At 46.8% G+C, this 63,308-nt stretch overlaps 2 protein-coding genes, 1 long non-coding RNA gene and 8 other non-coding genes across 15 annotated transcripts; 8 read left to right on the top strand and 3 right to left on the bottom strand.

The window, feature by feature from the left end:
* Positions 1-3,610: 3,610 nt before the first annotated feature.
* LOC144107589 (N-acyl-phosphatidylethanolamine-hydrolyzing phospholipase D-like) lies at positions 3,611-55,391 on the bottom strand. 5 transcript variants are annotated; one of them, XM_077640676.1, is made up of 8 exons: positions 54,733-55,391; positions 16,630-16,935; positions 14,659-14,871; positions 13,611-13,903; positions 13,190-13,379; positions 11,179-11,327; positions 9,430-9,544; positions 3,611-7,709 (listed from the first exon to the last, which is right to left on the bottom strand). In XM_077640676.1, the coding sequence occupies exons 1-8, from the start codon at positions 54,766-54,768 to the stop codon at positions 7,566-7,568; spliced, it is 1,446 nt and encodes a 481-aa protein (XP_077496802.1). In that variant the 5' UTR covers positions 54,769-55,391; the 3' UTR covers positions 3,611-7,565. The 5 variants fall into 5 exon arrangements, with proteins under 5 accessions (XP_077496802.1, XP_077496800.1, XP_077496804.1 ...); XM_077640674.1 differs by lacking the exon at positions 54,733-55,391 and adding an exon at positions 24,598-24,773; XM_077640678.1 differs by lacking the exon at positions 54,733-55,391 and adding an exon at positions 24,485-24,507.
* Positions 31,047-31,118, top strand: TRNAE-UUC (transfer RNA glutamic acid (anticodon UUC)). Its single transcript has one exon. It is a non-coding gene; the product is annotated as a tRNA-Glu (tRNA).
* TRNAQ-CUG (transfer RNA glutamine (anticodon CUG)) lies at positions 31,128-31,199 on the top strand. The gene has a single exon. It is a non-coding gene; the product is annotated as a tRNA-Gln (tRNA).
* On the top strand, positions 37,389-37,460 carry TRNAE-UUC (transfer RNA glutamic acid (anticodon UUC)). Its single transcript has one exon. It is a non-coding gene; the product is annotated as a tRNA-Glu (tRNA).
* TRNAQ-CUG (transfer RNA glutamine (anticodon CUG)) lies at positions 37,470-37,542 on the top strand. The gene has a single exon. It is a non-coding gene; the product is annotated as a tRNA-Gln (tRNA).
* TRNAE-CUC (transfer RNA glutamic acid (anticodon CUC)) lies at positions 42,814-42,885 on the top strand. Its single transcript has one exon. It is a non-coding gene; the product is annotated as a tRNA-Glu (tRNA).
* On the top strand, positions 42,895-42,967 carry TRNAQ-CUG (transfer RNA glutamine (anticodon CUG)). Its single transcript has one exon. It is a non-coding gene; the product is annotated as a tRNA-Gln (tRNA).
* Positions 43,841-47,812, top strand: LOC144107590 (uncharacterized). Its single transcript, XR_013309314.1, has 2 exons — positions 43,841-44,552; positions 47,645-47,812. It is a non-coding gene; the product is annotated as an uncharacterized LOC144107590 (long non-coding RNA).
* Positions 55,392-59,307: 3,916 nt separating the features above from the next.
* Positions 59,308-59,380, bottom strand: TRNAQ-CUG (transfer RNA glutamine (anticodon CUG)). Its single transcript has one exon. It is a non-coding gene; the product is annotated as a tRNA-Gln (tRNA).
* Positions 59,381-59,389: 9 nt separating this feature from the next.
* Positions 59,390-59,461, bottom strand: TRNAE-CUC (transfer RNA glutamic acid (anticodon CUC)). The gene has a single exon. It is a non-coding gene; the product is annotated as a tRNA-Glu (tRNA).
* Positions 59,462-60,120: 659 nt separating this feature from the next.
* On the top strand, positions 60,121-62,273 carry LOC144108075 (uncharacterized). Its single transcript, XM_077641356.1, has 2 exons — positions 60,121-60,440; positions 61,853-62,273. The coding sequence occupies exons 1-2, from the start codon at positions 60,169-60,171 to the stop codon at positions 62,271-62,273; spliced, it is 693 nt and encodes a 230-aa protein (XP_077497482.1). The 5' UTR covers positions 60,121-60,168.
* The last annotated feature ends 1,035 nt before the right edge of the window (positions 62,274-63,308 follow it).

Raw genomic sequence — 63,308 nt, 5'->3', positions numbered from 1 at the left:
TGGGATGGCATTCAGATCTTGCTGCTCTTGCTTCTTGAAGCATGCTTAGTTTTTGGCATAATGCTGTCGAGGGCGGAAAAGCAGACCAAGGTTGTAGAGCTAAAACTAGAGCGAAATTAGAATGTGACAAAATGTGTCGAAAGCAGAGTTCGCTCTACTAGAGTCGCGGTCTGCCGTAAGCATAGAAATTGTAAAAGTTCGTAACGTTTGGTCTGCAATATCAGTACCTCCGCTGTGTTCTATTTAATGCTTTAAATGAGTTTATAAAAAGGTTTTGAGCATGTATTTCCCTGACGAACGCGTGCAGTGGGGCACAGTTTTGTTTTCAATGAACGTAGCAAGCACTTGCAAAAGTGCGATCGGTACGCCGTTCTTTTTAATCGGATCAGTTTATCAGTGCCGATAGCAATTAGGTGTGCCACACAGAGATGTGGGAATACTTGCGACGCGGCCTCGGTCACAGAGGGCTAAATCGAAATTTCGTGCGTGAGCGTTGTTGAATGAGCCAAAAATAGAGCAGCGCAGATGATAAAATGGATACAAGAAGTGTTTAATTAATATAGGTTGAACAGTCATGGCTGCTTTTCATTTGTGGCACTACTACTAGGGCCTCTCTAAGTATTCCGCCCTTTTCATTATAATTTGCATTTTGTCTATACTAGCGATAGTGTGCTGTGGCAATATTCGGTACGTGCTTGTGAAGAAACCAGACTATCCGCTGGTGGGAGCTGTTATTTGTGTCCCTCTACTGCATGAATGTCCAGAAAATCAGTGATGCTGGGAGCAGTGGGTGGCTGGTGCTAAAGGTGAAAGATTTAGATGCACCGGCTGATATCATCAGCTGTGTAAAATAAGTCTATGCAAGGACAGCAGCAAATATGATGCATGACGAGTCCACATCCTGCGACTTCTTGTGGCTCCTCTCTTGCACCAGCTATGACTGCCTTGTTCCAGCAAACTTCCTGAGCTCATCACTCCAGCCAGGTTCCTTTGTGTTGTGTGTTTGGGGGTTGTAAGTGTGTATAGCTGGTTGACTGTTGGATCTTTTGCTGCTTGCATGCTATTTTAGTTAGGCAAGGTTTAAGTGTGTTATTTCTGTAGTCTTTTCCTTATCCTTTTCATCTGCCAATTCAACACCATGGAAGCTGTATCAATGTGCCTGTCATTTTTATAAGCAACAATTCTGTCAGTGCCATCAACTTGTCTCAAAATGTGCAGGAATACCCCTGCAATCAGGTATTGCAGGGCCTCACATCCTTGAAACCAGTCAGGGCCCTTCATATAGCATTGCTCACAGCCCATACCATAGCTATATGCGACAAGACAGAATATTTTCTAACCCATGAGATGTGTACCAGAATTTGTGACATTGTGGTGTGGTTTTGGAAAGTGAAAAAGCATTGGTCTATCTGCCAGCAGATCATCAAAGCTCTATTCTGATCAGTTAAAGCCATCTTTATGCAGCCTTCCACCACTTCGTTTGAGCTTCTAAAGAACTTAGTATGCTCTGATTGTGTTCATGGAATCACTATAGTTGTCGGCATATAGCTTGCGTTTGATACTAGACTGTGCGAAGCACTGCACCGAAATTGGCTGGCAGTTTAACATTGCTAAGCACGAAATACTGTGCAAAAGCACATTTATTTGCAGGTGGGCACCACTGCCACAGGTACCTTAAAACAGGATTGAGGTGTTGACTGACTCAGGGAGCCAGTTATGTACTTTTCCTTTCTTCAAAATCAGTCCAGTCTAAACCTTCCCCTCTTTTTGAAAAAAGGAAAGGTGAGTAACTGCCTGAATTTGTAGGTGAATGCCACTGCCTACTCACAGTGCAATTGAGGTGTCCACTGACCCAGTGGGCCAGTTACATTTGCTACTCAGAGGCTTCACACAGATGCATGCACCCACTGCTGAAACTGGGGTAGTGCCACTAGAAATGCTTTTGCACTAAAAACAAACTAAATATTGAAGGTGAGCTGCACTATCTTTTTGTTATGGCAAAGGCTGGCATGTGTAAGCTTCTACCATGGTCGTTTTGGTTTTCCTCTGTACAGATGTTGCTCTGCTTTAAGTAACTTTGCAAATTTTCAGGACAGTTCTGCATAGTACATAAGTGAAATGTGGAAATCATGTACAGAAGTGCACTTCAATGACATGAAGGTTTACCACTACCTTTGCTGTGTGGTATTAACCACTATGGTATGAATGTTATTGACTGGGGGTGGTGTGGTTATGATAAAAGCGGTGGCACAATAATTTTATGGCATATGGTGGACACCCAAAATATGCTATGGTTGTAGGGATCAAGGAGAAGGATGAGTCACCCGTTGTGGTTTAAGTGATGTGGGCTGGGCAATATTATTTTTTTTTTTTTTTCAATTTACTCGCCCATCCTAATTTCTGTATCTGAGAGCTTGGGCTAATTTCGAGCACCTAGTGTTTCACATCGCACAGCATGACTGTTTTTGCATTTCGTCCCCATCAAAATATAAATGCTTCCAATCCTGCGACCTTGGACTCAGTAGCTGACCGCCGTGAACACTGAGCCACTGCAGCGGGTAATGGTATAACTCAAACCTGAATTTAGCTATATAAAAGTGTTGATGAGCAGTGTTGGAGTACTAAGGTGATTACTAAAGTAGCTTGTGTGAGCTTCATCAAGCAACACTGCTACACTTAAAAGTTTCGGGCCTTGCAAGCATGTTGAAATGAAATTATTTCTGATGAGCTCTTCATGCTGCGTCTTGAATTCTTTCTTCACCCAGCAACGCTGCTTTTAATTAGCTTTTTTCCTACTAATGCTGGTCAGTGCAGCAAAGTGGTACAGACAGAAGCAAACTTCCACCACAGTAACAAGACTAAACATTTTTATTGCTTGATTCAACAGTGTGCGTGGAGCTTCACGTGGGTTGCTGTAGGAACCAAGTGGGTTGCGTCATAGCCACGCAATGCTTTTCCCAGTAGTCGGGCACTGAATGAAGTGAGTATTACAAAGGAAAAGCAGCAACATTTAAGAGACATTGAGCACAAATTAAATTAGCTTGTATTGATAGATTGTCATGTTCTAGTAACAAAAAAGCCATTTTCACTCAGGACTGAGCTTTGCACGCTAAAAAAAAAAAGTGAACAAAAGAAATGTAATACAAGTGTAGAAAACCATTTTCGTGCACAAACTACAATGATGTCAAGACTGTTTTTGCATGTGGATCTCTGAAGCTAGGTTATAGTGCCAATCACTTCCTAGTGGCGATCACGAAGTCCTTTTCATTGTTTACATCAAGAGTTCGAATTAGAGAGAAAAAAACTGATACTTCGACCAAAGTCTCATGGGAGAACTAACTTTTCGGTGCAACTTATAGCGGGGGGGGGGGGTACCAATTTTCTTGCCAATAAGGGCATTTTTTACTGCCAAACAAACATCAAAGTTCCCAAAAGGAGCCATACAATTAATTTTTACTGGGGACAAAAATTGGATGAAGTTGACCTCAGTGTTCCTTCCAAACTCCACTCTGTGGTTGGATTCTGGCGAGGATTCTCAGTCCTCCGCCAGAGGTAAAAGATGGAGAACCAGCAGGAGGCCAGCTTAAATGACAAAGGAATTTGCAGGATGCACACTCTTTGCGACAGTTTATTGCATAACAGCAGCCCTTAAGTAAACTGCAAGAAGGTGGTGACTTCAAGATGCGCACACCTGCCTGCAGAGCGGACAGAAACATGTACAGCAGGCGCACATCACAAGTACTGAGCGGGAAGAAGTCATCCTAAGCACCTATGCTCCTGCTTCATAATAAGGGTAGCTACAACTATTCTGACAGGAAATTTAACCAGCTCTGGTGCGGGTGTATAATTAAACATGCCAATATGTGAACAAAAACTGCCTTGCAAGGGTAGCTCACACACCCGAACTGATAAGTACAGTATCAAAATTTCACGAGTGTTTTCAGCCAGTTGGCTTGCAAGGGTTTGTATTCCATGCAAAGGACCTGTTTTGACTGACTGAGAAAAGTGTTTGAGCAACCCAGGTGACAGTAGGGCAGCTTTATTGTTTTTCCACAACTACTGCAAAAAATGAACGATTTGATGTTGCTTGTTAGGAAGTAGTAAAACACTTGGTGATGGCAATAACCACAACAGAGCCTGAGAGCTAGGAAAGGTGGTGCTATAGTAGTGCTACACTTTGTGTGCGAGTGACTTATTACATATACTACACAATGGGGTTGTTGGCGTGAATACAGAATTCAAGGCAAAGCCGCAGATATTAAAACTTCTAAATGGGAAAGTTGAATATTCTGTGCATGTAAGCATTGCTTGTGTAATACCCTTTGTTAAGTTTTTATCTTACTTTCATGAGAATGCTGCACTGTCATACTCATCAAATGCTGCTGCGTGATAATTTTGGTAAGATTATTGTGCGACCTTTCATCTTTTGTGTCGCTGCTTCTCCTGCTGGTTCTTACTAAAAGTAATTGTGCACCAACAGACGCTGCTGAAAGCCTTTCTAGAAAAAAAAAAAAAAAGACTGACAAGGGAATGAGGTTGGACACAAAGATTGCTTCTTCTTCACTCACACTTGATAATTGTATTATAACAAAACACAGTGAAATCTATACAGGGTCGAAAGCAGACACATTGTGGTGCACTATTCACTTAAACTGAAAAGAAATCAATAACCAAAAGGCAAAACCTTAAATAATAGCAGACCTTTTGCATTTTACGCATGACAGGTTTTGTTTTTCAATGTAAACATTTGAACTTACGTGAAAAGAAAAGGCCGACACGCAATAGCGAAATCTGAAGACGAAGAAAGTGAACTCTGACATTGGATTTAGTATACATTGTTTGATTTCATTAGGAAAAAAACACGAAAAAAATGCAATCAGCCGATACCTGGTACCTTTTTTGCATTTCTTATTTTTTCCTATATCTCAGCACTGCATCGGTGCTTTAGGCTCGCATGTGTAGCAAAACGGGAAAGATTAGTGCTTATTGGAGCAAGTGATAAGCGTCATCTTGTAAGCGCCCATCGAAGCAGAGTACAAGCACATGAACATTCCTATTGGCGTACAAATTCTGAGGGGGCCACTGTTTTGGTTCAAACCAGCTCCGCTTGGATTACCTCCATAGCATCCTCCAAGGTTAACAAGGTATGGGATGCAGCACAAAAAAAAAAAAGGAACCTCGATTATGGCAGAACTCAGTACGTTCAGTTTAAAACATTGTAGAAGGATGCATACACATGGGATGCATTGCATGACCAGGAAAAATACATGCAGAAAAGACAAACCTTGGCCATCAGGGTATTGCGCTCAATCTTGCATTATAAAAAGAGAACAAAAATGGCTAGTTCTTTCAGAGGAACAACACACAGGTGATTAATTCCAGAGCAGTGACATGTGCAGTTAGCAGGCGGGAACTGTCAGCCTTGTTTTAATCTTACAGTTTCAAATCTGTTGCCAGCTTTTATTTTGCATTACTGACACTAGCTGATTCACACATGCACAGAAACATGTAGCAAGTGCACATTCATAAGAGGAGTCGCTGGTACTTGCTGAACATGGCATTGCTGAAATTATCAAATGACAAATGAAGGACGCGTGAACCCTGCAAGAAATGCTTAATGTTTATTACGGGTGCTGAAATATTGCAGGTGTTCAAAAAAAATGTTCAGTAGAGTAAAATAGTTCATTGAAGTACATGTTGCTTAGAACAGGATTTTATAACACTTTGACACAAAACTTTTGCTTGCTTCAAGTGCCATGATTAATGTCGTAATGTGCAGGAAGAAAGCTTGTGAAGACTGGAATCGCACAAATGTTAGCTGGTACTTTCTGTTACATTACGTGTTGTCACTACTGCCTGGAGATCGGCGCATTTAGGCCTTTGCCAATAGCAAAACAATGGTTGAAGAAGATGTGTTTCCAACCACTTATCTTCTGAATCTGAGCACCTTTCTTACTGCCTGGTTTAATACGGGGTGTGTGAAAGCAGTAGTTGGTTTCTTTTCCATGTACAAGTGGTGTAGTATTATTTCGAGCAGCACAAAAGGAAAACGGGGGCCACAAATCATTTTAAAATTAGGACGAAATTTGCGAATTTGCTAAATACTTTTGCAGCAATAGTGCTAGTGGACAGTATAAGGTTCTTTTGAAGCTAAAGGTGTTGTAAACTTCTCTGGAAATGAAGTGCTGGTTTTTTCGTTTTTGTAAATAAAGAAGTCTCTTCGTTTTCTTTCTTTTTTTTTCTGCTGAGATGATGAGTGAGGGATGTGGAAACTCTTGCAAACATGGGAAAGTTTCAGTTAGAGAAAGGAGTCAGCAAGAGGAAGTTAATTAGAAAACACAACCTGAAGGGAGCATAACCTTTGAAGTACACATTTAACTATCACCGGCACTTCTCCGAAGCATATTTGCTAGTGGCCTGCCTGGCTGGCTCACTTCACCGGGTACCAAACAATTTGTGATTGCTCAAAAAAAAAAGCAGTGTTTCACACAAGCTTATGTTAATGGGCAGGCCACTTTTGGAATCGAGCTGGGCACAAAAGAAAATGCTTAAAGTATTTGTCAAAAGCTGGACAATGCTGACTAGTTTCGATGAAGTGGACAAAAGTACCTGGTGTAACAAATGGTTAGCTTTGCACTATAAAAGTAAGGAGAGCTTCAATTTCTAAGCAGTGACATTTAAGGGAGTGCATAAATGATTGCACAGACGATCTGGAACAGGTACTTATAAATACCACACTAAGTTAAGGCACGGAAAACACGACCGTAGGAAATCCACATTAAATAGTTTCACTCCTATGTGCATTAAGGGGGAATACTTCGCTTGTCAGCCGTGAAACATGGCTGCAAGGGAATCAAAAAAAGAAAAAAATTCTCAAAACTGCAGAGAGGCCGCTGTGACCCAAAAAAAGATTTCTTACAACCCCTTTCGCCCAGCAACGTCTGCAGTTAACAAGAATAAACAGTCACAACAACAATAACAACAGCAACAACAACTCTTCTCTCAACAATAAAGAGCCCCTTGCCCAATCGTAGTTTCGAGTGTCGGATGTCCCGAGGGGCACGGAATAATCACCCTGCTGAAGTGTAGTGCCTTCGTGAAACCAGGCTCTGTGTACCCACATGCATGCCATACAATAGCCAAACCGTTCCTCGAGGACAATGCTTCGAAGCCGCTTCAAGGACAACTGTTTGCACACACTCACACAGGAACACACACACACAAAAATAAAAACAAACAAACAAGCAGCCAATAACATGGCTGCTGCTGGCTTGCGATATTTCCAGTCTCTGATCTTTCAGTGCAGTTGTTGCTTGCACCCGACGAAAATCAAGACAGACAAACAAGACCACTCATGTAGTCGATGCCGATTGCTTGCATTTGGAGGTGAGTGCCGTCACCACTTGCGCTGTTGATGACAGCAGCAGTGCATCCCTTCTGCGTTGATGTCGCGGGCCACCGTTGATGTCAGCCTTGCTGCGACACACAGCCGAGGATCAAGCCACGGCCAGAAGGTTGAGGAAACAACCAAAAACATCGAAATCAGACACGCCCTAGCACGGTCGTCAGGGTAACACACGGGACGTTCGGTTCGAAGTCGTTGCGTGCAGCAGCCGCGACTCGCCGTGCTTCAACGTGAAGAACTCGCGGGGCGATATGCCGTGGCGATCGAGACTTTCGCGCAGTTTCACGGGAGGGTCGAGGTAGTACTGGAAAAGCACGAAAGGGAGAAGGAGAAATAAAAAGAAAAGTAATTAGTTTTCAACTCCCAAACCTGTGGCTCTCCCCTGGAATGAAGGAGCAATGTAGATAGCTATAGTGTACCCCCCTACCACCACAAGTGTGTCGCATCAGGGTGCACATAGGTCACGTCCATTTGAACCACATGACCATACAGGATACTGTTCTCTGAGTTACCTATCCTTGCAGCACATCCTGATAGCGCACTCATTGGTTGGCAGGCTGATGTGAATCACAGTATTGCATTGATCCAAAATTAAGTCCCTGTGGCTCTAAGTGCCCCTTATCTTTTGATTGTATTACATCAGAAAAAGAACACATTCAACCTGAACATACCTTTATGCTGAACACGACTCCCCAATTAAAGTTTCCTCTATTAGGGGGGAAAAAAGTGCTTAAATTTGTTTACTGCCGTCGCTTGTGGTAGTTCATATTTCCTAATATGCCATATGGCAACAGGTTACATAGTCTGAATGCACATTTATTGTGCTGAAAATGGACTGAAGTAGGTGACAGCTATCCACCCTTGTGGTGTCTTGCTACTTGAGAACAGATTTTTGATAGACATCTCAATAAGCTAGTGTAATAACGCTTAAGATTAACAAGAAAGTAAATTTTATTGTGTTCGTCTTAAAACGTACTGCAGCAGTGCCCTAGTTGCTCGAGCATTTGCCTCGTATGTGGGAGGTGTGGGGTTTGATTCCCAGTGCCGCCAGGTACCCACCGGTGATACAATGGGTACAAGCTTTGCCCTGGCCTGGTGCTCGGATTAACTGGGGTAAAATGCATTTAAAACGGGTCTTTTGATCGCATCTTGAGTAGAAAAAAATACCTTGTGCCATGAAGGTCTTTGGCCAAAGCTACCCCAGCACCAGAAAAATTAATCATCATCATCATCATCGTATTCTTGAAACACTTGAGGCACGAAAAAAACTGCAATATAACTGCTGACATGTCGTTTTTTTGTCACTCCAGCTCTTGAAGCAGGTTGGTTTAACCGTTGTAGTGAATTAAAACTATGCATCAGCAATAACTTTGCAGTTCTTTTCGTGTGTCATGTGACCTAAACACTCCCTACACGTCACAGCCATCGTTCGGTTGATGAAACTGAAACCAGAACAGCATCGAAAACAATTTCAATTATGGATTATTTTGTGGTTGTTGGTGAATACCATGTGTTGAACCACATATTCTAATGTCCACAGATCATTTGAAAAAAGAAAACATAAACTGAAATTAGGTGTCTATGGTCCTCTAACTAATGCTTCAAACACTTGGAAGAATGTGGTTGTAAGGATGTGTAGCGGCGCTGATGAAGAAGATCTGCCTCGCGCATCAGAGAATGCTCTCATTCAACCAGCCCGGCCAGCCAGCCACGTCAACAACCTGCTCCGCCGGCTCACCAGCCGCGGCTACCGGGACGTCCAATAAATGTTGTTCACCCTCCACAGATGTGCTCGTAAAGACTACCACAAAAAAAAAAAAAAGTTCCACAACAATTTATACAACACCGAACCTCATGTATTTTGTTTAGTTGTGGCATTGCAGCACGTGCTGAAATCAAGTGTGATGAATTAAACCTTATAGTGAGCACAGCGCCTTACAATGTGCCATTGGAGTGTCTGTTGTAACGAGCCTTGCAGATATCATGCTCATCGTACGAGGCAGTAATCTGAAAAATTGTCTTACCTCATTGGCAAGCGTAAAGGTTCCCCAATGCACTGCCAGCGTGGCACGGCTGCGCACATCCTTGTGGATAAGAACTGCTTCCTCTGGGTTCACGTGCTGGTACTTCATGAACCACCTGCAACATGGCACAGGGCATGTGACCTCACAAGCAGCTGCTGTACTGACTGTAGTGCTGCTTTCTTTCGAGCACACTGCTGAATTTTGTTCCATCGTTTCTGAAAATTTTTAGCATAATTTTCTCTGCTTTGCAAATGCAGCCACTGCACAACGTTCCAAATGTTTCGAACTTGAGCCAAAGTCATATGTTTGTCGGACACTAGAGGAAATCAGCACTACGCATGTGAAGGTGACATAGGGTGGACCATGCTGAGATATGTGGGTGTTAGGCTGCAAAGACGTGGAGTGGGTATATAGCAGTTTACCACAAACTGTTCTGTTTCACACTGCATATTGGTGATTCTGAACCTTGAGGCAATAATGGCTCTTATGATTTATTATGGAGCCCAACATCATCAGCCTGACTAAGCTCACTGCAGGGCAAAGGCCTCTCCCATGTCTCTCCAACTAACCCTGTCCTGTGCCAGCTGCGGCCACTGTATTCCCGCAAACTGATGAAGGCGTGGAATTCTGGAAAACATGGGCATTCTCTGTGCTTCATTATGTTGTGTTGCATGTTCCTCTTGCTACAGTGAGTTAAGGACCGTGCAGCCATTGCAAGCGCTGAAAGACAGTGCGGTCTGAGGGAACACGTGGCATCTTTTTCAGATGCTGCCTCCCCCGGGTGAGCTGAACGGGAGGGTTTGAATATGTAACAGGCTGTAACAGGATTTGAGCCCAGTACCTCCCGCATACAATGCAAGCAGTTTTCTATTAAGCCATCAAAGAGTGCCTTCATAAAAGCATGCATAGAGCTCATTGCTTATCATCCTGTACTTTTTCTGAACGATAGCGAACTGGCGTAGTGCTGCTGTTTTTCTGCACAAACATAAATCAGTGGTGATTGAGGCGGGTTTAGTGTTCTTAGTTTTTGAATGTTCGGTACTCCAAATTTAGAATGCACCAGTTCTCTGGAGGAGAATCGCCTTCTGTTGATCTAGTTGGTATTGCATTGTCGGTTCTGGAAAGCACTGGAAAGAAAAAGGACTTTCTTTGACTTCGTACATTGCCAGAACATACTTTAGACGAGAGACGTAATCGAAGTTGATAGTTGTTTCATTTTAGCACTGCACTGCTTGCAGCACTTTAGACGTACACCTGAAAGTTGCAACACCTTGCCAAATGGGTCCACCAGTTGCATTTTTGCAGTCAGTCAGTGAGATTATGGTATGTTGCTGATGAGAAATTACATGATGATTGCTACTGCAATGTATTAATCTATGTGCTGTAAAGTGTTGAGACACCTGTTTCATAGCCAAAATAAGAAATGGTGCGTTCTGTCATAAGTTTTTGACATGGCGCATTCAGCTGGCATTTTGACCTGGCTTCTAGTGGTTTATTGTGAACAGCACATATGTAGAGGTGTGACACAAGGACAGGGGCGGGAATGCATTTCATTGCGCAGGAAGAGAGTGCGAGTTTCAGCATGGATTCTGTTCCATTGCCAGAAAAAGTTGTCGCGGAGTATAATTGTAGCAGTTCACACAAAAGATAATGTCACTGAAAGAGCTTTGCCAAGGGGAGGCAGCAGGTGAAGTAAAAAAAAAAAAAACAATGGTGATAATTATGCAATTCTTGGCATGTACATCTCACCTGGGCTCATACGCTCCGATGGGAATGGCAGCCACATCGAAAGGCCCGTACGCCTGGCCAATCTGCTTGAAAACGTCACAGTAGCCTGTGTCGCCCGCAAAGTAAAACCGGTACTCGGGGCTGATGACACACCAGCCTCCCCACAGCACCTGCAGCAGAAAAAGAATCACACCAAGATAGTCGGTAAGCGTTGTTGTTGGCCTGAAGAATCCTTACATTGGGTGCAGTTGTACACAGCCAGTTATGCATTTGGGGATCACGTTCTAGTCAAGCATAGTACGAGCAACAATCACTGCAGCACTGCATATAACAGATAAGGGCACGGAAATGAGGGGCTCGTTATGTCATATATGACGGAAGCCAACAGCCACTCAAAACCAAGGAAAGCACGTGGGAATTAATTTTTTTATTTGGTGTGTTGGTGAATTGGAAATTAGCAGTGTAATCATTGCTTACCTGAATGATAATTGATTAGTAGAAAGAAAAGGAGAAGACAACCACATGCCGCCAGTGGGATCCGAAACCATAACCTCCGCAGTCACGTGTGGCGCTCTACTCTATGCTTTTTTTTGGTGTCATTGGCTTTTGGCTTCCTTCAGCACTGCATACAGGCTGGGAGATCAGACCAGTCTTCCTATTGATGTCAGACCATGCAGTGGACAGCGTTAACAGTTGAACATTGTTCTTTTAGGGTAACAGAATGGATTCGAAAGGAAAGGAAACGTAACCAGGAGTGGCAGAGAGTAGACATGGAGACGAGATAGGGGAAATGTCCTGGAATAGGGTGGTCCTGGGTGGTGAAAGACAGGATTATTTGGAGATTATTTTGAACAGCTTTGTCCTGCATTGAATGTAATTTGGCTGATAATGATCTTCCAGAAAGAAGGGGAGAGACATTGAAAGCAATTTTGTTTTATGAAACTGGTGAAAGTTCTTCACTTCCTTAGGGTGCTTTTATGTTTTCTGAGCTGCCATGTCACTGTTATTAGAGACAATCAATGTTGGTAATGCATCAGTCATTCCTGTATTGACGGTATAATGCGTTAGCCTGCCAAGTGAGAACTTTTTTTTTCTACTAACTCAGTGCTAACACAAGTCATGACCTCAGTAACGCTGCTACTGGGGCTATTTGGGTTAGCGCTTTTGGTTATGCGCGCTGCTTGTGGCTACGATGAAGACAAAAAAAGATGGAACAAAGACAGCCCACTAAGTTTGGCACATTGTCTTAGTGGGTTTTTGTTCTTGTTTCATATTTTTGTTCTCTTCGTAACTACAAAGCAGTGCACAGGAACAAAGATCAATCTTTGATGATATGTAGTATCACAGCACTCCCAGTTAGCTACATCATCCTCTGTTACTGCCATGGCTGCAAATGCTGGGCACAAGCACAGTACGGGATATATGTCAGCAGCCTGCCAAACCTGTAAAACGGCAAAAGGCATCATCTGCCTCGTGTAGTTTTGTTGCCGTTTCTTTTCTCTATTTTTTCTTTCCCAGTAGCAAAATGTGGATGGACAATAATAATGATGTGATGTATAGTTGGTTTGCTATAGGAAAAGATGCTACATCTGGACACTTGAGAACTTTCATGATAGCACTTAATTATGGCGGCTTCCTTTCACAACTAGGATCGATCACCAGAACGAAACTTTAGTGAATAAATAATCGTAAAAAAAGAATGCACATATGTTAATTTAAATGTGCCACCTAGTTTGTGCAATTGGTTTGATCATAGAAGGCAAAGGATAGGGTTAATTGGAGAGACACGGGAGAGGCCTTTGCCCTGCAGTGGGTGTAGTAAGGCTGATGATGATGATGATGAGTTTGTGCAAGTGATGCGTACATGTCTGCACATGCCCCAACTAACTGGCACAAGTTGATGGGACAAGCTTCCGTATATAGCCATCATGGAAGACATGCTTTATTTTCAAAGCTTTGCTACTGAATATGAGTCAGAAGAGGGGATGCTGCATTGTTAAGAATCCCGGGAAGTGTTGCAAGAGATGCTGACCTTGTTGTCATCGCTGATGGTCCGCTTGCACCAGTGCTGTGCGGGCACGAAGACGAAGGAGAGGTCATTGTCCTCGGTGGCCAGGTGTCCCTCGTGCCACCAGTCAAGTTCCACGACATTCTCGCAGCCGAGCTGCTGCATCCAGGGCATCAGGCCCAGCGGCACAAACCACCGCAGCGTCTCCTCAAACCTGCACAGAGATTAATTATCACTCGGCCACATGGGGCACAATATTGAAAGCACCTACAACCAGGCCTGGATAACATCCACATTGCACAGCAGTGGTGTGGCAGTTTTCGATTTCAAGATACTACGACAGTGATGCTGTTTGCCCCCTCAGGAATTCCTCCGTACAGCTGTATGTGTGACACATGTGCTTTTTCACTACCTCCCTTTTCCCTTTCAGTTGAAGCATGCTGACCTGGCGTTGAGCTGATGCACCGTGTTGAGGTCGAGGTGGTCGTAGTGGTTGTGGGAGATGACAACAGCATCGATGCGAGGCAGGTCAGCCACGGTGCAGGGTGCCTCGCGGAAGCGCTTGGGCCCCAGCAGCTGGCTAGGGGAGGCGCGCTCACTCAGCATTGGGTCCGTCAGCACATTGACACCCTTCATCTGCAGCAGCGCTGTCGAGTGGCCTAGCCACGTGATGCGGACGCCCTCTGCTGGTGGATCCTGGAAGCGAGGCTTCAGTATGGGTAGCACCAGGTCCAGTTCCTGCCAAGAGGTGGTGGCAGTGAATAAGGTGGGTAGGTCCAAGTCTCATAGCAAAAAGGTGGCCAACATGAACTGCAATGCCACCAGCAAGTTAGAGAAGTCAGTATGTTGAGGGCAGGCTGGTTGATAGTAAATAATTATTCAATTTTTCGATTCTTACTGAGCTAGGCAGACAGGAGAGCATGCCGAATGGTGAGACTCAGCTCATTACATGGGCAAGTTATAGCTGCGCTGAAATGGTTGTGTATTATTAATGCCATCAACAGGGACTCCTCAGCTAACGTCGTACACTCCTTAGACAATATATACTGTTCTTTTATGTTTTTGTACTCGCACTGATTGTAGAAATAACAGCTGCAACTGCCTAACTTTTTCTTCTATTTCTGCCTCACATCTGCTGGAAAAAAAGTGTGTTGAATTGTCTGCCTTTGTATGTAAAACTTGCCAAGAGTAGTCAGTAATGCATGTTTGTCCATAATGTTACATACAATGGTTTCAAATGGGTCGGCTGGAATGCATAGGGGAATGTGGGCTATAATAATATCGTCATAGGCGTCACAGGGATTCATCACACATTGTCACTTATTGTAAGGTTGTCATGGTGATGTGTAACCTTATTAGAGCCATTAGAACGTCTAGTCATGCTGAGTGCTGGCAGTGCTGATATGAACGGGTGCAATATGGCCTTCACATTCATAACTTCTGCCACTGTGACTGCACCAAATTGTCGTAGGAAGTGCGGATGAGGTGGCTACCTGCTTTGGAGGCACATTGCTGTTGTCTCTTGATAGGCCAAACTTAAAGATGTTGGTGACAGTTGGTGGTCGCCACGTTGGCCATGGATTCTGGAAGCGTCCATTCACACATACAGAGCGCTGCAGGTCAGCCCGACCTTCAGGATGCAGCAGCGTGTTGCGCTTTATTGTCTGCACTCCTGAAAGATCGCCGCTGTTTCGTCCACCAGGCACCTGCATTTTTATGCAGAGGATTGCACACCCTGTCTGCAGACCAAGACAAATTTTTCTCTACCTACAAACATGCAGTATAAAGCCTTGTATGGCTGTAGCATTTAAGTGGTTGCTACTACTTGTAATTATTCCTTTGTCCACTAGGGAACTCCCCTAAACAAACTAAGCATCGGGGATTGCTGCATGTTCCGGTTACTACATTCATGTTTAAGGAGTGGACATTATAATGAGCGTGAATAAAGTCACGATTAATTAATGGATTGGTGTACTGTTTCATGTGATGTGTGCAAATATAATGGAACCTTCTGCTCTCTGCTGTGCATCAGTGATGACAGCGAGCTAGTTATATCTTAGTGTAGTGTAGCCAGGCTGGCCAGATATGAACCCATTTGTTCTAAGGCTTTGGTTGCTTTCACTCCAAACAACATGACTTGGCATGCATGATGTTGAAGCAGAAATAGGGTGCGCACTTGTCTCTGGCACTTAATAATTTAAATTACATGCTAGTAAAGAAGCCTATGCTTGTAAACATTTAACATTTTCTCTTGGGAAAAAGTGCTCGCTACTTGTATCCACAGCAGGTGGTTGATGCTCAAAGTTAAACAGAGAAGCTGGGTATGGCTACCTCTGTCACTTCTCTACACCGTGGGAACCTGGAAAGTTCGAGAGTTTTTTTAGACAGGGTGTGATATTGGAACTGCATGGTGGTGCAGTTCTGTAAGGAGGTGAACAGGACAGACAGGGGAAAGTTCTGCTAGCAAGCCCTCGTGCTCTTGAAGTATATACAAGATCAAGAGTTTATAATTAAAAGCTTACTGCTGTGAATCATTGCTTGTCTCTGACTTTCTCCCGTTATCTTAGGCATTGTGATACATTAACCAGTTATTAGAGGACAGTTTACTCTTTAACCGCCAACCCCGAACAGTACTTGTCGTAGAGATTGTACCAATATCTCCAGTGATGAATCACACTCATCTGGTCCGATGTTAGCTGCTGCCACCACCAAAGATGAGCTACGGCCAGCAATTGTGCAGCTTGCATTTTTCAACACTAGAGGGCGGTAGTTGTCCGCGAAAAAGCACATTTTGCATCTTTAACGTGTGTTTTAAACCTGACAAACCTGTCATTTCATAATTGCATCTCAAATGAAGAATGCCGGAGGTGACTACATCCTGAGAATGGATACTTCTTGGATCAGGTCTGACAGCAGTGTTGCTGACAATATAAATTTGTTTCCGACACTGGCTTCATTTGAGAGTGAGGCGGCTTCAGATGACTATGACGACTACTAATGACCAAACATTGTTTTTGTTAGAACGAAGCAACATTTATGCACTTTGCAGTGGGTTAGAGCGTATCAGATCAAATAAATACGGCACGTTTCAGTACGTTTTGACCCATTACTATGACATGCATCGAGAGAAAGCCACCCTCGAAAGCAGCTTTTCCTTTTTTAAATTTTCTCTGCTAATTGTGACCAGAGATCAGTGAAGTAATATATTTTCAGAATCAAAATTACATGAAAAAATGTATGACTAATTAACAAAATTTGGCAATTTTTGTACGTTTTTCAGGAATTAATTTGGTGGTTAAAGGATTAAACAGAACCCATGCACAGCTTGTACCCTCATACACTCTTTTCTCCAAGCTTAGACAACAAGCTTGTTCCCCTGCATCATTCATGTTCTGTGCGCGCACAACACTTCTGGGCTACACAGCTGAGCAGAGTGCAAAGGCGGCTTTGGATGGTACACTCACTGGAGTTCTAACCCTGGGCGTTCCTGGGTCATTGGGATCAGCACGGCTCTCAAACGTGAACTGGTCAGACCCAGAGGAACAGATGAGGGACGAGCGGCGGATGACAAGCGGCCTCTGCTGCTGCTGGAGGTCACCGCTGCCCAGTGACAGGTCCGAGTGATAGTCGGACGTGTCCGAAGGGCTCGTGGTACCTGACTTTGGCTGCGGTGACGGCGGCTCGGACCGTCGTGGCTGTGCCTGGGATCGTCCATTGCGGGACCGCGAGCTCATTTCACGCATGCTGCCACGTGGTGACAGTGCAGTCAGCTGCAGAGGCAGGGACAGCAATAATGTGGTAACCAAGCACTAAAGCAATTGTTTGTTCATCAAAGAGTGACTACCCCGTAAACGCACGTACATGCCTGTCCAAAAGCAAAAGGATTGTGTAGAGGGATACTGGGCAACTAAGAAAGCTGTTTTTCCTGAAGTCACTTGGATTTTGATAACATTTGTTTCCCTAGGCAGATAACTAGTGTGAACACAGCTAGCCGTTTTCGCTGCTTGTTAGCCTATTCTCTAGTAGTAACATTTGTTTTCTGTTGATTTTTTGCTAACCTTGACTGCCTATAAATGAAAATGGTTCGGTCATCCATCCAGTTAAATAAGAAGGCCTCCAGTTAAAATTTTTTGTCTAAATTTGGATCATTTTGCTGTTCCCTTTAAGGTTTTTGGCTGCATTTTTTTTTTGTCTTCAGCATTTGCAGTAATCCACAAATGCAGTAGGCAGGTCTAACTGGTGCCACTTAAAGTTAAACATAGTGGCCTTAGCTCAACAAAATGTCTAGGGGATGACATGTTGTCACTGAACTCATGACGGAAAATTGAGACGGAGCATCAGCGGGTCTGCCTGACATCTCCTGAAATGTCACATTTCAGTAGCTTATTAGTGCTCCAGAAAGGAGAAAAAGGCAAAGGTTGGAGGTAGGAGCACATCGGCCTATGCTCTTGGTACCACGACAGGCTGACATAGGATGTAAAACTCTTGTGGACTCTGCCATATTCCCTGAAATGGCTTGATTCAGAATGTGGAACACTTTAAACACTTATCCCTTTGTGGACTTGCATGATCCAGTAGTCAACAAGATGGTCTGTCTTGCAAAGCTACATGCCATAATAAAATTATTGCTAACATGTCTAGCATGGCATCTGCACAGTTATGTGTCGTGTCTTAATGATATGTAATAGAATGCAACATGCAAATGTTTTTTAGATGGTGTGCCTAAATCTAAACGACCACATTTTATGGGTAAAACAGTCAGCAAAACTTAGCAACATAAAACACTAATCATCCTTCATTCCTTGAATAAATAAAAAGCTTATGCATGCTTGTGAAATTGTTCAGCCTGGGGACACTGGTTCAATTGGTTGTTAGCAGATTGTATCTGCAGTCCGTTAAAGGCTCTAAGAGCAGCAGGAGATAATTAACAAAGCAGACTGACGATTATAGCAGCAAAAAAGTCTCTAATCAGTAATCATCCATTACTTGTGAAAAAAGATGAAAAGCTGGTGCAGGCCTATAAAAGTGCTTAGATAGGAGGTACCAGTTGAACTGGGTAATTTTGAGGCTATTTTTATTTGCACTTGGTTAAAGCTGCTAATGAGCGGCAGAAGCTAATTGCTGCTACTTGAACACGTTAGCTAATTATAAATAGTTATCTGGGAGTACAGAGGGCAAGTGAGCTAATCAGTTCCACGTAGGTAACAGAAGGCCATGGTGCAACGACTATGAATAAACTGCAGTCCGTCTTTTTGTCAAGGCAGTCAAGAAGAAATTACGTTGCGCAGTTTGCAATATTTTAATATGCTGCACTAGAATAACTGCATGAAGAAAAAGAAAAGGTGCACTGTTCTCCAGAACAAGACGATGAGATAACAGGCAGCAGAGGGTGTTATGCCTTAGCGCCAGATTGCGACAGTTCACATTGAAAATTGTATAGAGCTGTAGCTCAACTGTACGTCTTTAAACAGTGCAATATAGATGCTTGCCCTTGCTTTGAAATGCAGCCAAACACACCTGTTCAATGTAGTTGTACGTCTCTTCTGCACAACCCGCAGTCACACAGCATGAAAGCTGGGAAACTGCCTTGCACACAAGATAGGGCAAGTGTACAGCACATATTGCTGGACATAGTGTCAAGTTTCTGTTTGGCAATGCTTTTTATCTATGGAAAAGAAAGGTCCCTTCATGGTCGGTGGCCTGACATTGTGCCAAGATTAGTTGCCCACCTTGATGTCACAATAGAGCAGTGCAGCTTATCAGGCATTGCTATGGCTAAAGGTAAAGTGTTGCATTTGCTCACAGCAATCTGCATTGGAGTTTTGTGACAACAGCACTTGTTTTCAGGATGACAGTAATCCATGATTCATCTCGAAGAGATGAAGAGCTGATCAATTATGGCTGGCAGCTGATATGCTGAATAACTAAAGCAGAAGAGAAATTGTTATATGTTAATGCACTCCTTTCAGTCCTGACATACTGGTTGTTGTGTCCACTGTCACATATGTCAATGTCTCTTGAAAGTTTAGAGACACCAAAATTTTTGTAGCGTATTTTTACTTTCAAATGACACTTAAGACATTAGTAAACATGAGTAACCAAATGAACTTTGCCTACACTTGGTACCTAACTTATATTTGAATTTATTCTTTCATGCAGCCGCCGCAGTGGATCAGTGGTTATGGCACTCAGCTGCTGACCCGAAAGATAGATGCGGGTTTGATACCGACCATGGTGGTCGTGTTTCGGGGGAGGCGAAGTGTTAGAGGCTGGTGTACTGTGCGACGTCAGTGCACATTAAAGAACCTCAGGTGGCCGAAATTTCCTGAGCCCCTAACTACAGCGTGCCTCATAGCCGGAGTCGCTTTGGGACATTAAACCCCCATAACAACAACAACAAAAAATTCCTTCATGCAGTTTCAGTTTCTGTTTCAACAGTTTAAAGACGGTTGCAACATCACAAGTGAGCTCCAGATCATGTGAGGCATACAAAAACTGCAATATAATAGCTGTTTGTTCACTTGCTGCCATTCGAGCTTCTAGAGCAATTGACCATAAGAGTTAGAATTAATTAAAACTACAAAGCAGTGGCTATATTGCAGTTTTTGTATGCCTCACATGATCTCGTACTCACTTGCGATGTCGTAGCCATCGTCTGGCAACTGAAATTAAATAATTACACATTATTTATTGAGTGCACTTGAGTTCCACATTGTGGATCCATGCTTGCTAACATTGTACGCATCATTTCTGAGCAAAAATACACTCTGAAAAAGTTGTCTCCACTTTAAAAAAAAAATTTGTTGGCTTACTCGAGAGAATTGCGCCTCATTTATATTTTTATTTCTTCTGTCTTCTCCATCCTGCCTCTCAAGTGTGTACCGAATAAGACTCCACTCTTGTTACATAAGGGACGCTGTAACTTTTTAGGGTGAGACTTCCAAGTTTGCTTTGTTACTTTATTTGCTCTGTGCTTTTTATTTAAATATCTGTCAAATATTAATTTTAGTATATTTCATGCTGTGCATTGTTCAAAGGTGTATCTGTTTGATGCATCAAAAACTTAAAAGAAGTGGACAGCTTTATAAATATGTACATGAGAGGGGTGATCAATTGCATTAAAAAGTTTGTGCATGCTCTGCTTCAATTCTGGTAATCACGCTCATAAGCTGGGGTCAGTCATTGAACAACTTCTGTTGGGACATGATTGGGTTCGGTGACTCAAACGAAAAGCTCGACTGACAACGAAGGCAACTAGCACAGCCACACTGTGCTTTGCATAGATAGCGTCCAAGAACTGAAATCTGATATGAGCTCAAACAATTCAAGATAAGAGGGGGGCACTGCCCCTTCAGGAGAAATGTTTGGGGGGTGTCCGTTTTCCTTGCCTTCCCTGTTTCGGAGTCCTTGTGCGACACTCAACATGAGTGGCATATCTGAATAACTTCACTGCCACACATTTGCAAATGAGAAACTTTAGTTCGGCAGCACTATTAGGCGCATTTTCAGATTTTGGGCATAGGTATATGCATCCCTGAAGCCTGCATATAGCAGGCAGCCCACCCGCCCACCGAGTTGCAGGCAGCCTGCCAGGTGTGTACACCTGGCAGCCCTTCACATGGGTGAAGGGTACATCTCGGTGAAGGCGTTCAATGTAAATGCCTTTAGGTCAAAAGCCTTTGTGGTAAAGGTCTTTAGGGCAAATGCCTTCATGGTAAATGCCTTTTGGGTAAAGGCTGTTATACCAAAGGCCTTTATGGTAAAGGTCTTTAGGTCAAATGTCTTTAGCACGTAAGGACCTTAAGTGCCCTCTGTAACTAGTGCTACAGCATGATATTGTGCACTTAGCTATGCTAAACCACCTGTTAATTTTTCTAATCATCACCCACCACAGTGGCCTTGTGGTTATGGTGCTCAGCTACTGACCCTAAAGATGCGGGTTTGATCCCGGCCGCGGCAGTCGAATTTCGATAGAGGCGAAATTCTAGAGGCCTGTGCACTATGCAATGTCAGTGCACGTTAAAGAACCCCAGGTGGCCGAAATTTCTGGAGCCCTCCACTACGGCGTCGCTCATAGCCTAAGTCGCTTTGGGATGTTAAACCCCCATAAACCAAACCAATTTTTCTCATCACATTCATTGTTTCGCAGCATCTCTTCCTTTTAGCATGGCTTCATGATGTGAAATGTATGGCCACTGCAAGTAAATAAAACCTGTGTGTGTCTGTTGGCTATTAGATAAAATTCACTACGTTTTGCCTTTTGTTAAAGCGAGGATATGACAACATTGTTTCCACTGAAATGTGTCCTGTGTGTCACAACTAAATGAGAATAAGTTTCCGTCGCTGGTGCAGCTGTGCTACAGTGAAGGCCACTGAATGGAAAGTCAACGTTCGTCACACTACATTTCTGAGAATTAAAGAGGTGATAAGTTGGTGAAGATACATAATTCGCTTTTGTCATGGGTTATGCTAACTGGTAAAGAAATGGGCAAGCCTGCTAGCACCAAATTCCACATAACCAGAGCAAACTGAGGTGTTATTGGTACGAGAAGGCAGTTTGATGGGTGTAAAAAGTAGGTGTATAACCGAGGCAAACAGAGGTATTACTATTTAAAACTGACAATTCTCCACAGCCTTGAAATTTGTGTCTGCAGCTGGCAAGCATAAAAACTTCATATCTTCTTGCATTTGGAAGAGTTAACTGCTGGGCTAGTTGGTGATCATACATACTAAAAAGATTTTTTGCGCCAAAACAACACACGTGTATGCACAGAGGTTTTGGAGGTCTATATATGTCGAGTGCTTTCACCCTCATTAAACAGTTCAAGTGAGCGCCCGTGGTGTCGTCTTTCCTGTGTGTGTTGTTTTGGCGCAAAAAAACTTCTTGCATCTGTCCACAAAAACAACCTGTCTTTGTGAAACTGTGTCGTCCAGCCTCGCTTCGGTTTCTGCTTTAGCTAGCCAAAAACACATTCAGCATAGTTCAGCAGATCGTGGCTGCTTGTGACAACAGTGGCTCTGCTGAGCTGTTGACACGGAAAGATCACTGCCACATAACGATGAACAAAAAAGTAGCATATGGTGGCTGGAAGCGCACCGCACTGATTGGAAAACAACTAGTCCGCCCACAGAACTTCAAACTGAGCAGTGCTGACGTCAAGCCGTGGTCAGCAGCACATAGCCTCTCCGTGACGCACACCGAGCGGGCTCTCGCTGGCCCGCACCGAGAGACGGCTAAAGCTGCTTTGCAAGTTTCTAAAATGATCAGCTGTTGAAACTGGTTTGCATGCCAGTGACTCTGTGGCAAAAACAACTGTAACTGCTTACCATTCGTGCTTTTGACAGATAAATGGGCAGAATGTATGAAACTAAATGGGGCTGTGTTTGCGAATGTTCTCGATGCAGCTCACACGAGATGTCATTTACATGCATAACTATGTGGAATAAGACTGCCTAAATATATCGATCCGAGTCAAAAAAGACCGAGTGGTCTAGCTGTTGAAAACAGTTAAAACATATCCTGTTGGTTCTTGTCTGTTCCCATTAGTTCTCATTGTAATAAGGGAGTTATTACTCGCAAGCATCCAGCTATACAGCTTCCACAGAAGATTGCTAGTTAAAGAAAAATTTGTCCTGGTTCGGGTTCTAACCCGGGACCACTGGTTCACCGGAGAAGTCTCTCCTCCAGCTGGGCTAACTGGGACGGCTAGCACGTATGGTAGGGAGGGAGCGAAATGATCAATAACTCAAAGTGGGAACAGTGCTGGTCCAACGTATAGGGGAATCCCCCAATGTGGAGTAGATTTGTGATAAGGAAGTAATCACAAACCTTATTACAAATCTACTCCACCTAGCCGAATTCCCCTAAACATTGGACAAACAAGGTTCTAATTGTGCTTTCTACCCTTCCAATCGGTCTTTCCTGACTGGGCTCAGATGTGCTGACAGCACCCATATTTATAGCACAAAAACTCGCGCACACTGATTCTTTAAACACTGTGTTGATAACAATTAAGGGCCACAGTTCCCGTGAGGTCACGTAAAACATGTCAAATTGTACATGCAGTTTATTCACTTTTGGTATATGCACATGCACTTCACTCCTCGAGTACTTTATTTTTTTTTAGAAATTTTGATGGCAGTATTGTGTGGCAACACAATACAAATTCATCATTCAACCGACGCTGTCGCAGCAGCCCCAATTCCACAAAACCCAAACTCACACGTATGCATGACACGTGCATTACCCACGCCTGTGCCTGACCTGTGAAAATTGATACGCTCATGCAGGCATGCACAAATCTCGGCAGACACGTCTACAACGGGCTATAAGTATACGTGACTGTCCAATCGCCGCATATATACCGTTGCCACAACACCGTCATTGAGCGCATCTTACCTGTCGCCACGGTGCCTGTCGCACAGCGACGACAACGCAACGACGCTGAGATAAGCTTATCGCTAACGCCGACAAAATATGACTCATCGCGGGCGTGAACCGTTATGCCAAAGCGTGTTTCGGAGCAGTGGAAAATATCAATAATGCCCACAGCGTCGCATACAGATCGGCTTAAGCGGCCGGCAAAGTAAGCAAAAAAAATGTCGCGATCGCGTCTTTGAAGGCGCTGCCGCAAGCTACGCAGCCAGCGGGCGGACGGCGATCGAAGCCGTGTCGACGCAGACGACACATCACATCCCGCTTACCTCATCCGGATCACGGCGCAATAAAACAAGCACCCTTCTCTCCCCTTCTCGATTCCAACGAAGGACGATTGCGGGTCCCTCGCCAGCTGGTGGCTAGGAGCGACGACGAGGAAATTGGGGGTTGCGTAAAAACAGCTATAGCCGCTCGTCGTCGCCGCCCTGCCCACAGCGTGCGCTGTTTACCCAAGCTTCAGCCTACAACGGACCCGGGGTCTCGACTCGTGTCGCTGGTTCGCCTGCTCTCGGCGACCCTTCCCCGCGTCCCACTCGCACCCCGTTTTGCTCGCGTTTTTTTGGTTTCGAAACTGACGGCCTGCGGCTCGGCGCGAGCCCGCTTTGTATAACGTGGGCGTGCGGCAGCGAGCTTCGAACGCGCTGCTTCTAGCCTGAAATTTGAACTGCCCTGTCGCGGCGCAGGCACGCAAGAATGAACACGACAGTCCGCTTTACTTGCGCGGGCACGCGAACGTAGGGCGCATTGAGGTGAAGCGAACCGAACAGGGGGAGCCGCGCGTCGCAACAAACTCGCTCAGAGCGCCGTCGCAGCAGCAACGGTGCACGACGATGAGCTGTACAGCAGCACGTTCGGCGGCGGACGCTTTGGGCGGCTTTCACCTGAGACGGCAAAGCAGCTGTCAGGCGTGTCGCTTGGGCGGCGTGGGCACGCAGTTTCGGTTACGATATCCGATCGAGGAGCAGCAGTACGTGACGCCGCGGCCCGCACGAACCTCGGAGAAGACGGCGACATTCTTGGGAGCAGCGGGGACAGGGGCAGCACAGGAGATAGCGGTGGCGGCAGGGCCCAACGCGGCCCGGCAGATGCGCACCGCTTTTAGCATCGACGGCTATGTTTAGGGCAGGGGGGACTCGCGGTCCGTACCCAGCGCAGCGCACGGAGAACCGGGATCTGAAAAAAGCGCGGGTCGGTGGCGCCATCTCGACGAAATGCTTAGAAGCTTCGGCTATAGGCCGCTTTCGCGCGCCTTTTATGATTTGTTCTCGTCTCCGTAGCTGCGGCTGTGTAGCACATGGCTCCTAAGGTGACATCAGGGTACAGTAGACAGCGATTACGTCAGCAGTAAGAAAACCGCGTTTCGGTCTCGTCCTGGATTGTGTCAATTCATGTACGGGAAGAATGCTGAAGGATTTTTGTTTGTAAAATCTTTGCTTATCCCCGCGTATTTAACGAACGCAGGTGGGTTACAGAAACACACTTGCGGCGACCTGTGTAGAGCAGTGTAATGGTGTTCTTACTTTTTGTGCATCGATTGTACAGCGTTCTTTTTTCAGCTGTCAGCGTGAATAGAACATGCATGCTATATATATATCTCTTCTGCCATATTTAAGTTCACTATTCATTTCTTTAATCACGTGAATATAGAACAAACGGTGTTGCACCGCGAGCATTAAGAAGAGCCAGCTCGTCCTTACGTCCGGTAAATTTTTTAGGCATCTGACGAACGACGCTCGCGACAGCGCTCTGTCAAAGTATAGCGTTCTAGTGAATGGAAACCAGCTATGGTGCTAAAAAAAGACGTGAATGCGAATAAAAATGTCATCGCCGGTTAATAAAAAAAAAGTTGTTGGCAACATAGGTCAACGGTCCGCGCAACACCCTCTAAATACTTTCTTCAGGCCTCTCCAGGCCCTCCTTTCCACACGCGCTACGTCACGCCAAGTGTCCGGTCAGGCTGCTCACCAAGCGCGGCTCCGCTCCGCTCGGTTGTCTCCCTCGATGTGCTCGCGCTTGCCCGGGCAAGCACAGACACGAACGCAGTCTTGCAGTGAGCGTCTAGCTGCTGCTTGAGTCTTTCAGCCTGGCGTTGGGTGCATTTCCGTTCGCTCCTCGCACGGCTGTGTCTGTTTCGTGTGGCCGTTTCTTGTGTGGCGTGCGTACCTGTGCTAGCGCACGAATGGGAAACTGATTGCCTGCCGTGTAGCGAGTGCAACTTCGTGAAACATGGGCCGGTGCTGTGTTCCCGGGTGCCGCGGGAACTACCAGAATGGTCCCAAAGTACGTGTTTATTGCTTCCCAAGAGACGAAGTACGAAGAAAAGCCTGGTTGCGAGCCATTCCACGGAAGGATTTCACACCTACAGAGCATTCGAGGGTAAGACTCTGAAATATTGCTTAATAGGCGCTGGTAATTATCTTAGTTGTGAGCTGTCGCTCCCGGAAAGGCATGCTGTCTTTGTAGGCAATGATATCACTTCTTACACTTATGTATGAATTGTCCAGGAAGCATTTAGTTCTGTGGATGTGCATAAGGCTTGTGTAAAAGCTGTGTAAATATGTAAAAGCTGTTCACTATTCAGACTCTTTTTACTTAGTGTTTTAGGCAATGGAGAGTCATGGCGAATGGCCTTGCTTCATTTTCTCGTGCAGGTGTGTGAACTGCACTTCCACGCAGGCGACTTCATTACGACGTTGTCACACCAAGATGAACTGACAGGGAAAATAATAGAGGTGAAGCGTGACAGGCTACAGTTGAAGATTGATGCTGCGCCTTCTGTTTTTCCAAACTGCCCAAAATACTTGTCCTCAACGCCTGGACGGAGTGAATCGCCAGAGACGAAAAAAGCAAGAAGGGAAAACGCTGCTTTGCAGGAGGCTATGAGGAAGTCACTTCAGTCTAATGAGCTTGAACAGAAAAGAAACAAAGTTTCATCTTACGAGGAGTTCAAATCTAAGTTGCCTGGAATCTGCAACACGAAATTCTGGACCGTTTCTGTCGATGAGCAGTGCGTTAGGTTCCTTCTCATCGAGAATGATCCTTCACCTAATGTGAAATGCGCCTTGGTAGTTCTCCCTGATCTGTCACTTTCTGTTTTCTTGAATGGAGTGAAGCTTCTGTCGCTTCCTTCAGGCAGGATTCTGCCAGCTCAAGTATGCGACACCTCCAGCCTGTCCTTGCTGCTAGAAGAACTCGAGATAGGCTTGCATAATATACCTGAGGTGACGAAAGAGTCGAAACATACTAAAGTATTGCAGTTTGTCGGTTCACTGCTTGCAGACCTCATTGAGGACAGTGATACGACGAAAGAACAGTCTTCTTTGCTGAAATTTCTGGTTGAGCAGATAGAGCTTCTCCTCGCGAAACAGCATGTGTATAGCGCAGAGCTGCTGGTATTCGCCAGTATTTTGAATTCAATTTCTCCTCACGCATATCACTTCACAAGAGCTGCATCAAGAATCATTCTGCCCCATCCTTCCACACTGCGCCGTGTTTGCTCAAATTACAAAGCTGACCCTCTTGTGGAGCAAAATCAACCGCACTGTCTCTCCTACATCCGAGAACGAGTCAAATCAATGAAAGACCACGAGAAGACAGTGACCCTGATGATCGATGAGATCCACATAAAACCATACTTCGACTACAAAGGGGGCACAATAGTAGGATCGTCGGTTCATTCAACGGAACCAGCAACAACAGCCCATGTGTTCATGGTACAATCACTCCTTTCTGCAAACAAGGACGTCATTCACATATTACCTGTGAGCAAACTGAGCGCAGAAATTTTGCACGAGCATGCTAAGAACATAATCATTAATGTTGAGAAAATGGGGCTCAAAATTATCGCTGTGATAACGGACAACAATGCTCTGAACCGCAAGATGATGTCGTTATTTGCTACAAGTCCTCAGGTGAGCATTGTCTATCCCCATCCAGCCGATAACGCTCGCCCTCTTTTCTACGTGGTCGATCCTGTGCATCTCTTGAAGTGCATTAGGAACAATTGGATTAACCAGAAAAACCCTGGAACATGCCTCTATTTCCCTGAAATGGACTTGAGTGGAGCAATGCCCGAAGGGCCTCCTCGTATGAAAGCTGCTTCTTTCGCAGCTGTGCGGCAGCTTTATTCTTCAGAGAAGACGTCGCTTGTGAAGGCTGCTTACAGACTGAACGCAAAAGCCGTGAATCCAACCTCAATGGAGCGGCAAAATGTAAAGCTCGCTCTCGACGTCATTAATCAGTTTGTTTCAAATGCCCTCAGGACACATGGTTCCGCGTTCAAGATTCCTCAAGCTGAGTCGACTGCTCTTTTCATTGACGTTATCCTCACATGGTGGCAAATAGTCAATGTTAAGACCCCTTGCAAAGGCCAGAGGCTAAGGGACAGCATGCAAGACCCTGTAAGGTCTGTTGATGACACACAGTTAGCTTTCCTGAGCGGCGTTGTGGACTGGTTGGACGCTTGGGCAAGAATAAACATCACCAGTGGCTCGCTGACGAAAGAGACTCACAGTGCTTTGCGACTGACATGCTATTCTCTGGTAGAACTCTCGCGCTACTGCTTAGAAGAACTTCACTTCAAGTACGTACTGCTGGGCAAATTTCAGACGGATGCGCTAGAAGACCGGTTCGGCCGTTACCGCCAGCTGGCAGGATCACAGTACCACATTTCCGTGCGTCAGCTCTACGAATGTGAGAAGAAGCTTCGTCTTCAAAAACTTTTGACATTTCCACGCGAGGAAACAGAGTTTGAAGACGTAAGTGAGGATCTTGTCCCATGCAACTTTTCTGTGGCTGTCAGCGACGACGATATTACACACGCCCACTCTGACATGGATGCTATTGTCTACATTGCAGGATACGCTGCTCATGCTGCTTTAAAGAAGCTTTCATGTTCTGCTTGCTTCAGCACATTGGTGATTGAAAATCGAGAGATCGAAGCGGAAAATACTGCCATGATAGCTAACCTGTCGAGAGGAGGGCTGAAGTTTCCCCAGCCATGCACAGTTCACATGGTACTGATGACTAAACTAGTTGCAGAGAAGTTGTCTTTTGGAGCAACCGCGGAAGATTTTCTCTCCTGTAGAAATCAACGTGGTGTCGTGATTTCACAGACGATTTCCCTCCTGGACGAACACGACATTGAGACATGTGAAAATGGCCACACTGCACAAACTCTCCTGCGCTTGGTAGTACGCGTTGCAACCAACGTTGTTCTAAACAACTTTTGCAAACTAAGAAATGATGCCATACAAGACAATGCGCAGCAGAAGGCCGCAGCCCGGAAAGCAGCAACGCTTAAGAAGAAGTAAGTTTTATTCCCAAGCAATAAAAATGCTTTGCGCACACTTCATTGCTGGTGTCTCGTCGTTTTTTATTGTAAGGGTCAGATTAGCTGTACAAATACTCAACAGCGCAACATTATTGTGAGTGTCATTATTGCTGTGTGTGAAAGCTTTAAGCAAAACACAATACAGAATAAAACTAACACAATGCGCAGTAGACGGTGTTTTTTTTTTCAATGTTCACGAACTTCTACTTTAACAACTAGATATACGCATGTGCGGTCTGTGCGGATGGATTTTACCGCACGGCAGACATCATGTACGTGATAGAACCTAATAATTAGATGATTAATTGAAATTAACTAATCAATTTTTTATTATAATGACCAATAATGCGAAATTGGCGGCCGTATGCTAAATTGTTTATTATAAAAAACTGTATTAGCAGCTCGAACTTTCTTGACAATAAGGTGTTCTGCAATAAAAAAAATATATAAAGCAGATAAAATGATAGCCTAAGGCGCGCACAAACTAGCGAATTTCTTTTCTGCAGCAACGACAAAAATGAAAATGAAGGAATCACTTATAAGGCAGCTACGTACGGCAGTACCCGAATAGTGCAGACGGGCGCGGCGCGCTGAAATCGCGGAGCGCGGGGCCTGCACGGTCCCTTGGCGTGACGTCACGCGGCCGGTGGAGAGGCCTTAGCATTGAGAGGGTGTTGGTCCGCGGCGTTCTGTATAACTCCGCTAGAGTGTACTAGAATGTTTTACATTCTAGTACACTCTAACTCCGCTGACCAATCGCAAAAGTAAGTGAAAATAGCTTTTTGTTTGGCAATATCAAACAATCCAAAGGCATCACAACTCGACCTTATAATGTCGTCCGGCGGCTAAAGCAGCTTGGTGAGAATTTTTTTGTCGTGAAGGAGTTCTGTGTGGCGGTCCTGAATGCGGGCGGAGCTTCACTGCAGACTTAATTTGTAGCCGTAATTAATGAGCTATAGTGGATATAACTAAAAAAACAGCAGTTGGTAACTATTGGCCATGATCCGCTTCGTCCTGTATTACTCCGTGGCCAATCACAACAATAAACGAAATCAGCTTTTTAATGTTTTATTAGCAAATCAGAAGTGTGAAATTCTAGAGCATATATTTATATAATTTTGTCTTGTACCTGATTAGCTTCTGCTTGGGTAACTAGAAAATTTATAACAACAGACTTTGTCGTGGAGGAAAGCTGTGTGCCGGTCGTGAATATGGGTGAAGCTTCACCGCAGACTTAAGTCGTATCCAACTGTAGAATATGGTAGAAGATAGCATATGCATATATTCTAGTCAACTACATCAGCTGATGAAAAAGAATGCTGTACAGTCGGTGCACACACACTCTGAAAAAAAAAAAAATCAGCCTTTCGAATTGGACGGGAAACATTCCAGCTGCAGCGACATCAGCTCTCAGCTGGACAATTGAATTTCCGGCTGGATAATTGAACCGAAAACCCTGTACAGTTGTGTGTGTACAAGTGTGTGTTTTGCTTTCAGACCTCAAATTTTCACTCCCAGATAGCTCCACCGCTTCCACTTTCAGATGGAAATGCATCTGGGGAAGTGCTTTTCCAGCTAGAATAGTGCATCCATTTTAGTATTTTTTTTTTTGCAAAACGTGAATTGACGCAAGCGACAGGCATTGACGTCACGTGCATAAACAGCGACTAGGGATGCACGCGTGCGCTACATACGCACTGGAAGTCAGTGCATCGAATGGAAGATATATTCGCATAAAGCGCCAGATTCAAACATTTTGCGTGTTCATGTCGCAAGTCTGCACCTCATTTTACTCCTCTGAAGGTAAGGAAAGTTTTTTTCGTAAAATAATATATACTCTCTTTTACACCCATACCCCCTCCCCGCGTGTCCCATTCTCAAAGCCACAACATGGTTGCGATTTTTTTTTTTTGCTTCGAATACTCTGTAGCATAATACTGAGACACATGGCTTTACAGTGGATAAGAGCTAGTTCACCCAATTCGCACGTGGTCCGTTCTTATGAGCGTCGTGCAGTTCGGTAACAGTATCATTCGTTTAAGAGGCGAGGATTCCACGCGAACAGTGAATGGCAGCGGTCGTTTCAACCGGCGCGTTCCCCATCTCCCGTCTCCGGCGTGGTCTAGTGGCTAGGATATCTGGCTTTCACCCAGAAGGCCCGGGTTCGATTCCCGGCGTCGGAAATTGCGTGAGGTCTCATGGTGTAATGGTTAGCACTCTGGACTCTGAATCCAGCGATCCGAGTTCAAATCTCGGTGAGACCTTCACTTTTTGCGGTTTTTAAATCTACCTCCCGAACAGGAGCTTCTCTGCTATGCACCGACGCCTGGGCGCTGTCGTGCGATTATCCGCGAGCCTATACGTTCAGTGCCTTCTTTTGTCACAAACGTGACCCTTCAGCCACTTCAAATTTCTGCTAATTGAGCGAGGACTGCGTTTGGTTCCGGACAACAAAATTCCTCACTATCGATCCATTGCGGTGCTGGAGGGATTCCATATCCGTTCCAACCAATTTTTATGCGGTTTTCAACGTAACAACACTATACAGTGATCATCGCAGACATGCGAATTCAGAGGAAACTTAATTGTAAAAAAAAAATCTCGGAATGGATCAGCATATTTTTCCTTGGCGGAGTTCCAGACGTGCACTGAAAACCACCCCGCTTAATTCGTACTCAGCCGTTGCTCGCAGCAGCCTTAGCCTTCAATCCAGTGCTAACACGTAGAAAAGCATTCGTAATTAGGAGGAGCAAGACATACATTCACAGACTTCAGATATCCAGATCAAGTGTCCCCACCCGCTCGCGTAAGCCTTTCTTGGCTCATGAGTGGCGTAGCTGGAAGTTGCAGACAGAAGTCTGCGGACTGAAGTTGTCCGCACGAACTGTAAATCATAAGTTGTGTGGTAAATAAAGCAAGAATGTAAAAGTTTATTAGGCAACATATATGTAATGAAATAAAAAAGGAAATTTAAAAAATGAAAGTAAAAAGTGAAAATAAGTAAAGATAAAAAGAACTAAAAACAAAATAGAATTAAAAAGCAAAAAAAAAAACTTGCAGAATATCATAAAAAAGGAAAATGAGAGAAAAAGAGGACAGGGAAAGGCTTTTGCATTTCCACTCTAAGCAGACTAGTGCAATCCTGTAATTTTTAACTGGGACGGGATATTTGTTAAGTATGCTCAGAAAATCAATATTCTTCCGGGAATATGTAAACGAAAAAAAAGACCCAGAAAAAAGCCCTTAGTGTTCTATAACACTAATTTTGTTGTTTTCTTTTTAGGGAAAGGAAATGGCGCAGTATCTGTCTCACATATCGGCGGACATCTGAACCGCGCCATAAGGAAAGGGATAAAGGAGAGAGTGAAAGAAAAAAGGAAGAGGTGCCGTAGTGGAGGGTTCCGGAATAATTTCGACCACCTTGGGATCTTTAACGTGCACTGACATCGCACAGCACACGGGTGCCTTAGCGTTTCACCTCCATCGAAACGCAGCCGCCACGGTCGGCTTCGAACACGGGATCTCCGGATCAGTAGCCGATTTAAAATATAAAAATTCAAAAATGCAATTGATGGTTTGGGAGAGAGGGAGGGTTTATTGACGGGAAAGGCAGAGAGGTTGGTCTGAACAATAAATATCTGTCCTGCTACTCTGCACTGGGGAACGGGAAGAGGAGAAAAGAGGGTCCTGATGGGAGGAGGCAGATGAAAAAATACACAAAAAACAAGGCATACTTTCTAACATCACAAACGCGAGGCAAGGCCCGTGTCTCTTAAAAAGCGCGAGAGCGCTCGCGTTGCCTGTACAGTTCTCGAACTATCTGGCCAAGCGCCGAGGATTAAATCCTCCGAGAGGGGCCTTGTGTCTAGACTTCAAAGCAGATGCGAGCATGAGTCTCTGGAATTGTCTTATATGATGCATTCGAAAGACGTGCTAGACTTACGATATGTGTACGAGAGACCATAATGTCTAATTTCTGCGGGTGTTCAGAAGAGGAGGAGAACGCATACTTAGCTAACGCAAAACGAAGGGAAAGAAAGCGAAGCAAAAAGTATAGGTAGGCAGGCAAACATGGGGCTCAGAGCTGGCAAGGACGGACATTAGAATAATGTTATAAAGATGTTACGCACAGAAACATTTTATTAATGTCGAAGTTAGCGAATAACATTACACCTTTTTGCATACTGGGTACGTATACCGGGTTACCGGATGCCTCCTGCGCATGCGCAATGGCCCCGCCTGGTCCCACCCATATCACTGCGCGTGCGCAGGAGGTAGCAGGAAGCGTCCAGTAAATCGCTATACGTCTCCACTAATACGTCCCTAAAACTAAAACTGCGTAAGTGCGCAGCCCGCCGCGGTGGCTCAGTGGTAAAGGCGCTCGGCTACTGATCCGGAGTTCCCGGGCTCGAACCCGACCGCGGAGGCTGCGTTTTTATGGAGGCAAAACGCTAAGACGCCCGTGTGCTGTGCGATGTCAGTGCACGTTAAAGATAACCAGGTGGTCGAAATTATTCCGGAGCCCTCCACTACGGCACCTCCTCCTTCCTTTCTTCTTTCACTCCCTCCTTTATTCCTTCCCTTATGGCGCGGTTCAGGTGTCCAACGATATGTGAGACAGATACTGCGCCATTTCCTTTCCCCCAAAACCAATTATTATTATTATTATTATTAAGTACGCACCCGCCGCAGTGGCTAGGGCGCTCGGCTACTGATCCGGAGTTCCCGGGTTGGAACCCGACCGCGGAGGCTGCGTTTTTATGGAGGAAAAACGCTAAGGCGCCCGTGTGCTGTGCGATGTAAGTGCACGTTAAAGATACCCAGGTGGTCGAAATTATTCCGGAGCCCTCCACTACAGCACATCTTTCATCCTTTCTTCTTTCCCTCCCACCTTTATCCCTTCCCTTACGGCGCGGTTCAGGTGTCCAACGATATATGAGACAGATACTGCGCCATTTCCTTTCCCCAAAAACTAATTTAAAAAAAGTACGCACCCCACCGCGGTGGCTCAGTGGTTAGGACGCTCGGCTACTGATCCGGAGTTCCCGGGCTCGAGCCCGACCGCGGAGGCTGCGTTTTCTGGAGGCAAAACGCTAAGGCGCCCGTGTGCTGTGCGATGTCAGCGCACGTTAAAGATCCCCACGGGGTCGAAATTATTCCGGAGCCCTCCACTACGGCACCTCTTTCTTCTTTCACTCCCTCTTTTATCATTTCTCTTACGGCGCGGTTCAGGTGTCCAACGATATATGAGACAGATACTGCGCCATTTTCTTTCCTCCAAACCAATTATTATTTTTAAGTACGCGGATGTGAAACGCTAAAGCGCCCGTGTGCTGTGCGATGTCAGCGCACGTTGAAGATCCGCAGGTGCTCGAAATTATTCTGGAGTCCTCCACTATGGCACCTCTTTCTTCTTTCACTCCCTCCTTTATCCCTTCCCTTACGGCGTGGTTCAGGTGTCCGCCGAGATGTGAGACAGATACTGCGCCATTTCGTTTCCCTAAAAACCAATTTTCATTTTCATCGCTCGTTGCCATAGCAACTGTGACGCCAAGCGGCAAAAATTTTGCCCGGGACAGCCACGAAATTTGACGTAGGCCGACTTCGACCAATGTCGCTGTCCAGCCACAATTGGGCGTGCCCAACATGATGCCCACCTCCAAATTTGGCTCGGGCCAACCCCAAATTTGGCCTTGACTGACTTGGACCAAAATCTTTGTCGTCACAACTGGGCGTGTTGGACATGATGCCCACCTCCAAATTTGGCCCTGGCCACCGCAAAAATTTGACCTTGGCCGACTTGAACCAAAATCGTTTTCCAACCACAGCCATGGGCGTGCCCGACATATGATGCCCACCTCCGAATTTGGCCCGGGCCACAGCAGAAATTTGGCCTTCGCCGACTTGGACCAAAATTGCTGTCCAGCCACAACTGGGCGTGCCCGTCATGATGCCCACCTCCAAATTTGGGCCGGGCCGCCGCAGGAATTTGTCCTTGGCCGATTACGTCTAAAACCGATGTCTAACCATAATTTACCGTGAACCACAGGATGGCGACCTCCAAATTTGACCCTGATTATTTCCAAAAATTTGGTCTCGGCCACCTCCGAAAATGTTTTTCACAGCTTAGAGATTTGCGCCATCTCGTTGGTATGGCGTCGCATAATTGTGGGCCACTATTTACGTCACCGCGCTTTCGCGCGTCAAACATAGGTTTAAGCTGAATTAAACCCTGGCTAATTAATATACACCTTTTCTTACCCTCGCTGCAGACCGTTTCACGGAAACTACGCGCATGAAGTGCGACTTATATTAAATTTGTTCTTATTTTAATTTTGTCATTTTCTATTTTTATTTTTGTCTTTTAAAATTTTTATTTTCATTCATTTTTATGTTCTTTATTTTCATTTTTTATTTTGATGACGTCATCAGTTTTACAGCTATAGTGACACTTTTCTGCGGACATCCCCGCTGGCGAGTCATGAGCCTATAAAGGCTTTCGTCTTAAAATTGGTTTTTGGGGAAAGGAAATGGCGAACTATGTCTCGCATCATGGCGGGCACCTTAACCGCGCCGTGAGGGAAGGGATAAAGGAGGGGATAAAGAGAAGAAAGGAAAAAGATGCCGCAGTGGAGGGCTCCGGAATAATTTCGACCACCTGGGGATCTTTAACGTGCACTGACATCTCACAGCACACGGGCGCCTTAGTGTTTCGCCTCCATCGAAACGCGGCCGCCGCGGTCGGGTTCGAACCCGGGTACTCCAGATCAGTAGCCGAGCGCCTAACCACCTCGGCGGGTGAAATCTGCTCAGTTGGTTTCGATGACTCTTGGTTTCCTTCATTTGCACGTCGATCATATCGTGCCCCTCATTCCTCTACCGTTGCCTGCTCATAGCTTAGCGAGGGCCTCTGCTCTGAAGGTGGTGGTGGTGAAAACTTTAATGGACACAGAGGAGTTTAGGACACGCAGGTCCTTGGCCCCCGCGCGGCCCCACTGCACTCAAACCTTCATGTCCCGGAGGCTCATGACGCTGGCGGCCCGGCCTGTGGCGATGGCTTGCTTAGCCGGGTCCTCGGAGGGCAGTGAGGTCTCCCAAGCCTCCCAAGTGGTAACGTGCTCCAGGTCCCGCGGGGGAGGATCCGCCGGGCAGAGGAAAAGGATATGATCGTAAGTGGCTTTGGGGTGGTAGCAGAGGGTACCGGAGGGGTTTGTGTGGACTTGGTGATAGCGCGAGCGTATATAAGGGGAGCGTAAGGTGCGTGTTTGGAGCCGCCTCCAAAGTGTCTGGTGAGAATTGTCGAGGAAGGGATGGGGTGAGGGGTAGAGCCGACGCTCAGCTTTGCAGGCCTGCGTCTGTTCACCGAATGAATGCATGCGCTACCGTGAGAACCCCATATCGGAGGCCGCCGGTGCCCGGTTGAGAGAACCTCGGGCTAAAGCTTTGGCAGCCTCGTTTCCGGGATTCCCGGAATGGGCAGGCACCCATATGAGCTCCATGTGGCGGGGCGGGTGTGCGGCGAGGGAGATCAGTATGCGAAAGGCAGGGACGTGAACTCTCCCTTAAGCAAGATTTAGTATGGCAGTTTTAGAGTCTGACAGTATATACCGGGCCTCCGTGCGCGTGATGGCTAGGGCAATGGCGGCCTCTTCAGCCTCCTCCGAAGTGGCAGTGGGGGATATGTGAAGGGTGGCAATCGGTTGCAGGGAGGGGTTCGTGATGGCTACAACCGCGTCCTCACCTGCGCATGCGCCATCCATCCACACGGCATCCGGCTCCGTGCCATAGTGTTTGTAGAGCGCCCGTGCGCGAGCTCGGCTTCTCTACGCTTGCCTTCTCTTGGAATCCACTCCGTAACCCTCAAGGACTACACTTTATGTACTACACTATATATAGACTACACTATATATAGTTACGTATTTATATGCAGGAGAAACAGCTCATGATAACACTGTGAAGTCAAGGACGCGAAGCCGTTTGCGCTACATGAGTACGTTCCTCATTCTGCGCTATGTTTAATTTTTACTGCGCTGAGAATATGTACTCATTATATTCTTCCTTATTTCTCTTCTCTGCCATCATCAACTTTATCTCCCCTTCTTTTATTTCCTCGTCCGTTACAGCTCCTTGCCACGTTTGCGCCTTAGGCGCTGCAGTATATTTTTTTTAATTCTTAAAAAGCGAAGAAAATAACGAGCAGCTGGTTTTCCCTCAGTTCCCTCCCAACTCGTGAATGGCTTTGTAATTCTGCTTATTTTTTTTTCTTGAAAATATGAAAAATTTTGTATGTGACACCACATCTTTTTCTGTCCATGAATATTGGCGTTGGGTGTTTGGCACATATGCTGTTTTAAATAACCGCATGTCAGAGCTTAGCTGAAGCCTAGCAGTAAACTTGGCCCGCTGTTGCTTACTCTGTTACTAGAAGGTGTGCTAGAATAGCAGTCCATGTCTCCGGCGTGGTCTAGTGGCTAGGATACCTGGCTTTCACCCAGGAGGCCCGGGTTCGATTCCCGGCGTCGGAACATGTATGTGGTCTCATGGTGTAATTGGTCAGCACTCTGGACTCTGAATCCAGCGATCCGAGTTCGAGTCTCGGTGAGACCTTGTTTTTGCTGACACGAAGGACTTTTGGCAGGCGCCGCAACTTTAACCCCCTGACAACGCAGCCACTGTTTTTTTTTTGAGCGCGCGAGTTTGAAGCCTATATATATATATATATATATATATATATATATATATATATATATATATATATATATGTCGGCCAGTAGGCCGGAGGAAGCATTTAACGGGCGCTGACATCGCCCACCAAAACTTGAAAATTGGTTGAAAATTGGAACCTACTTAACCAAGGGGTGGCCCTACGTCTGAGCAGACGAAGCCATACGCTAGCCTACAGTGGGAAATGCATGGTCTTTCGACCTGCAGCTACTTGTGAGTTCCAAGTTGAGTGCCTCAAAGGTCACAACAACGGTATACTACACACTCCAGGGATACCACTGTATCCTATGAGCTACTTCAACTGGTACTGAATGGACAGCTAACTGTGCTTGCAAGCCGGAAATACTGATCTATTTCGGTTAAAACTAAATTTCAAAAATGAATTCGGCGTACTGATCCGGAGTACCCGGGTTCGCACCCGACCGTGGCGGCCGTGTTTCGGTGGATGCGAAATGCAAAGACGCCCGTGTGCTGTGCGATTTCAGTGCACGTTAAAGATCCCCAGGTGGTCGAAATTATTCCGAAGCCCTCCACTACGGCACCTCGCTCTTCCTTTCTCCTTTCACTCCCTCCTTTATCCCTTCCCTTACAGCGCGGTTCAGGTGTCCAACGATATATGAGACAGATACTGCGCCATTTCCTTCCCCCCCCAAACCAATTATTATTATTATTTGACGTTGACAACTTTGCAAGGGACGTTCATTTTCACGGAAGGAAAGGCGCAAACCGGTTCCGTGGCTCAGTGGAGACCTCAACCTGGCTTCCATATACGTGGTTTGGTGTTCAACTGCAGAAGCCTGCTTTGATTGCGTTCCGGATACTGGATGGGCAGCGCGCCCTCTCTACCACCCTGGGAGGTGGCATGCAGCGCTAATGCATTCTGGCCACATCTCGCTCTCTCACCACCGCCACATATGTACCAAAGCACGAATGAGGCGTCCGCATATCCAGGGAGCCAGTTATGCGCCTTTCATGAAAGCCATCGCCGTCTATAACATTGTCAACGCCAATGAACATGAACGCCGACATCTTTCGCTTTGTATATCCTGGATTAGCTGAGCTAATCTACATTAATTTTTTAAGGCGGAAGCCTTTCATGGCTCATGAGCGGCGTGGACGGAGGTTGTAGACGGAAGTTGTCCGCACGAGCTGTCAGTCATAAGTTGTGTGGTAAATAAAACAAAAATGTAAGAGTTCATTAAGCAATAGTTCATAGGCAACATATATGTAATGGAATAAACCAGAAATAAAAATAAGAACGAAATAATAAATAAATATAAAGTATAAGGAAAATAGGAATAAAAACAAAAGAAAATGAAAATTACAGAATATAACAGAAATGAAAAATTAAGGGAGAAAGAGGACAGGAGAAGGCTTCCGCATTTGCGCTCTTAAGCAGATTTAAGTGCAATCCCGTAATCTTGGCTATGTCGATGTTTGCTGGGCAGAGAAGGAGAGATTTATAGCTTAGAAAACTGAATTAAGATTACATTTTTTTCCCGCCATTTGAGTCAAACTTGTGACGTCAAGAGTGAATTGCAGTTTAGCCCATCCTCAGAGATCCGCCACAAAAGAAAGTCCTGGCGAAAATGGCCAGAGGTGAGGATCCTGTATTGCAAATTTTTTTCATTTTTTTCTAGCTTATAAAAGCTCCATTTTCAATGTATGTAGCTTTTTGTCACAAGAACGCGGTACTCTCTAGATATAGGCCAATTTCATTTTATGCTTATTGTCCCTGTAACAAAGTTATGTTAAATGTAAGTGCGATGCTAGTCGGATACAACTCAAGAACGAAGAGGCTTTTTCCCCGTCAAAGGGCCCTCTTCCAGCCAATGGGGTCGGTTGATTCTCATGATCCTGCTAGCGTGACAATTCAGGTAGCGGCGCGACAATGTAGGGAGGGGATTATCGGCTTTCATCTGCCACTCCCTGCCTCGTCATCCTCGGCTACTGATCCGGAGTTCGACCCGACGCGGTGTAGTAGTAGTAGTAGAAAATATTTATTGCAAAAAGGAGGATAGACAGGCGAAAATACAGATTTTGGGTGGAATCCTTATTTCAGGACCAAAATGTCCACCGCAGTTGCTCTTGCTTGGGATATCAGCTTTCGCTGCGTCGCCAAGTCAGAGCTGAGCAGGGCAGACTCCCACTGTTCCTCGGAGTGATGTTTATCTAGTTCGGGGGGCTTGGGACCAGAGCAGCCCCATGTTACATGATATGTTGTTGGAATTCCGCCACACCAGGGGCAGATGCTGTCATATGTGTCGGGGAAGATGATGTGGTACTTGTGTAGGTTAGGGCAGGTGTTCGTCTGTAGTTGTCGCCATTCCCTCGCCTCTGCCGCCGTTAGCTTACGGTGTGGTGATACAGGCTCTAGTTATGAGCCGCCTGTCATAAGTTCTCCCATTCCTACCACTTCTGGGGAATGAGCGAGACAAAGCAGATGCCATCATCCGTACCGCCTACAAACATGCGTTAGGCCTCCCGATGTACACGACCAACTGCCACCTCGAGGACCTGGGACTGACCAACACAATAGAAGAAATTCGAGAAGCCGTCCTAGCATCCCAAAAGGAAAGCCTCCTCACCACCAAAGCTGGACGCGCAATCTTGGAAAGAGTGGGTTCCCCGGCTGGCATACGCGCCGTCCAGGACAACCGAGACCTACCCTCAACTCTGCGAACTCGCGTGTATGTAGCTCCACTCCCGAAGAACATGCACTCGGACTCACAAAAGGGACGACGAAAGGCGCGAGTGGACTATCTGCGCCGCACACATCGACAGGCACAAAATGCTGTATACGTCGACGCAGCCATGTACCCCTATTCAACAAACGCGGTGGCGGTCGTCTTGGACACCAATTTCAAGGAAATCGCCAGCGCCTCCCTACGAAACTGCTCTCCCACAGTAGCAGAAACTGCTGCAATTGCCCTCGCAATCCAGCACGGTGATGCTAAGGGAAATGAGTTAAAAATTATTACCGACTCCCAGTCCGCGTGTCGCCTCTTCCTCTCTGGCAGACTTCCACACTCCGTCGCTCCCATTCTGACTACCCCACAAGTTCAAAATTCCACATGCAAGCACAAAATCACTTGGACTAATGGGCACGAGGGGCTCGAGGGAAACGAGGCCGCGGACAGTCTAGCTCGAGGATATACTAACCGAGCGACTAACCTCCCCGACCTCACCCCTCTCCCCTCTACGTACGGCGAGCGCCTCCTCCTTCTCCGAACACAAAGACAAGTCTATCCCCCACCACACCGACGCGGTGGCTCAGTGGTTAGAGCGCTCGGCTACTGATCCGGAGTTCCCGGATTCGAACCCGAACCCGCCACGGTGGCTCAGTGGTTAGGGAGCTCGACTACTGATCCGGAGTTCCCGGGTTCGAACCCGTCCGCGGCGGCTGCGTTTTTATGGAGGAAAAACGTTAAGGCGCCCGTGTGCTGTGCGATGTCAGTGCACGTTAAAGATCCCCAGGTGGTCGAAATTATGCCGGAGCCCTCTACTACGGCACCTCTTTCTTCCTTTCTTCTTTCACTCCCTCCTTTATCTAACCTTACGGTGCGGTTCGAGTGTCCGCCGGTATATGAGACAGATACTGCGCCATTTCCTTTCCGCCAAAACCAATTATTATTATACGATTCGCCGCGGTGGCTCAGTGGTTAAGGTGCTCGTCTACTGAGCCGGGGTACCCGGCCTCGAACCCGACCACGGCGGCCGCATTTCGATGGAGGCGAAACGCGAAAGGCGCCCGTGTGCTGTGTGATGTGAGTGCACGAACACCAGGAGGTGGAATTTAATTCCGGAGCCCTCCACTACGGCACCTTCTTCTTCCATTCCCACCTTTATCCCTTTCCTTACGGCGCGGTTCGGGTGTCCACTGATATGTGAGAAAGATACTCCACCATTTCCTTTCCCCAAAAACCAATTTTCAATTTTGCACCATTCCGCGTTGGTATCTGAGACTGCGTGTCGCGATCGAAGTAGTTGAACGTCTGTCAAAACGTCACCTGTCATGGTGTTTCTGTTGATGTGCCCTTGGTGAACGGCACGTACATACGAGGGGAATTGGCCACACTGGAAGGAAACAAAGCCTGCTGTTACCGCGCAAAATTACCCTACCATAACAAAAGTAGTTGTAGGTGTTGCTGGCCTTGAAAAAGATGGCATATACCTACACTGGGGGCCAAGAGTCAAGTCATCGCAACCTGAACTCAGAATTAGGAAGAATAGGATCGGAGGGAAAAAAATGGATGGGGTTCAACGTGGCTTGAACCTTGTTGTACAAAGAAAGCTCTATTAAGCATGGTCTCCACTGTCACAAATCAAATGTCAAGCTAAAGGGTCAAGGACAGGTACCTAATGGTCAAAGTCATATGATCACGTGGTCATACTACGTAGCTTGGGCCATACCTTCCCGCTGTTAAGTTCAGCTTGGCTTTGTGAGGCACTGAAGGTCATTCTCGATGTGGTACCCATCGTCTCTGATGAAATGTCAAAGTCAAGGTCAGGTACCCAATGCTCGTGGTCATACCACCACGCAGAGAAGTTCGGTTTGACCTTGTGAGACATTGGAGGTCACTGTATCATCCAGATCGAAATCGGAAGTTGTACCCGATGAGTAGTTGTTGTTGTTAGCCTATCAAAAGATGGCACATACCCACACTGAGGGATCGGCCAAGAATCGGGTGGCTATTCACCTGAACGCAGTTAACAAAAAGGACAAGCACGTGGGAGCGCAACACCGGTGAATTTAAAAGAAAAAGGAGAGCGGCTTCTCGAGCTTCTTCTGGAAGCCCTCGTGTTCGTTTTTGTTCCTCTTCAGCCACATTCGCGCCCGAATGGCTGCCGTACCTTATCTGCTTTATTTAATTAACCGATAACAAAAACAAATAAGGGCTGCGTCTTCCTTACTGTATTTGCTCCAAGCTGATTGCTACCTTTGTTTTGTCTTCCTCTTTTGAACGCTGTTGCCCATGAAACCGTCTGCTTTTGCCGCGGATGAAAGCCTTTTGTAGGAGTGTTGTCTGTTAATTAGCTGAAGTGCGCACGGCTACCATAAATAACCGTATATCAGAGCTCCGACGAAATTCGGCATCAAGCTTGATGTGCTCTTGCCCAATGAATACAAGTTATTCCAAGGCCATGACCGTGTCCGGCGTGGTCTAGTGGCTAGGATACCTGGCTCTCACCCAGGAGGCCCGGGTTCGATTCCCGGCGTCGGAACACGTGTTTGGTCTCATGGTGTAATTGGTCAGCACTCTGGACTCTGAATCCAGCGATCCGAGTTCGAGTCTCGGTGAGACCTTGTTTTTCCTTCGCAACGGGGTGTTTTTTTTTTTCTCATGCCAGGAAAAGAGGGCCTACCGTGGACAAACTGTCCACAAGCATTTAGTGCAGCATTGGAGGCACCGTGACACCTATCGAAGAGTCCCTACGTATATAAGTTCTGGGAGTTTTTGTTGAAGATCTCAACTCTTTGCAGCCTTTATGCGCATCCCGTAGCTTTATCAAGAATAAGCCATTTACACGCACAGTAACGTGATGTGAGTCGGGGGTAGATCGATCCAATCGCACTGGCGGATATGGGACGCCTATAGTTATGTACTATCGCGAGCAAAAGTAACAGTCCTCCCCCCCCTCGCTTTCCAACTTCCAATCGCTGCCACTATATGTGGGGGCGCCACCTTACAAAGCACTTCTGGTGTCGAGACCGGCGTAGTGGGCTCTTCTCGACACCAGAAGTGCTTTGTCAGGTGGCGTCCCCAAGCAGAGTGGCATGGGTCGGAACTTGAAGGGGGGTCTCTTTTCCCACAACGACACCTTCTCGTTCGTTTCAAATCACGACGAAACGTTGACATTGACAGAGACCTCTGCAGGTGGAAGTCCAGGAACCCTCCATCTTCCTCGGTATTTCGGGAATTCAAAGAAATATATCTGAGAGGACAGTGCAACGCCCTCCTGTATATTGTCTTTAGAAGCCTTGGGAAGCTCCTTGTGGTTATACCGTGGCATATATTGTGAATACAATTCAATAATTTTTAATGTTAAGAATTAAACCGAGGAAAGGCAGCCATTCCTGAAGTAAGTGTGCCCGCAAACTGTATTGCATCAAACGAACACGCTCTCCCTTAAAGGCATAGCATTCCATCTTTCGATCGTTACTGTCCAACGCGCTTAATTCAGAAGCATTTTATCAGCGATTCTCCATTTCTCTTTAAAACTTCCTCTAAATAAAGAGGGGCAGACGGGTGTGTGAACCCAGGGATGTGCCCATCTCTTAGAAACATCGCTAGAGGAGTCTAAAAAGAGCATGGTCCTCTGCGCGATTAGCATCTGCCATTTATACATTTGCAGTTTGCGTTCACGTGGCAAAGGGTTGCGACGCAACAATCACAAGCCCAGTATTTTTTCGCTCTTCCCCACGCACCTGCTGGTTCGGAGCCGATGACACGCTGATGTCGTCCGTACCATTTTTGAAAACGCGAACACGCCCGAAAAGATGTTCTGCTGCACAACTTTTTAATTTCTGTTTGAAAGGTGTGCCACTTACTATTCGATGGGAGATGCGGCGCCTAGGGAGAAAGCAGGAAGGTTTTGGTTTCGTTTCGCGAAAAGAATAAGGTTTTTAAAGCGCGAGCTGAGAATTTAAGCTTATAAACCAATTGCCCTCTGTGGTCTTGGATACCAGATCAAGCTACAAACGGCAAGAGTGCAAGCTGTAAAGGTGCGTCCGTGAAATAGGTTTCTGTTCCACGTTTTACCCTTCACGGCGAGACGGCGAAAAATAATTCGGTCTGCAAGCAACTCTGGGCTCGGATCTGTCTGGGTCGTCGGCATGTTCTCTCGTGGGTTATATTTTCATGGAAATCCAACTTAATTGTTCAGTTGCGGTAAGTCTACACGATTATTTTTCATCCATTTGGTCTCTTTAACCACTCTAAGCAGAACTGTGTGTGCAGAACAGATTACGTGCGTAGCGACGAACTTCCAATACTCGTTTGTAAGCGGCGTTACAAGCAGCGCAAACCGCCACGTTCTCGACTAACGCCGCTTGTGTATGTGCCGCTATGTCTTTCCTACTGCGCAGAACGGCAGTCGGTGCGAAACCCGTGATGATAAGCCGCTCCTGGCAAGCTGTCTGCTGGCTTTTTCGTGTTTCAAGGTAGATGCGCGGCCAGGAATATCGCTTAGTCCGTGAATAACGGCCGGAATGGAACTCTGCGTTAGCGCCGTGTGAGCTCGATTTACTTGGCGCCTCCGGAAACGCACACTCACGTTCTGAGGTGGATTACTTTTATTTTTTAAATCTTTCTGTTATCGCCTATCCGGACGATGGATTACTTTTATTTTTTAAATCTTTCTGTTATCGCCTATCCGGACGATGGAGCGCTGTTCGTTGAGTGTTGTGCATTGCATGTTTCGTGCAGACGCTCGCTCGGTGCGCGTCGTGGACAGCGACATTTCACCGAAGATGTTTTGTAACGCTATATATAGACTGCAGCACGGGACATTTGTCAAAGTTGTAGTCAAGCTGCGCTGGAGGAGTGCTTGTTGTGTGATGGTTGAATAAAATTACAGGATTGCACTTATGTCTGATTAAGTGCGGCAATGCGAAAGCCTTTCCTCTTACCTTGAGACGTCATCGACTCATGACGTCTCACGACCCATGACGGCGTACGGCTTGTGTCGTCTCTGGTAGCGACGTCACGTCACATATTTATGACGTCGCCTACCTTGTCACGTCCTCGACTAATGACATCTCATGTGACGTCGCCGACTCGTGACGTCACATAATCAAGGCGTCACACCTTGTGACGTCACATTCAGTAACTTTGAGGCACTCGAACCCACGACCTTTTTGCTATCGCTATTATCATTACTATTATCAGCACTATAACATCATCATCGCTCTCATCGACTATCACTTGCTATCGTCATCATCACTATCACTACCCCTATCATATCGCTGACACAAGGTATCACTATCGCCATCAGAATTGCTGAACGGGGACTCCAGTAACGTCACAGGGGACCAACCTCCGGCGACACATTTCGCGGACACTTCCGGCTTCAACATAGCCTTGTAGCGGTAGTGATGGTTTGTATTAGCGAGGATAATAGTGACGACGATAGCAATAGTGATGGTTGCTGAGAGCGGCGATGATAGCGATAGCAAAAAGGTCGTGGGTTCGAGTCCTGAAAATGCAAGGATGTGACGTCATAGGTAGATGACGTCACATGAGACGTCATTAGCATTTGACGTCACCAGTATATGGCGTCACAAGTTGATGACGTCACAATGTAGGCGACTTCACGTCGCTACTATTGACGTCATGAGTCAATGACGTCACAGGGTAACAGAGGAAAGGGAAAGGCTTTCGCCTTTCCGCTCTTGAGCAGACTGAAGTGCAATCCTGTAATTTTTATGGCTGCGCCTGTTAATTGTTTCGTTGAAATAGTTCTTACTTTGAGCGCGTTCGTTGCTGTCCTTGATTTTTCTAGCAGCGTAAAGATACCCTTTATGCAAGTACGACCACTTTACTGCCCTGTTCGGGCTGCACTTGAAGGAAGAACGAAGTGCATTTGAGACGGTATTGACAATAATGCGCATGCTGTCTCAAGCTCACGTCTGCTTTTGAAACTGCGCAGCTTCAGCCACTAGGTGCTGTTTGAGTTTTTCACGACATAACCATGCACTGCCGCTTAGGTAGACTTCTATATCCCCCCGCACATATTTCTCTAACCAAAGCCCAAAAGGTTGCGTGGAGGCAACTCCAAACGAACACCTTCCCCAACCCCGCGACATATGCCCGCATATACCCTGGGATCTACACACTCTCCCTCCTGTCGACTGTGTGGCCAACATGCCACTCTATCCCACATACTCTGGGCTTGCCCTCAGGACTCCCCTCCGCGAGGTTTTCAGCTAATAATAATAATTGGTTTTTGGGGAAAGGAAATGGCGCAGTATCTGTCTCATATATCGTTGGACACCCGAACCGCGCCGTTAGGGAAGTGATAAAGGAGGGAGTGAAAAAAGAAAGGAAGAGGAGGTGCCCGTAGTGGAGGGCTCCGGAATAATTTCGACCACCTGGGAATCTTTAACGTGCACTGCCATCGCACAGCACACGGGCGCCTTAGCGTTTTTCCTCCATAAAAACGCAGCCGCCGCGGTCGGGTTCGAACCCGGGAACTCCGGATCAGTAGTCGAGCGCCCTAACCACTGAGCCACCGCGGCGGGTCAGGTTTTCAGCTCTCGAATCCGGACCAGTGGGAGGCCGCATTGCTCAGTTCCGACTCGGACACACAGATCCGGGTTGTGACAAGAGCCCTATAGAAGTCGCCGAACGCCATGGGCTCATGGCCACTTGATCGGGCTATAACCCCGCACCATGTGCTGCTTTTGTCGATGAAAATAATGTTTATCCTCCTCTGGATAATAAGCGCGGCATGGAAGCGCTGCAACCCGCTTGTTTCTAAGAGCGCGCGCTGATGTATGAGTACGCCGTCCCGTTTTTGTGCTTCAAGTTGTGAGCGCGAACTCCAGGGATTATGGGTCTTAATTACAATGTTCTATGAAAACCATTAAGAATTGGTCCTGCGTATTTACTGAAATGATGAAGCCTGCGCGATGGCTCAGTGGTTATCATGTTCGTCTGGTGACCTGAAAAATGGAAGTTCGATCCTGGCCTCTGCGGTCGCATTTTGATAGAGTCGAAATGCTCGAGGCCCGTGTACTATGCGATGTCAGTGCACGGTAAAAGACCACATGTGCACGAAATTATTCCGCAGCCTTTCACTACAGCATCCCTCGATAGCCTGAGTCACCTTGTGTCTTTGAACCCAATAAAACCAAACCAAAAGATCAAGGTTAAGAATAGGATAGCCAGGATATACCTTGCGTTGTAAAGCACGTGTGTAGTGATGGAGTGACAATTTTTGTCACCTCCTCTTATATTATTTTTTCCTTTGCGCTATACAGGTCAACATTCCCGGATGATTGACTGCAGACAACAGATCGCTAGAATGCTTCTGAGGAAACTTGTCGGACCGTTACTTTCAACATTTGTGTAATGTGGTGAATTCTTATGGTTCATGTATTGCATATTCCCAGCCTGGATAGCTTGGAAATAAACTAATTTTGGAAGTATATTGATCGTCATGTCATTTGTGTAGACATTGTGACCTTTTGCAATAGTTGTAGGCTGTCTACAAACATTCTATAGGCAATGGTCTATTGAAGTTTAGTAGACATGTCTATAGGCTGTCTACAGACAAAGGTCTATAGCATTGCCAGGCCATATGCTTATGGATCGTCTATAGACAGTCTATACATGTCTACTTGACCAATAGACTTTTGTCCATAGACTGTCTATACACAAATCTACAGAAAGTGTATGGCCATAAGTCTATATATCGTCTATAGACTGTCTATAGGCCTGTCTATTAATTTCAGTAGAAATTTTTCTATAGACGGTCTAAGAAATTTATGGGTGGTCATAAGTCTATGTATCTTCTATAGACCTGTGTCTATTAGACTTTCATTAGAGAAGTTTACTAGAAGTGTATGGTCATAAATGTATAGAAGCTAAACTGGTCTAGGATTTGTCTATAGAAAGTCTATGGACTGTCTAAAAATTTTGTAAGAGAAATGCGACAGGTCGCCCGCCTTTCGATGTTTTTTTTTTTAGAAAAGAAAGAGCCAAGTTGTGATTTGCTCACTGCTTCCGTATGCTTCTACCAAAGAGTTGTCTATATCAAGAAGCAGGCGACGGCTGAAAAGAGTGCACCACACAAGACCGCCCTGCGTCTATCGTGGCACTGACTGTCGCTCAACATTTAAGTTACACCTAAATGCAGCCTGTCACTTTAAAATTATCGACGAACGCTCTCCACTATGCACGTGTTGATTATCGGCCAGGCCGGCCGCGCTGTTTATTGCAATTCGGCCGCTCGATCTCGAGCGGCTGTGTTTTTGCAGTTGCATTTGTGAGAGGTGTACTCTTGCGACGTTACATCGCTTGTGAACGCTTTGTTGTATGACTTCGTAATGGTCCGAAAAGTGTTAACTTCGGAGCTATGGTGCCCCTAGCCTTTGTAAATTCATGCTGCGCCAGAAGTGTTTTACGCGCCATGCTTAGTTTCGCGAACTTACGCAGCTTCGTTTGCTTTGTTACTTCTTGGTAATGTTTCTTGATTCGATTCATTACTTTTGTTCATGGGATGGAATAGACCAGAGCGGACTGGACGAGCCTTTCCAGGCTGCACGTTAGGTACTGCGCCTGGAAAGCCACGCTAATCCACGCGAAGCGAATGTAGCCACCCCCATTAAATGCAAACAGTTTGCTTTCGGCAATTGGGCACCGTTTCAGCGATTGCCTTTTCGGTATAATCTCAATCGCTTTTTCCGAAAAGAGCATCCATTCGCTCCGCACTTGTAACGAGAGAACACTTCAAATATGCGCACGGCATACCAGTGGAATAGAATTATTTGGTCAGAAGGTCCATTTCTGTGCTTGTTATCAGGCTTATAATACTATTCACCGGCGGAAATTAAATTGCTCTGTTTTAGACAACATGAATATTTAGCTTTTTCACCTTAATTGTGGCATAGCAATCTACATAGCTGCAAAATGTAATCTGCCACCGTTTCTTGAAGTGATCAATATAAATCTGTAACATTCCTTCAGGCGATCAGTATAATGTAGCACGTGAAATCGAGGCTTATTTCATTTTAGTTCAGCAACAAATAAGTAGTTACCATCTAAGAAAACCGGCAGTTAATTTCGCTTGCGAATAATTAAGCGTTTGCTTTCCTAGCTTTATCATCGCTACTTTTTCACAACACCGCACCTGTGTCAGTTAATCGCAAGTTCGATGCCACAGCCTAAACACGCTATAAATCTACGCTTTCAGTGAAAATCAGAAAAAATGCTTCGCATGTTAAATAAATGAAGATTTCTCATTGGGTAAATCCCTGTCGGCCGAGACGGCGTACTGTGATCAGCTCCTCGTCTAGCAAAGCTCAGCGACGCTCGCTTGCGGCAAACACTATCGTCCCTGTGAGATATAACATCAGCTACTGCTCCACTCTCATGCAGTGTTATTCCCTTGCGCATGTCTTCGCTGCAAAATTAACTGCGCGGAACGCGGCCATGGGCAGCAAATGACGCCCGCGTATCTCGGCCAAGCTTGCACTGGCAGCGGGAAACCCCGGCGAGCGCCCCGCCTACGGTTCCAACGGCTCCCGCTAGGAGGCGTTGAGAGAGAAGGAAAGTGAAAGAGGGAAGAGCGAGCGAAAGGGTGGCAGTCGACGGGTGGACTAGTGGCTTGCGAGGTTATGGAGAGAAGGGGGGGGGGGGGGGGGGGGGGGGGAACGCGCAACCGAAGGGTGGGAAGAAACCAGAGGGTGCCCACCGTGGAGGGTGGAGGAACGTGCAACCTGAGCATCGTTCGACGGCAGGAGGCAGGGCTATATATGCCTGAACCAAATCTTTCGCTGATTCATGGTTGAAACCGGTCAGCCTAGGCCTACAAATTGTTTTAACTCATTTAACAAACTTAGCATGAGTGAATCTTCGGTATCAGCAGTAAATTAGCAAAGCATTCCTTTGAGCCAGGGCTCGGGAGAGTTCTTTTGTTACGGCTTAATTCCCGGCTTCGATCCAACGCCAGCCAACCTAAATACGAAACATCATATTCCCGTCATGCCACTGGTTGATTAAGTGCAGTACCGCAGTTTTCCCTCTAGGTATATATGTATAAGGTACTCTACAGTTGAAAAAAAACCAGCACCTTGTACCGCGCATGCCATTTCGTGTTGGAGACGGGCGCAAGAAGCCGCTGCGAACACTCACCTGTCCTCACGCATGCGGGCCCGGCTGGCACCCCGTGGAAAAAGATAGCGCCAGTGGCCGTGTTTTCGGTCAGTTTCGTGCGCAGCGGACAAGTTTTCGCGCAGTCGCGTGAGGACGCCGCATCTCGTGAAAAAGGCCTATCATTTCAGGTTTCCAAGCAATTAAGAGGCCATAAAAAGGGTGCCTCACAAAGGGTGATCACAAAGTGTGTGATCTGCCGCAGTATCGTTAATGGGCAAAGAATGCGCTTTGTGTATAGATCGTTACCGATATATAGATGGAGAAGCCCAATTGGCGAAATGCGTGCGGGAATCACACTTCGCGATGATTATACACTCCCATGGCTTCGCTGCAGCGGCGCAGATGACCCTGAAACACGTGCCGGTGCTGTCATTCGTCCAGCGCTCACTGCTGGCAATTAGAGCAACCGTGGGAGTGGCAAGGTGGTATGGTGCGCCGCCACCCCGCACCCACGTTCGTCTTGTTTCCTGCAACAAAACGCTGCCCTGCTGTTAAGTCCTTAGCAAGGCATTTGTTCGCTGCAGCTGAAAAACGTCAGTCTAATAAAGGGGCAGTGCAGACAAGTCCATCAAAATTTGTCTCAGTAAAGAAAAAAAGACCTCTGGACGCTTAACCTTGCGGCGATTAGCATTTCGGCGGTAGTCGGGTTCCGATATAAAAATGGCGTGTAGACTTTCTATAGAGTTAAAGACCATATTGGCTTTCTGTAGACACTTACTGTTGAGTATTCACTGTCACCGACATAAGCAAACTCCAATTCGTGCTCAGTGTCCTTCTAACCAAGCGTATCTTCGAACAAGATTCGTTACCTTTTTTTTTTTTTTTTGCAAATGTATCACCTCAGTGGGGCGCACCGCACTTCGTACCGCCTATCGTCCCATGGATCGTGCACGCCACGTATCCCTGTCGTGTAAAAAACCGTCGTGTCGACAGCGACAAGCATCTTGATCTACGGGATAAAAGCGCTAAAGGAGGTGTAGCCACCTAGCGGCAACTTGCTTGCTCTGCTCGATAAGCGAAGCGAACCAACGGCCACGTGCGATAAGGCTAATGGGCAGCCGATTAGGAGACGGGGGACAACTTGGCAGAACGGCGTCTATTCGACGCTGGCCCAGCCACATCACCGCTCGTGCATTCCAAGGGAGCTTGCCTGTGTCGTGTGCGACGCAAGACTGTGACTGACGCCGCGTGGCGCGATTCTTATCTCGGCAAGAAATTTTGCGTCTGGAACGATCTGCTCGCTACGCCTGCTATTCCTTGTCTCGCAGAGGATATTACGGAGATATAGACATGTCTCTATTGAAGAAAAAAAAACGATAGAGATGTAAGCTGTGGACGAAGGGTTTGTACCACCACCATTTCCGGCCGGCGGTATGCACTGGGGATGCGCGTGAATAGGAGACAGGAGATTGAGCAGATAGGCACTCCATGGAGCATGCGGGAGTCGTGGACTGTTGAACAGTTTTGCTTGGCCTCAAATCGCACAAGACCTAGGTACCGAGAGTTACCTGATTGGCTTGTTATCTTTTGGTGCGTTTGCATTAAGACCCCCACTCACTGATTTCGCCACTGCCTGTCTGGCCACCGTATTGTGAGCAAACTGCCCACCGTGGAAGGTGGCCGTTTATTTATTGATCGCGAGAGGTTGCTCTGGAAGAGCATAGCGGGTCTCGCAAGGCCCACCGGTAGCGCCACCTCAATCGTAGGGTAGCCGAGCATCGCTTAACCGCTGAACCATGCACTGCGCCAGGATTGGTACGAGGTCTCTCAGCGATATAAAGTATAGAATGCCCGATTCCGCTCATACGGGCATTAACCCATTAACGCTATATCTCCTTGCGCTTAACGCGGAGTTTAAGTCAAATTTCGCCGATTTTTTAAGCCTGCCTGAACTCGGAAACCGAGCCCTGAACCGAAGTGCTAGTGCTCCTAATTTGTGTTTGGCCTAAACACGTTAATTTGTCCGTAATTATTTTGCCTTGTATTTTTGATTGCGATGGAACGAAATAAGAAAGCCCCGGTTGGTACAGCGCTTGCTGTGAGGCCACTTTGGAGAATTCCTGACTCCGTATTTAAACCGCATGCTCACATATCGGAAATAAGTAATGCGTATCGACTTAGAAAGGCTACAATAACTTTACGACGAATGTGTTATACAATCTACCGTGTAGTAGCGCAATTCTCAGTCGCGGATATTCTCCCAAGAGGCTAGTCCCTCCAAAACTGAAGCTTAGGACCTAATTTCAGGTGCATGTTTTGATTTTGTTATGACGCATAAGACATTGCTATAGATGTGTCACCTCGTCGTATTCGTTGAGGACCGTTAAACAAGTTATAATCGATTAATATAATTTATTATTTCACCATTCTCGCTTTCGGTTTCAACCCCTTAACGACGGCTAATTATACCAGGAATTCGAATTACCACTGCCTCACCCGCCGCGGTGGCTCAGTGGTTGGGGCGCTTGGCTACTGATCCGGAGTAGCCGGGTTCGAACCCGACCGCGGCGGCAGCGTTTCGATGGAGGCGAAACGTTAAGGCTCCCGTGTGCTGTGCGATGTCAGTGCACGTCAAAGATCCCCAGGTGGCCGAAATTATTCCGGAGCCCTCCACTACGGCACCTCTTTCACCTTTCTCGGGCAGCTGCCCGCACTGTCCGGAGAAGTCTTCGGACATCTACAGACCACATGGTGTGGGCCTGCCTCTCCTATCTTGCTATCCCCCTCACCCCTACACCCGGCATGACTGGAAGGCGACCCTGCTCGGCTGCTCTGAACTTCAGGCCCAAAAGGCCCTCGTTGAGCGCGCCCGGGCAGCGGCCGACGCCAGTGGGGTCCCGTACTTGGTACCCCAGTGGTCTTTTCAACCACCTTCCTCCGTTCCCTTTCGGCGCGGTTCGGGTGTCCACCGAGATATGTGAGACAGTTACGACATCATTTCCTTTACTCAAAACCAAATTTTCAATTTTTTGTTGGCTTCAGTCGGTTGTGTGACATGTATTGCGTAAATAGCAGCTCTGATCCACTGCTTGGGTTCCTGTGAGTTTGGTCAGCTTCAAAGCCGACAAGAATCCGGCTGCTGGCAGCATCGGGTCTCTCGAAGGACAGTTCTTCCTATGTGCTTGGACACACGGACTGAATCATCGGAGCTCTCCTAGACTCAATTCGTAATTTACACCGCAGATTGTCGTTAATGCAGTCATAGTTGCGAAAAAAATACTGACGATCAATATGACTGATGCCGCAGAGTATGCATCAGCATTAATGTTCCCCCCGGACGTAGCAGCCGCTGCCGCTAACTGGTTCAGACAGTGCGAGCGGGTGGCATGATCCAATCTGTTGATCACCCTGTGACAGGCCTACCGTCGCTCCACTTTTTCAATCCAATCCAGCAATCGCATTGTGACACGCTGGTAGGGAACACCCTCAACCACCACCCATCACCTCCAACCCTCTTTTCGTCTTCCCTTTTTCCACTCATTCAACCTGCCAACTCATACGGACGGATGGACAGATTATTTCAACATGGGTGTCCTAATGCTAACGCATTTTAAACTTGCAACTACATACCTTAGATTTCTGACCGTAGGGTCCGAGTGCCTGACATCTATCGACGGACGTTTCCAACCGAGAGCTCAACTTGCACGCGAACACGTTGGCCTATGATGGTAAAGGCCTACAGGGACATCTTTGCAAGGGGTTGTCTCTGAAGTCAAGGGCGTCGACGCCGTATGTGGTTGCCGAAAACTTGAATATTCAGCTGATGGTCAAAAAAGAAATGGGATTCTCATAAGGATCTGAGCCACGAGACATACGTGGACGGGCATATCACTAAGATAATAGGCCGTCTACGGTCATTTGATCAATGTGGGTCTGGAACCCCACCCAACTGCGTGATAATGGGGGGGGGGGGGGGGTGCAAGAAAGTTATCCATCCGAACAGCATAGATAGTTCAGCTAGTTGGTGACCTTCAACTCTTGAGGACTTCCTCACAAACGACATAGACACACGAAACATAACGACGCCGTCCTGTGTGTTGCTTTTCTTCCCTCCCTGGGTTTATTGGAGTGAGATGGTTGAGAGCCTATCTAGGAGGGCAAGAAGCCTGAGGACTCATTGACCCTACACACTGCCTGTCTGCCAAGGGGACGACCGTCATATTCAAAACATTTCAAAACGGCTGCCACTCACCACGCAAGGTGACCGGCGCCTGGACCGGCGGCCCATCTCGTCGCCAACTCGGTGAGAACCACCGGTAGTGCACCGTTCAGCCGACGGGTGTTGATGCTTGCTCGCGAAGCCCTGGATCTCTAGGCAGGGTAGAGAGGAACGTCGAGGTTTCGATCTCTTCAACGTCCACAGTGCACCAGTCCACAATGTACGTCGCGACGTCTTCTACTACTGGCCCTGCTGGACAACCACTACGCGGGAGTTCACCTAGGCCTCTTGGCGGAGAGCGGATCGAACTCTGCGCACGACGCCCTGTAAACAGCGGCACGCTGGCACTGGTCTTCGTTCACGAAAATTCAGGAACGATGCACTAAAGATCTGCAAGATGCCTCCGGATGATTACCTTCTGGACGATGGCCTTCTTTGTATGAAAAGCAGTCCGAGTTCTCTTTCAAAGGAGAATAAGGGAATGGTAGCCCAGAGTCTTTCTTATACTGATCCAGTGAGGCTTGGCAGCCCACGTTGTCCGCGAAGTCAGAGGGCACAGACACAGGTCTCTTGCACGGTCGGTGGAGACAAAATAATGAACGCGCACTGCCCTAAGTTGGGGTATTCGCGGAAGAACGCTTGCACGATCACCAGGAAGGACAGTAGTCTCTGCACGGACGCCCTGACTTGTATGCAGAGCGCCAACGTCGGTCGGTTAAGTAATCCGCATCGAATCGGGCGAGAGCGGCTTTGGCTCCGTTTCCGCGTTTACATAATCGACGCCTGTGCGCACGATGAGAGGGGAAACTCGGTGAAGGTCGACTGAAAATACGACGTCGCATACACCCGCTCACTGCTTTGCGCAGCTGCTCTTTTCGTTTACTTTTTCCCCTCAGTCAACGTTCTACGTCAGGAAAGAGTGCAGTAGGGCAAGGCCGTAATCTGTTATGGATTGGAAGGAGCTCAGTACGCGCGTGGACTGCTGCCGATCGGAACAGGCACGCGTGAAAATATGCACCGCGCTCGCTTTTAGTTAGGCGGTTTTTATTATGTTAGTTAAGTAGAAATAACGTTCGATTTTTGCTGCGATAGTTGTGAAGGCCCTTTCCCGGAGACGACCATCGTTGGCGCCGGCTTTGTTGTATGGTATAACGCCTCTCTACGGGTAAGGCGTGAAGGAAAATTACCGGCTAAACTAGGCTGCGGCTTAGTTTGAACGTTCGGCTAGAGCTATATTGGCCATTTCTCTCACCACGACGTTCTACCTCAAGTTTCTCCCCCTGCTTCTTCTCTTCTTTTCTCCGGTCTTCCCCTCTTCTCTTTCCACTCTCCTTCCTTATTCTCTTCTTTTTTTTTTCGTCTTCATCGTCTTCTTTTTTCTTGGCTTGGCTTGACTTTATCCCAAACCTTAGCGCGCCAAGGCAACGAAGCACTATTACAAATACAACTACAATGCAACTGCAATGAGCTTCAGTTTCACTTCGACTCAGGGCGGACTCTAGTTACGGCTGTCACCGCAAAAATTGTACTGGACAAAAGACGCCACTTGTATGCCAGTGATTTTTTTCTGAATTGTGGCTTTTTCTTCGTGCCTTTCATGTTGATAGCACGCACCAACTTTCCCAAAAGTCTGCTATTTCATCGTAGTGCACAACTCCACGCTTGTCAGCAAATGAGGGAACAGCGGTTGCGCTGCACCCGCCGCGGTGGCTCAGTGGTTAGGGCGCTCGGCTACTGATCCGGAGTTTCCGGGTTCGAACCCGACCGCGGCGGCTGCGTTTTTATGGAGGAAAAACGCTAAGGCGCCCGTGTGCTGTGCGATGTCAGTGCACGTTAAAGATCCCCAGGTGGTCGAAATTATTCCGGAGCTCTCCACTACGGCTCCTCCTTCTTCCTCTCCTCTTTCACTCTCTCCCTTATCCCTTCCCTTACGGCGCGGTTCAGGTGTCCAACGATACATATTATGAGACAGATACTTCGCTATTTGCTTTCCCCAAAAACCAATTATTATTATTATTATTATTATTATTATTATTATTATTATTATTATTATTATTATTGCGCTGCTGCGTACTCGTTCCATGTTTTCTTTACAGCTCACGCTTCTTTTAAACAGGGTGCGATAATTATGTGTTTGCGTGCAAAACTTGAATGTTTCAAAGTAATGTGTTACCCATTCACTGGAGCGAACATGGAGTGCCAACGTCACCATACAGCACCCTCAGCGGGCAAAAGCTGGAAGACGGAAGAACGGATCCATCCCGTAACGGCAGGAGCACACTGCTTCCTGATTGGTGCGACTATTATACCCCTCTCCCCCCTCCTCCCCCCGAAGCACGGAACATCAAAATGACTCAATTATCGTAAAGTTGCACGCTTACGCGATTACAAGATGGTGAAGAGCAAGAGTAGTTCAGTTAGCTAGGGAAAGAGGGTTACATGCATAGAGACCTTGGATAATAATAATAATAATAATAATAATAATAATAATAATAATAATAATAATAATAATAATAATAATAATAATAATAATAATAATAATAATTGGTTTTTGGGGGAAGGAAATGGCGCAGTATCTGTCTCATATATCGTTGAACACCTGAACCGCGCCGTAAGGGAAGGGATAAAGGAGGGAGTGAAAGAAGAAAGGATAATAGGTTCCGTAGTGGAGGGCTCCGGAATAATTTCGACCACCTGGGGATCTTTAACGTGCACTGACATCGCACAGCACACGGGCGCCTTAGCGTTTTTCCTCCATAAAAACGTAGCCGCCGCGGTCGGGTTCGAACCCGGGAACTCCGGATCAGTAAGACCTTGAAGACAACTTAGCGATTCCCGATATAAAAGGGATGCTTTTATCTATAATGGGGAAAGGTCCTCGAGGAACAGCACAGCCCGTAGGACCCCTATTCACTACCTGACTGGACAAGCGCCATTAAAGCCCAGCGCACCACCACCTATACCTTCACTCTCGAATGCGCTTACATATTCTGTCGATATACCGGATGTTTCACCTGATATGTTCTGAAATTTTCAAAAACAGTCCTTTTGAGTTAGAAGAGCGCTTTTTACGGCATAACATTGTCAGCGGTGCAGCGCATCAGAATACAGTTAAGACATGTTAAGTTGTATGCTGGTTAAGCAATATCGAGTAGTTAGCTTTTTATCTATTGCTGTTAGTCTCCTTATTTTTCATAGGCGTATAGCCCACTGCAAGTAATATCCCTACCAGTTTTTAGAACTTCGAAACCGCGGCGAAACGCTCGGTATCGTGAGATTAAGAAATAAGAAGAAAAAATTCTGCGCTCAGACTGGTGCGCTGGACGAAACCTGCTGCCGATAATACACACACGCACACAATTAACGGCGCGATCTGTGCAACTGCTTTGACGTACAACCTGTCAATTCATTAGCGCTATCGCGAGAGCATCGAACAGACCGCTCAAAAGCGCTATATGCTCCGAAACGGGCAGAGAACGGCAAGTACTTTGCGCACATGCGCGTATTCTCGCCCTTTTAGTAACTTTACCGGCATCACGGCGCCCGCATAACTAATGAGCGTGCCGTGATCCGTCTATTGCGTAAAGACCCGCGTATAGGAGGCGGGTGCTCCGTGGCTGGAAGCGACGGCGGAACTAGAAGCGAGAGCGATTCTGGGTCAAGCCAGACGAGACAAGCATCTCCGCGCGTATCCTCAGCGATCGTATCTGCCGCGCGAGCTCGCTGCTGCCTGGACCGCAACCAATGCCAAGAACACCCCCCCCCCCCTCCCCCCCACCCTTTCAAGCGCCCTGACCCAGACCGGCGGAAAAGCTGGCTGCTGCAGTAGTAACGAGCCTTTGCCAAGGCTCCTTCCACTCCTCCCTCTTCTATTTCTTTGCGTGCTTGGGGCAGTCGGCAGCCTTGATCGGGGCCCGGCAGTGGCGGTTGCCAAGTTCAAGCACGCACACAGGCCCGGATACGGTCGCGCCGAGGTTAGCAGTGGTTGTTGCCCATACATTATAACACGAACGCATTTAAAGGCAAGTCACACGCTGACCTCATTTTCTTTTCAGTTCAAGGATCGGCGCATGTCCACTTTTGGTGCGCAGCCAATACGTAGACACATAACTCTTTAACTTGTGTGATATTTGCATCCCGAATTGCACCTTGTAAAAGGCTTCTGTGGGCTAAACCGCTGGCATATTCATGTTGCAATTTGGTGCGTGTGGTGGCATTTGGTGATCCATTTTTTTATATTATGCTTGAGTGGAGCAATTGCCTGATTAAATCAAAATTATTAGTAATTTTCATCGTCTGCAGCTACGAAGAGACTTAACAAGGGGGAAACGTAGCAGTGGTTCTGGTGGCGCAGTGGCGCTTACTCTGGGTCAGCGACCGGCTTTGCTTAAGTGCGCAGGAATATTTTCGTTTTTACCGCGAAAACTCATCCCGCAAACTTGTGCTGACCAATGGTTGTACTGTAAAGGTAAAATTAAACGCCAATACGATAACTGCAACGCGAAAACAATAAAACTCTTCGCAGATAGCACATGGGAGGTTTTGTTTATGGAGGATGAACGTCCCAGCGACTCACGCTTTGAAGGGTGCTGTGGGGGTTAAAAAATAAGGTCTCACCGAGACTCGAACTCGGATCGCTGGATTCAGAGTCCAGAGTGCTGACCAATTACACCATGAGACCACATACGTGTTCCGACGCCGGGAATCGAACCCGGGCCTCCTGGGTGAGAGCCAGGTATCCTAGCCACTAGACCACGCCGGAGACAACTGCTATCGTTCAAAACCTTCTAGTCATACGTGGCAAGCGCACTCCATGCTTGATGTTGGGCTTGCTCTAATCTCTGACACGATTGTTATCGAGAGTCATGCCCACAGCAGATAATAAACAACAGCAATCATACGCGGCCATGGGCGGGAAAAATTGGCGGAGTCACAGATAACAGTGTTCCAGGAAATAAAGAAGAAAGAAGCACGAAAGTGGAGTCACGAGCTTGGGGTGAAGAGGAAACAGAAGATACAACAGTGACATACGGATGAAGAAGAAGTGGCAGGCGCAGAGGTAGAGAGAAGAATTAGATGAAAAACCTTCCTAAGTATTGATGAACAGCACTTCCTTGGCGATTTCAATAAAAATTGGAATGAAGCTATAGGAGTCATAGCAGTGGTCGAACAGCTGCCTCACCAGTGTGTTGGATGACGTCTCCTCGCACACTGGCTGAACTTAGTTACAAAGTCCTCTAAAAATGGCGCACACCCACAGTAGGGATTGACAGCGCGGTGGAAAATTCAAAGCCTAACATTTACCACCAGATTTCCGGAGAACAAAAAATCTAGAGGAGGACCATCAGTCCGCAAACGGGGGAAAAAAACGACGGCATCGCGAGCAACCTGTCAAAAGGCGAAGACGACGAAAAAAGGTGTTTCTTTGAGCGTTGCTGTAGGGTACGTTCACCGCTCGTTTCTGGCAGCATGGGCAAGGCTAAGAAGGCCGGTTCCGGCAAAAAGGGTAAGAAGGGCAGCAAGGACCAGACCCCGAGCAAGCAGTCCGTGGACTCGAAGAAGCAGGCCGCCGCCAGCGCAGAAAATACAGCCAGTGGCGACCAGTCCGGGAGCGCGACACCCAGCGCCTCCGCGGGTCCTGGTGCTCCTCTTGGGCGCCCCATGCTACCGCCGCTGGTGCTACCCTCGGACCTCACGCCGGAGCTCACGCGCCGACCGTCGACCATCTACGTATACGACTGGTCCGTGCCGAGCACCGTTAACGGATCCTTGCGCAGCCTGGTTCCCTTGTATCCATGTCCTGAGCTTAGGACAGCCGGAGTATATGCTTACAGACAGTGTCTCCAATCTACACTCTAAACACGAATACGCCTACACGGGAGTGAACAGAGAGTAAGCTGCCCTCTAGCGCACTTCCTTACATAAAAAGGAGTGTGCTAGAAGACAGCTTATTCCCTTTTTACTCCTTTCTGTTTGGAGGGTACATACGCTTCACAGTACGTTGTCTCTGGAATGATAGGTACGGAATCTGCTCAGGCGTTTGAGGCGACCCAGAAGGAAAAATATTCCCCTGCTTTCCTTACCATACATGTCACCCATCATTCTGTAAGTCCCACCACCTGTGCTGTGATTGCTGCATGTCGTGTTAAGCTTTTCTTTCTTATTCTTCGCTACTGCCTACTGTCCTAAGGAAGAGAGAGATGCGGCCAGGTTGGCCTTTAGTCCGTTTCCGAAACGAGTGGCTTCATATGTCCTGCTGTTTGCAGTGAAACGTCCATTGCACATGCGCGAAAATAGTGTAAAGTCATGCTTTAAATGGCAAGAAAACTCGTACTTGCAGACAGGGCGACGCACGCACTTCAGGAACAGTTTACAGCGGCTACAATTCCCCTTCTAGAGTCTTAAATGTCTTGGCATGTAGTTTTTCTTCAGTTAAAAAAAACTATATATGAAGATGCTTTAGTCACCTTAAAAGAGGAATGTGATATGCACACACACACGGACACAGTGTGTGTGTGTGTGTGTGTGTGTGTGTGTGTGTGTGTGTGTGTGTGTGTGTGTGTGTGTGTGTGTGTGTGTGTGTGTGTGTGTGTGTGTGTGTGTGTGTGTGTGTGTGTGTGTGTGTGTGTGTGTGCGCGCGCGCGCGTCAGTGTCTTTGCAATTGTCGGTCCATCAACCGCCATATTCGGACTGGTGCCTGCAGTAGCAGGTATCCGCTACGCCGTGATATTGCCGACATTTGCATATACCACATTTCTAAATTTTTTTATATCGGTTCTCTATAACGGTTGCTGTCTCGAAACTACGTTGCTGACTCAACCCCGGTGGACAAGTCGTGATGGCGTGATCACGTGTTTTAACTGCCGCGTAGTACATGGTGGCCAGGTTACTAACAATCCAGTAGCCAGGTTGCCACTGCAACGGTGGGCAGATTGTGATGACGGCACAAGGCCATGTAACTTATTCCGACCAATCAGGGCAGGTTGTGATGGCGTCACAAGGTCACTCGACCCTGCGACTATTCAGTGAATTTTGTGACACCGGACATCGGCGGGGTTTTAGAGTGATGACTCTAATGCTGTCGCATTAAAAATGGTAAAATAGTGGAGATCGCGGTTGTAAAAAGAACTGTTTTGTCCATTCCACGCCACAGGGGCAACGTATGGTTTTTCCCCATGGGCTTACTGGCCATCGTGATCATCGTGGCCGGCATGATCTGCTTGTGGGCAGTCATGGCGGACCGTGGAGCGGGCCGCGTTGAAGGCAACGCGACCAGCGTCTCGACCGTGGAGATTAACTCCTCGGCTGAGTCGACCACAGAGATCGACAGGATGACTGAAGCGGACACACCCGGTACGGAGCCTGATCCAGACATGACGTTGGAAGATCCAGAGACTACCGAAACGGGAGAAGATACGGCAGCGTCCTCAGAGGCCGACGGAGACGTCCAACCTGACAGCTCAACGGTAACTCCAGGTCGACGTGCAGCACCAGATGTTGCGCAGCGACAGTCGGCGCATCGTGTCTCGGTGGGGGATCCTACAGAGCCTGCGGAAAATAATGACGGTGCATAGCATGTGTAGCTACAGCCGGCCGTTGCGTGCAATAAACATTTCAATAGTGTATACAACTGTCTCCTTTTTTGCCGCGATGGCCGAACAGATGAGGTCATCAGGAGCAAACGGCATCGCCATCTTTCATTGCTGAGCTTCCCAGTTCTTGGCCCATTTTCCCAACTTTCTCCAGCTGGGCGATGGTCCGAGTGATGGATGAAGGTGAAGATCTCGATAATGTGACCTTTGAGGTCACTTTTTTTTCCTTCGAAGCACGACTGCGTGTGTAAATCATGCACAGGTCACAGGATTTCGACCAGTATCTGCTTTTACCTTCTCAACCAGGTTTATCTGTAAAAACTGTCTAAAATGGGCTTGGCATATGTGGTAGCTTTCAGAGTACAATGCATCAATGGTAAAATTTTGGTTGCAGCCACAGTTATTGAACTGTCCGATGCGCGTTTTGCCCCTTAGGTGCAGAACTCAATCTAGGCAAGATCTCCACAATGTGTGCGAACAGGGCGGATAGCAGTGTCAGCCAGGCCGCTCACCGGCAGCGAAGAAACTTCAGTTGTCAAGGGGTGATGAAGCGATGATGATGATGAAGTGATACAGTGTGCAAAGACAGACTCCGCATATCTTTTTAAACGAACACTCGCCAAAGTCATAAAGGAAAAAATAACCGTAAGAGAACCGTAAGACAGACTCCGTTCTGGAACGGTCAGGCACACCGACGCTTTTGTTGGCATTCTTTTCTCGGGCTACGTTACTTCCGGCCGACTTCTCCGCCTTTCCACTTGCTAAACTTCACTTTATCGCTCTCTGTCTCTCCACTGCGAGGCTTAAGAAGCTCCCGTGGTTGGCCTGCATGTTACTCTTCCTCCCGAGTTTTGTTATGCATGATAGCAAGAGCTAACATCGCGAGGAATTGACATCCGGGCTTCTTCGAACCATCGGTCCAGTCCAACGTCAGCGGAAGCAATCTTAACATACAAAGAGGACATAATCGCATCTGTACAAGGGCATGATGGGAAAGCACTCTGTGACATTCCGTGT

This window comes from Amblyomma americanum, chromosome 10 (genome assembly GCF_052857255.1).
Source record: "Amblyomma americanum isolate KBUSLIRL-KWMA chromosome 10, ASM5285725v1, whole genome shotgun sequence".
In the NCBI taxonomy this organism is placed as follows: Eukaryota; Metazoa; Arthropoda; class Arachnida; order Ixodida; family Ixodidae; genus Amblyomma; species Amblyomma americanum.
This window is presented reverse-complemented; position numbering and strand designations above follow the sequence as displayed.

Excerpts from the sequence above, each read along its gene's own strand:
- LOC144107589 (XM_077640674.1), bottom strand. The coding sequence starts at position 24,708 with ATGCTAAAAGCGGTGCGCATCTGCCGGGCCGCGTTGGGCCCTGCCGCC. Across the intron at positions 13,380-13,610 it reads GTGCATCAGCTCAACGCCAG|GTTTGAGGAGACGCTGCGGT; the intron begins GTCAGCATGCTT and ends ATCTCTGTGCAG. Across the intron at positions 7,710-9,429 it reads CCTTTACGCTTGCCAATGAG|TACTACCTCGACCCTCCCGT; the intron begins GTAAGACAATTT and ends GTGCTTTTCCAG.
- LOC144108075 (XM_077641356.1), top strand. The coding sequence starts at position 60,169 with ATGGGCAAGGCTAAGAAGGCCGGTTCCGGCAAAAAGGGTAAGAAGGGC. Across the intron at positions 60,441-61,852 it reads ACCATCTACGTATACGACTG|GGGCAACGTATGGTTTTTCC; the intron begins GTCCGTGCCGAG and ends TCCACGCCACAG.